Source organism: Mesoplodon densirostris, chromosome 4 (assembly GCF_025265405.1).
Source record: "Mesoplodon densirostris isolate mMesDen1 chromosome 4, mMesDen1 primary haplotype, whole genome shotgun sequence".
Classification (NCBI taxonomy): domain Eukaryota; kingdom Metazoa; phylum Chordata; class Mammalia; order Artiodactyla; family Ziphiidae; genus Mesoplodon; species Mesoplodon densirostris.
In genome coordinates this window covers 96,010,440-96,082,528 of record NC_082664.1, presented here as the reverse complement: position 1 = coordinate 96,082,528, position 72,089 = coordinate 96,010,440, and the positions used below count along the sequence as shown (strand labels likewise).

The window sequence follows — 72,089 nt, the reverse complement described above, 5'->3', positions numbered from 1 at the left end:
GAAGTCCTGTGATGACATATTTAGGCTGGGACAGCGGGTGAATATTCTAGGGGGTCGGAAAGTAAGGGGAAGGAGTAAGCAAAACAACAACAACAACAACAAAACCCAATATTTTGAAGTTGAATGACTGGGAAAATGATGCATGAGAAGGCTGGGGTGGGAGGAGGAGGTTAGGAGGAAGTCAATGGTTTTGGTTTTAACCATGAGTGTGGAGTGATGGTGAGGCATCTAAGTGCTTATCTTCATAGGCACTTGAGGCTTCAGATATGCAGTTAAAGAAAGAGGACTGGGCCAAGAAGGAATTGGGGGTGGGGCACCCACACAGCAGCAAGAGCTGAAGACAGGAAAAGAAATGAGTTCTCAAAAGGAATATGAAGCAGAGGGCTAAGCCCTTAGGCTGGGAAATGCTCAGGGTTCAGGGACTTCAGGGGAGCTAGGAACAGGTACAGAGGAATAAGAAGGAGCAATGGGAGGAAAGGAAAAGCCTATCACATCAGCCATGGGCAAACCGATACAAGAAGGAGAAATGGCCAAATGGGTCCAAAGCCACAGACTGAGATCAGAAGAACAAAGATGGAGCTGGAAAAAGTATGGATTAAGAGGTGGGAAGATTGTATGTAACCTCTGAGGGATTGGTATCATGAGTGTAGTTAAAGCAGAAGCCACTTATTGAAGAGGCTGTCCTTTCTCCACTGTACATTCCTGCCTCCTTTATCAAAGATAAGTTGGCCATATGTGCGTAGGTTTATCTCTGGGCTTTCTATCCTGATCCATTGATCTATCTTTCTGTTTTTATGCCAGTACCACACTGTCTTAATTACTGTAGCTTTGTAGTATAGTCTGAAGTCAGGGAGCCTGATTCCTCCAGCTCCGTTTTTCGTTCTCAAGATTGCTTTGGCTATTCGGGGTCTTTTGTTTTTCCAAACAAATTTTGAGATTTTTTGTTCTAGTTCTGTGAAAAATGCCAGTGGTAGTTTGATAGGGATTGCATTGAATCTGTAGATTGCTTTGGGTAGTAGAGTCATTTTCACAATATTGATTCTTCCAATCCAGGAGCATGGTATATCTCTCCATCTATTTGTATCATCTTTAATTTCTTTCATCAGTGTCTTATAATTTTCTGCATACAGGTCTTTTGTCTCCTTAGGTAGGTTTATTCCTAGATATTTTATTCTTTTTGTTGCAATGGTAAATGGGAGTGTTTTCTTGATTTCATTTTCAGATTTTTCATCATTAGTGTACAGGAATGCCAGAGATTTCTGTACATTAATTTTGTATCCTGCAACTTTACCAAGTTCATTGATTAGCTCTAGTAGTTTTTTGGTAGCATCTTTAGGATTCTCTATGTATAATATCATGTCATCTGCAAACAGTGACAGCTTTACTTTTTCTTTTCCAATTTGGATTCCTTTTATTTCCTTTTCTTCTCTGATTGCTGTGGCTAAAACTTCCAAAACTATGTTGAATAAGAGTGGTGAGAGTGGGCAGCCTTGTCTTGTTCCTGATCTTAGCGGAAATGGTTTCAGTTTTTCACCATTGAGGACAATGTTGGCTGTGGGTTTGTCATATATGGCCTTTATTATGTTGAGGAAAGTTCCCTCTATGCCTACTTTCTGCAGGGTTTTTATCATAAATGGGGGTTGAATTTTGTCGAAAGCTTTCTCTGCATCTATTGAGATGATCATAGTGGTGCTGGGAAAACTGGACAGGGACATGTAAAAGTTTGAGATTAGATCATTCCCTAACACCATACACAAAAATAAGCTCAAAATGGATTAAAGACTTAAATGTAAGGCCAGAAACTATCAAACTCTTAGAGGAAAACATAGGTAAAACACTCTATGACATAAATCACAGCAAGATCCTTTTGGACCCACCTCCTAGAGAAATGGAAATAAAAACAAAGATAAACAAATGGGACCTAATGAAACTTCAAAGCTTTTGCACAGCAAAGGAAACCATAAAGAAGACCAAAAGACAACCCTCAGAATGGGAGAAAATATTTGCAAATGAAGCAACTGACAAAGGATTAATCTCCAAAATTCATAAACAGCTCATGCAGCTCAATAGCAAAAAAACAAACAACCCAATCCAAAAATGGGCAGAAGACTTAAATAGGCATTTCTCCAAAGAAGATATACAGACTGCCACCAAACACATGAAAGAATGCTCAACATCATTAATCATTAGAGAAATGCAAATCAAAACTACAATGAGATATCATCTCACACCAGTCAGAATGGCCATCATCAAGAAATCTAGAAACAATAAATGCTGGAGAGGGTGTGGAGAAAAGGGAACACTCTTGCACTGCTGGTGGGAATGTGAATTGGTACAGCCACTATGGAGAACAGTATGGAGGTTCCTTAAAAAACTAAAAATAGAACTACCATATGACCCAGCAATCCCACTACTAGGCATATACCCTGAGAAAATCGTAATTCAAAAAGAGACATGTACCAAAATGTTCATTGCAGCTCTATTCACAATAGCCCGGAGCTGGAAACAACCTAAGTGTCCATCATCGGATGAATGGATAAAGAAGATGTGGCACATATATACAATGGAGTATTACTCAGCCATAAAAAGAGACGAAACTGAGCTATTTGTAATGAGGTGGATAGACCTAGAGTCTGTCATACAGAGTGAAGTAAGTCAGAAAGAGAAAGACAAATACCGTATGCTAACACATATATACGGAATTTTAAAAAAAATGTCATGAAGAACCTAGGGGTAAAACGGGAATAAAGACACAGACCTACTTGAGAATGGACTTGAGGATATGGGGAGGGGGAAGGGTAAGCTGTGACAAAGCGAGAGAGAGGCATGGACATATATACACTACCAAACGTAAGGTAGATAGATAGTGGGAAGCAGCCGCAGAGCATAGGGAGATCAGCTTGGTGTTTTGTGACCGCCTGGAGGGGTGGGGTGGGGAGGGTGGGAGGGAGGGAGATGCATGAGGGAAGGGATGTGGGAACAGATGTATATGTATGACTGATTCACTTTGTTATAAAGCAGAAACTAATAAAAAAAAAAAAAGCAGAAGCCAGAAGTTAAGAGGCAATGGATATAAAGGAAATGGTAACAGTAGGCATGGGTTATTTATTTGGAAGAAAAAGAAGTTAACCTGCAAAGAGGAGAGGAGAAAGCCAGAGATACAGAAGGAAAATGAGGAGAGGCCTGTATCATGGCAGCCAGGAAAGGAACCAGGCATGTAGTGAGGGGAAGCAGAAAGTGGTTTGGGTTAAAAGAATGGGCTTTCAGCTCCCACAGATTGGTGCTCACCTCCCACTTTACCACTTGCTTTGAGATGCTGAGGCTCAGTTTCCTCATCTGTAAAATGGAGGTATAATGTATTGAACTCATTCCAGAAGATCGTTGTGATGATTGAGCCCTAATGCATGTAGAGCACTTGGTGAAACGTTCCAGGTGAGAGTGAAACTGATGCTACAGGCATCAGGTCTTGGCCACACTCTTCAAGGGACTGTTGACACCACATCCAGGTTGTTTGTTCCCCTTGTAAAACAGCAGTAACGGTTGTCATAATATTTTTTAAAAAAGAAAAAATTACTTTTTGGAGATTCGTGCCTTTTGGACATTCTCCAGCTTCTACCTTCCTCTCTGTCTCTATTATTGTAGCATCCCAGCCATGCCTCCTTGTTCATTACAGATGCTGGCACTTATCCATGATCAGCCTCTTCTGGTCTCCTGATAGCTCTTGGGCTAACCCTCCCCAGCTTTCTTTATAAACTCACCTTTTCTTACAAGATTTATCCTCCTCTATTCTGTAATCAAATTTTGGTGTCCCTTAAGACATCCTTCTCAGTCTATACAGTCTCCATAGCTCATATGTCAGCTCAGACACCTCCCCTGAGTTATAGACCATATATCACCACTTGGATGTTCCAACAATTCCTTCAACTCAAAATTTCCAAAATCTAAAAGAATTCTCCACACCTCAAAACTGCTCCAGGCTCAGAGAACGGCATACCACCCCTCTAGGTACACAGTCTGGAAACTCAGGAAACATACTTAACACTTTCCTCTCTCCTTATATCATTAGATTTAAATCATGAGAGTCATGCCAACTTAGTGAACCTGTCTATTTGTCTCTATTTCGACCTCCTAAGACCATGATGACTCCCTCTCTTACCTGAAAAACTATGGAAGCCTCCCAGCTGCTCTCCTTCACCCACTCCAATACCCCTCCCTCCATCATATTCTTCCCACTGCAGCCAAAGTGATTCAGATTTTTAAAATGTAGATATGACTTTGCTGATCCCCTGCTTAAAGCCCTTCACTGGCTTCTCATTTCTCTTAAGACAAATTCTAACATTTCTAATGCACCTGCAAAGCTCTGCAGAGGTGTCCCGTGTCGCCACTGCAAGCCCCAATACACCCCATACTGCCCCTGCTCTCTGGGGCCCAGGTCACCAGCTTTCTTCCTGTTCCTTGCTGACCCTTCTTTCTGTTTTGCATCATGCTCACCCTCCCCCTGCTCCCATCCGTCCCAGGCTACAAGTTTCATTCCACAGCCCCTCCCTGGGACAGGACATTCTGCAGCCACAGGCCTCCCTGCCCCCAACTGGATGTTCTCACTCACTTGGGGAACCATTCAGTAAAGATCTGTAACTCCTCCTCCAAGACCCTGTCTGTTAGCCCCTGGGGGCTGATCACATCTGTCTTGTTCCTTGCGAGAGCCCCAGGAGGCAACCCCCTGTCTGTGGGGACCCAAATCAGAAACTGTGGCAGGGAGAACCAAGGTGGCTGGGTCACGTTCCTCTGGGAGTGGGGGGCAAGAAAGAGAGACGGAACAGGTGTACTGGAGAGAATGAGAAGGAGGGCAGGCTTGGCGCCCGGCCCTCAGACCCTGCTGGACAGGTCGCCTCCATGCTGCAAGGCAGGATATGGTAGGGTCTGGCCAAGCCGGGCAGCACTTCTGCAAGGTGAGGGCCTGCCTTCCCACCCTGGCAGAGGGTCAGGGCTGTATCAGGGCATCTGGGAGCCCCTTTTGGTACTGCAAGGCCCAGAGTACATCCTGACCCCAAAGCACTGGGATACCCGGATTCTGCTGTGCCCCCAGCGGACTTTGCCCTGGCTCAGACTGGGGACTCTGGCCTGGCATTTCCTTATCCTGAGGTTGTGGGGCATTAAGGTGTCAGGATATCTGTGGTCCACGTAGCATGGGAGCACAGGCCTGGTTCATCTGGAGGCCAAAGCCCCTGCTTAGGGCCAGGCACCTAGCGTGGGATGCCCCAGTGAATGAGACCACTTTGCAAACAAATGCCTGGAAAGCCAGGTATTTGAGATGGCTTTTGAAGGCCTGTGGCACTTTAGGGCCACATGTGTGTATATGTGTGTTTGAGGGTGAGAGGAGGGTATTCCTGGCACAGGGGACATATAAGTAACCTCTCTGAAGTTCTAGGACCTTCCTCCATTCTTGTACCACACCTCAAAGGCCTATGTTCAACCTGTCTGTGTGGCCCATTGGAATGTTCTACTGGACAGGAAAACCAATGTGCAAAGAGGAGAGGCTCTTTAAGGATCTTTCCAGCTGTGCATTCAGAGATCTGAAAAGCTAACTCCTTTAAAGGGAGTCATTCTGAATAGCCTAGAAATGAACATAAATGACTGAAAGATCCCTGAATGTTGAGACCAAATGAATCCCATAACAGGCACCAAATGGCATGATTCAGAGCATGGGCTCTGGAGACAGACTCCGTGGATTCCAATCCCATCTCCACGACAAACAAGCTCGGTGCCCAAGGGCAAAATACGTACCCACACTCCAGTTTCCTCATTTGTAAAATGGGCACCATCATACTTAGCTCACAGGGTTGTTGTGAGGATGAATGACTTAATATTTGTAAAGTGCTGGGAACAATGTCTGACACGCAGCAAATGCTATGTAAGCGTTAAAAAAAAAAATTTCTCATTCTTTTGGGTCTTTAAATAGTGCTCTTTTAGGCATCTTTATGACATACTTTTGAGCAACATGAGGAACCAGGCTTCTTTGCCCAATCAAACTTTTAGAAATACAGGCAGTGCTAACTTTGCACAGTAGTGCAGGACAGTAAAAATGACCATGCAAACTGAAACTATGCAAGGTAATCTTAAAAATCAAGAAAAAAAATACAACTGTACTGTGACCTTTAAAAATTTTGTTGAAACATGAAAAACTCTCTTAGTATAGGTTTTAAGTGTATATGGAAGTGAAAAAAAATAGTAAAACCAATATTTTAATACACTGTAATTTAAAACATTAGAAACATTACAATTCTTAGTGTTTTTTTTTCTTTGTAAAAAACACTCAGCAAGAGTATTTGAACAGTTCTTGCTGCCTTCTTTTTGTAGAACTTAGAACACCGAGGGAACATCTTTTCTATGCCTTGGTGAACTGTCATACTCCTTTATAAAGTTGCATCAGCTTCCAACATTTTATACTTTGTGCTTTCAACATTGTAACATCTCTCTGAGAGTTTGTTAAACGTGAAGTTTTTGCCCACATCACTTCCTCTAGGACATCCTCCTCCTTTTTGTCACAACCACTTTCTTCACTTAACACTTTTAACACTGGTTTCAGGTTTCATCAATATAAACAGAAACAGTGAGGGTCCTGACTGGCAGAAAGTCACAAGGAGCTTACTCAGAATGACAGAAAATTCCACTCTGGAAATTAAAAACCTAAAAACTCAACCTGTTCAAAGAAGCTGTTCATTAACAAAGGAACCAGATGATAGCAGACACATTGCTGACGTTTCAGTCTCAACTTATATATATTTTAAAAAAGAAAAAAACTGTCCAACATATGTGTAGGCAGTTTTAGTGCCTTGCACTTAACTGTTAATGATTATTTAAATGGTAGAATAATAGGATTAATCAATAGAATGAATCAAGCAACTGAATGAATTCAACTATGTCATGAAATTTCTGTACTTGCCAGAAATGGATCTTTGATTGTGTATCTAAGATCTCATATAAATCAGAAGAGAAATGTAATTATATATTCTTCAGGAACCTGATGAAAGTTATGGCTTCTTTCCCCCATAAAAGTGCAACTGAGCAGATACAACATTTTACGCAGCATTTCAGGGAGTTCACAGAGCCCCCGAAATCCACTTAGAAGTCCTGGTTAAGAACCTAGAGCTCTATTACTAGGTAAAACCCAGCCAAAGTCTGTTTCAGAGACATTACAAGTCTTGGGAACTTAGAGCACTTTCCAAGAGAAGGTAATTCTTGGAGTGGTCACTTGGCACCAGGAACTGAATGGAATGGCTGCTCTTTCCTTGTTACACAAGGCTATTCGATCTAAGTCTCTTCAACAAACCACCATCCCTGAAACTCTCTTCTGAGAGTATAGGTATTGGAAAACCTTACTGAAAATAAAGACTCAACATTCCGTTGTGGAAAAACACAGCAAAGGGGAGTGGCCAAGACTGATGGAGTAGGAAGACCCTGAGCTCACCTCCTTCCATGGGCACTCCAAAATTGTAAGGATTTACAGAGCAACTATCCATGAAAGTGATCTGAAGGCTAGTAGAAAAGATCTCTACAGCTAAAGATATAAAGAAGGAACTATAACAGGACAGGTAAGAGGGGCATATATGGAGTATAGTCAAGACCCATACCACCAGGTAGGTGACCCACCAACAGGATGATAATTACAATTGCAGAGGTGCCCCCCAATAACCAGTGGTCTGGGGCTCACACTGGACTCCCCAGCCTGGGGTGGGGGTGGGGGTCCTATGCTGGGAAGACAAGCCTCCAGAACATTTGGCTTTGAAAGCAAGTAGGGCTTGCTTTCAGGAGACCCAGAGGGCTGTGGGAAATAGAGACTCTACTCTTAAATAGTGCACACAAAGCCTCACATGCTCTAGGACCAAGGGCAGAAGCAGTAATTTGAAAGGAGCTTGGGTCAGACCCAATGGCTGATCTTGGAGAGCCTCCTAGAAAGGCAGGAGGCAACTGAACCTCAACCTGGGGATGAAGACACCAGCAGCAGCCATTTTGGGGAGCGCATCCCACCACAAGGACGCTGGTGCTGGTAAGCACCATTTTGGAATCCTCCCTCTAGCTTATGAGCACCAGGACCTAGCCCATCCCCACTAGCGCATTGGCACTAGTCCTGGAACCTCCCAGGCTAGGAAGCTAGCTGGGTCGGGACACAGCCCCACCTACCAGCAGGCCAGCAGCCCTAGGAACCCCTGAGCCTCTAGCCACCCTGGGATCTGGCCCTACCCACAAATGGGCTGGCACTAGCTCTGGACCCAGCTTCACTCATCAGGGAGGCACCAGCCCTGGGATCCCTTGGGCCCCAGCCCTGCCCATCTACAGGCCAACATCAACTCTGGGACCCCTGAGGCCCTGCAGCTAGAGACCCCAGAACCCATCTCTGCCCACCAGTGAGCTGGCAGTAACTCAGGACCTGGCTTCACCCACCAGTGGGTGGACACCAGCATTAGGGCCCTCTGGGCCACAGCCCTGGGACCACCAAGGCCCTGAAGCCAGCTGTGTCAGGATCCAGTGTACTCACCAAGGGGCCAACACCAGCTATGGGACCCCTGGGCCTACAGCCAGAGAACCCAGGACCTGGCTCTGCCCATCAGTGGGATGGCAGTAGGTCCAGGACCTGGCCTCACTAGTGGGTGGGTACCAGCCCTGGGAAACCTTGTGCCTGAGCCCCACCCACCAGCTGGCAAAACAACAACTCCAGGATCACAGCAGCCCCACAGCCAGCCATGTCAAGACCCAGCCTACCCACCAGCAGGCAGGCACCACCTCAGGATGCCCCGGGCCCTGGCCCTGGCCAACAGGAGACCTACAGCAGCTCCAGGTCACCTTGAGCCCCTCAGCCAGCCATGTCAGGATTTGGCTATAAAATATATGTCAAAAACAATAAATGTTGAGGGGAGGGAGAAAATGCAGAGTTGTTAAAAGGCATTCAAGCCTTTAAAAAATCAGCAACTTAAAATGACCGTATATACATATATACATATATATATATATATATATATATTACCATATACAAACCTTTTCATAACCACAAACTAAAAATCTATAACAGATACACACAGAAAAAAGAGGAAGGAATCCACACATAACACTAAAAATAGCCATTAAATCATAAGGGAATAGAGCAAAGAAGAAAGGAACCAAAAAAACCCAAAACCAAACCAAAACAAAAACACCTCAGAAAACAAGCCAAAGAGAATTAACAAAATAGCAATAAGTACATACCAATGAACAATTACTTTTTTATCTTTTTTTTGGCTGTGCTGCGCAGTATGTGGGATCTTAGTTCTCCAACCAGGGATCGAACCCTTGCCCCCAGCAGTGGAAGCATGGAGTCTTAACCACTGGACTGCCAGAGAAGTGCCCCCCCCTTTTTTAAATAATTACTTTAAATGTAAGTGGACTAACTGCTCCAATCAAAAGACACAGAATGGCTGAGTGGATATGAAAACAAGACCCATATATATGCTGCCTACAAGAAACTCATTTCAGATCTAAAGAAACACACAGACTGAAAGGGAGGGGATGGAAAAAGATATTTCATTCAAATGGGAAAGAAAAAGAAAGCAAGTGCTTATATCAGACAAAATAGACTTTAAAATAAAGACTGTTACAAGAGACAAAGAAGGACATTACATAATGATCAAGGAATCAATCCAACAATAAGTCATAACAATTATAGATGTATATGTACCCAACATGGGAGCACCTAAATACATAAAGTGAAATATTAACAGACATAAAGGGAGAAATTGACAGCAATACAATAATAGTAGTGGACTTTAACACCCCACTTACATCAATGGACAGATCATCTAGACAGAAAATCAATAAGGAAACACTGGCCTTAAATGACACATTATACCAGAATAACTTAACAGATATATAGAACAGTCCATCAAAAAGCAGCAGAACACACATTCTTTTCTAGTTCATGTGAATCATTCTCCAGGATAGATCACATCCTAGGCTACAAAACAAAGTCTCAGTAAATTTAAGAAGATTGAAATCAAATCATGTATCTTTTCCCACCACAAAGCTATGAGAATAGAAATCAACTACAAAGAAAAAACTACAAAAAACACAATATAGGGCTTCCCTGGTGGCGCACTGGTTGAGAGTCCACCTGCCGATGCAGGGGACATGGTTTCATGCCCCAGTCTGGGAGGATCCCACACGCCACGGAGTGGCTGGGCCCGTGAGCCATGGCCACTGAGCCTGCGCGTCTGGAGCCTGTGCTCCGCAATGGGAGAGGTCACAACAGTGAGAGGCCCGCGTACCGCAAAACAAAACAAAACAAAACACAATATAGAGGCTAAACAATATCTTACTAAACAACCAATGGCTCACTGAAGAAATCAAAGAGGAAATTTTAAAAATACCTGGAAACAAAATGAAAACAGAAAGAAATCATGAAAGAAATAGAGACTAAAAAATAAAATAGAAAATATCAATAAAACTAAGAGCTGGTTCTTTGAAAAGATAGACAAAATTGGAAAACCTTTAGCCAGACTCATCAAGAACAAAGAGGGCCCAAATCAATAAATCATAAAAAGAAGTTACAACCAACACCACAGAAATACATAGGAACATAAGAGATTACTACCAACAATTATATGTCAGTAAGATAGACAACCTAGAAGAAATGAACAAATTCCTAGAAATGTACAATCTCCCAAGAGTGAATCAGGAAGAAATACAAAATATGAGCAGACCAATTACCATTAATGAAATTGAACCAGAAAAAAAAAAACTCCCAACAAACAAAAGTCCAGGACCAGATGGCTTCATAGGTGAATTCTATCAAAGAGTTAGAAGATAGTTAACACTCATTCTTCTCAAATTATTCCAAAACTTTTCAGAGGAAGAAACACTTCCAAACTCATTCTACAAGGCCAGCATCACCCTGATAACAAAACCAGATAAAGATAACACACAAAAAGAATATTACAGGCCAAAAACACTGATGAACATAGATGTAAAAATCCTCAATAAAATATTGGCAAACCAAATTCAACAATACATTAAAAGGATCATACATCATGATCAATTGGGATTTATCCCAGGGATGTAAAGATGGTTCCATATCTGCAGATCAATCCATTTGATTCACCACCTTACCAAACTGAAGAATAAAAATCATAAGATCATCTCCATAGAAGCAAAAAATCTTCTGACAGAATTCAACATCCATTTATAATAAAAACGCTCAACAAAGTGAAAATAGAGGGACCATAACTCAACATCATAGGCCACATATGACAAGCCCACAGCTAACAACATACTCAATGTTGAAAAGCTGAAATATTCTTCTCTAAGATCAGGAACAAGACAAGGATGCCCACTCTTACCACTTTTATTCAATATAGTTTTGGAAGTCCTAGCTACAGCAATCAGAGAAGAAAAAGAAATAAAAGGAATCCACATTAGAATGGGAGAAGTAAGACTGTCACCGTTTGCTGATGACCTGACACTACACATAGAAAATCCTAAAGACACCACCAAAAAACCAAAACCAAAACCAAAACAAAACAAAACAAAAAAACTAGGGCTCATCAATGAATTCAGTGAAGTTGCAGGAGACTTCTGCAAGAAATCTGCAGAAATCTGTTGCACATCTATACACTAAAAAGAAACTAACAGAAAGAGAAAATTTAAAAAGCAATCCCATTCACAATCACATAAAAAAGAATAAAATACCTGGGAATAAATCTGACTAAGGAGGTAAAAAACCTATACTTGGAAAAGTATAAGACACCAATGAAAGGAATTGAAGATGACACAAACAGATGGAAAGCTATATTGTGCTCATGGATTGGAAGAACTAATAATGTTAAAATGATCATACTACCCAAGGCAATCTACAGATTCAATACCAGCTAGAAGGGTGGGATAGGGAGGGTGGGAGGGAGGGAGATGCAAGAGGGAAGAGATATGGGGATGTATGTATATGTATAACTGATTCACTTTGTTATAAAGCAGAAACTAACACACCATTGTAAAGCAATTATACTCCAATAAATTGTTAAAAATAAAATAATAAAAAATAAATTAAAAAACAAAAAAACCACACCCATAACATTCTTCAAAGAACAAGAACAAGTACTTCTAAAATTTGTATGGAAACAAAAAAGACCCAGAATAGCCAAGACTATCTATCTTAAGAAAGAAGAACAGAACAGGAGGTATCCCACTCCCTGATTTGAAACTATACTACAAAGCTATAGTCATAAAACTAGTATGGTACTGGCACAAAAAACAGACACATAGATCAATGGAACAGAATGGAGAGTGCAGAAATGACTCGCACTCATATGGGCAATTAAGCTACAACAAAGAGCAAAGAATATACAATGGGGGAAAAGACAGCCCCTTCAATAAATGGTATTGAGAAAACCAGACAGCTACATGCAAAAGAATCAAACTGGACTACTTTCTCACACCATATACAAAAATAAATTAAAATGGATTAAAGACTTCAAAGTAAGACCTGAAACCATAAAACTTTTAGAAGAAAACACAGACAATAAACTCTTTGACATCAGTTTTAGCAGTATTTGGGGGGATATGTCTCCTCAGGCAAGGAAAACAAGAGCAAATATAAATAAATGGGACTACGGCAAAAAATCTTTGGTACAGCTAAGGAAACTATCAGCAAAATGACCACCTACTGAATGGGAGAAGATATTTTCAAATGACATATCCAACAAAGGTTAATCTTCAAAATATACAAAGAACACATATAATTCAACATCGAAAACACAAACAACCCAATTTAAAAATGGACAGAGGACCTGAATAGACATTTTTCCAAAGAAAACATACAGATGGCCAACAGGCACATGAAAAGATGCTCAACATCTCTAATCATCCAGGAAATACAAATCAAAATCACAATGAGATATCACCTCACACAAGTCAGAATGGCTATCATCAAAAAGAGAACAAATAAGTATTGGTGGGGATGCGGAGAAAAAGGAACCCTTGTGCACTGTTGGTGGGAATGTAAATTGTTGCAGCCACTATGGACAAAAGTATGAGGATTCCTCAAAAAATTAAAAATAGAAATACCTGTGACCCAGCAATTCCACTTCTGGTTATTTATGGAAGAAAATGAAAACACTAATTCAAAAAGATATATGTACCCGTATGTTTATTGCTGAATTACTTACAATAGCCAAGATATGGAAGCAACCTAAGGGCTCATCAACAGAAGAATGGATAAAGAAGATGTGGGGTGTGTGTGTGTGTGTGTGTGTGTGTGTGTGTCTAAAATGGAATATTACTCAGCCATAAAGAAGAATGAACTATTACCATTGGTGACAACATAGATGGACCTAGAGGGTATTATGCTAAGTGAAATAAGTTTGACAGAGAAACACAAATACTATATGATTTCACTTATATGCAGAATTTAAAAACCAAAACAAATATAACTAAACAGAAAGAAAGTCATAGGTACAGAGAAAAAACAGGTGATTGCCAGGGGGGAGAGGTCTGGGGGAGGAAAAATATAGGTGAAGGAGATTAAAAGGTACAAACGTTTAGTCACAAAGTAAGTGAATTATGGGTATGAAATGTACAGTGTGGGAATATAGTCAATAATTATGCAATATCTTTCTATGGTGACAAATAACAACTAGATTTACCATGGTGATTATTTTGAAATGTATAAAAATATCAAATCACTATGTTGTGTACCAGGAACCAACATAGTGTTGTAGGTCAATTATACCTCAAAAACAAACAAACTCATAGAAAAGGAAATCAAACTTGTGGCTACCAGAGGCAGGGGGTGGAGGGATGCGGAATTAAATGAAGGTGGTCAAAAGGTATAAACTTCCGGTTATAAGATAAGTAAGTACTAGGGATGATAAAGTACAATATGATAAAGATAACTGGGAGGGAGACACAAGAGGGAGGAGATATGAGGATATATGTATATGTATAGCTGATTCACTTTGTTATAAAGCAGAAACTAACACACCATTGTAAAGCAATTATACGCCAATAAAGATGTTTAAAAAAAGATAATTAACACTGCTGCATCTTATATATGATAATTGTTAAGAGAGTAAATCCTAAGTGTTCTCATCACAAGAAAAAAATATTTTTTTCTATTTCTTTAATGTTATATCTGTATGAGATGATGGATGCTCACTAAATCTATTTTGATAATCATTTCAGGATGTATGTAAGTCAAATCATTATGTTGTACACCTTAAACTTATACACTGCTGTATGTCAATTACATCTAAATAAAGCAGAAAAAAATATGCTTTCCAAGAAAAAAAGAAAGAAGAGAAAACCACATCAGAATCAGCAAATCAAACTGAAAATTGTCCTGCACAGGAGACCAGCTGCTGTGGGGAGCTCGGTTGCTGAGTGGCACCTGAGCCTACTGCTGGTGGCATCAACTATGTCCTCCCTTTTCCTCCTGCTTCCCCACTTCTTTTATCCTCCTCTCCTTTTATTCTTCCTCTCCTATTCTTCTTTCCTACTACCTCTGTCATAGGCCCATGTGTACTGCCTCATCAAGTCCATGGTGCAAGAGATTTTAAGCTTCGTCAAAGCCAATAGGAAAAGATTGTCCTGAGTGAATCATGTTGAATTCAATAGACAGCCTGAGAATGCCTCAGTGATGCCCATGAAACACCTTCTTACTGAAGAAGCTTACCCTTTGGGGGAAGTAATTTTGAGCAAGGAAGAATATTGGGGAATGCTTTTTAAAAAAATTTATTTGGCTTGAAGGGAAAAAGATTGCCTAAACAAAATCTGCTGATGAAGTCATGGAATGACTCCATCTCTGAAATGAGCTTCATTTTCATGTATTTTGGTAAGAAATTTGGCTCTCAATTGGGAATTCAGTCACTCTACCCACTCAAGGGCAAGATGATAAGGTTCTATCAGACCAAGCGTCTAAACGAACCTGAGAGTCTACCAAGGTCAGAAATGCTGCACTTCAAGCCAAAAGATCTCTCTTGGGCTTGCTTGTTTTGACTTGTAACTACAAATTTGTCTTGTCTAAGTGTCCAATCACATTATAAAACAGAACGCCCATCTCTACAGTACAGCATCCTCTGAAGCAACAGGAGTCGTAAATGTACATTTTGGGGGATTCTCTAATTTTTCTGACCCTCTGATTTCCACAGGACTTTAAGTTGCTTCCCCTGAGTTCAAGCAACGCAAGATGGTTTTGGAAGTGCTGAACCCAAGGCATTATAACATCACCAGCATGGTGACCGAAGTTGCGCCTGTTGCCAGCATTGCAATCCTGCTGCTCACTGGCTTTCTTCTCTTGGTTTGGAATTATGAGGACACATCCTTAATACCAGGTAAGTCAGTCATGTATTTCTGTACCTAAGAAGATTGTTTTCTTGGGCTTTTGATCCATGAGGGTAAAGGAAATTTTGCAAAACAATGAAGAGCAAACCTGGGAAGATGGCTGAAGGCCGCAGCACACAAGCAAATGAGGACTCAGGTGAAAAAATTTTAGCTAATTATCTGCACATGTTTATTGAAAACATTAAAACAATATCTTACATAATCCCTTCCAGTCTCCACTTTGCTTTGGTAGAATAGACTTGGCACTAGTATCCTTTAAAGTAAGCTCAAGATGGAGTAGAGCAAGGTAAAATTCCAGGATTGGTTTTTTTTTCTTTTGATTCAAATTCATTCCAGTTTTGCTCTAAAGGTGAAAATGTCTCTGGAATGCCTTCTGTACTCCTTTCTGTCTCCCTCTAACTTTACCTCATCCATGTCCTCTGCCCTCTCTCTTTTTTGAACTTATTCCTTCTCTTTATCCCATTCTTCACTTTTCTTTTCTTTTTGGGCATGGTGGTGATGTTGGTGCCACCATAAGGGCTGGATGGGACCTGGACAGTGGGAGAAAATTGGGGAGCACTATAGTTCCCTTGAAAACCTAAAAAACACTTCCACAAGCTCTGTGGATCAATCAAAAGTAGAGTATAATATAATTATCCAGATAATTCCAGTAGAAACCCCATCACTCCACACTACCAGATTAACTCAGAATTCTCAGAAATATCAGACGGTTTTTTAGTTTTCAGGGAAAACTCCTCATAGCAGGCATCTGTCCTCAGTTCCATAAGATATCCGATAAGGCTTTATTTCAAGAGCAGAGTCATTACAAACTTTCAAGCATCGTGGGCCTCTTCACAGAGTGATGTCGAGTGGGAGTGCGGCGCTGCTGCAAAGTGCCCTGGGTCTGGATTCTCTATTGTTTTCCAGAGAACTGTCTGTCTCTCTGCTCAATTCAGCCTGGTATTTTAGTTTACTTTAAGGCCCAATGGAATGGAATGTTTAGTTTGTTTTGTTCTCTACTCCTGATGGGGGTCTGAAGGAAGACTGTTCCACAGTCTTTTAACTTGAACCCCTTCCCCACCACTGCTCCTTCCTCACTGGATTTCTCCTCCCCCAGTGGGCAAGCAAGTCAGGGTCCGTGAAAGGTGGAGGTGAGGGAGGAGGTATTTTTTAACAACTCCCCCCAGATGTTTATGTTGCAGGTGATGGTAGAACTCCCTTGGACCTTTGGGGAGGGGCAAACACAAGAACTGGCATCCTTGAAACCCTGGACCAGGAGCCTAGGTGGTAGCTCACTCTGTCTACCACCTCTGGGCTGGGGACATCATGCTGTCATACACTGAGAGTCTATGACACTATCACATAGTCCTGTGGTTCTCAGCCCTGCCTGAGGACGGTCCCCATGTGGGTTTTTGGTTTTTTAACATCTTCCCAGGTGGCTTTCCTGAGCAGTCAGGGTTGAGAGCCACGGAATGGAGCCCAACCCGTTCATTTGACACAAGGGGAAACTGAGCCTCAGAGAAGGGCTCTGCCTTGTCCAGGCAAACCGTTGTGACAAGTATGAGTAGCTGTGGAGTTCAAACTCCTCATTTCACGGGGGAGGGGTTAAAGCCACAGAAGGAAGACGGCTTGCCAGCATCTCAACTGGAAGGAAAGTGGCAATAGGGGGAGCAGGGGGACCACCAGGAAGACCTAAATCCCAGGTAGATGATCATTTTGCTACCAGGGAGCTTCTAGTTCCATGCTTTCCTTGGGAAAATGTGAGGTCTGGTCAGAACCTTCTAGTTCTAGAAACCTCTGACCCAGGCTGGCATCCCGCGACTCCTGGTTGGGGAAGGGAAGGTGAGGACACTGGCCTTGTTGGATGGGTCTTGCTGACCAATACTTCTGAACTCCTTTGGCCAGATCCCTCCCATCACTGGCTCTCTGGGTTCTTAACTTTATACATATGGGGAATCTCAGGGTCAGTGAAGCCAAAGAGTTGAGAGGGTACAATGAGCCAAAGCCCTCTAGTAAGTTACAGTTTTCAAAGCAGTTTCACACCCACTTTCTCTTGTGAACCTCTGGGCACTCTGGTGAGTTGAGTGTGTTGATGCCTATTTTACAGATGAAGAAACTGAGACTTAAAGAGGCTAGGTGTCCATAACTAGTAACTGATGAAACTGGGACTCAAATCTACGTTTCTTAAACCCACACTTACTGAGAGGCCCTGCATTATCAGGTGATGGGGACAGGGGGGTCGAGGAGTGTGCAAAGGTGACACACATAGGCAGAGGACTTAGTGCCAGCGAGGGCCGTGAGGGTTCGGAGCGGAAAGAATCGTTCTTATTTGGGGGGTTTGTAAGTTTCAATTTGGGGAAACTGCCGCAGTTCACTGATCTCTGCCAGGACTACAGTTACCTGGCACCTGGCAGCTCTCCCTCCCCCAAGGATACAGGGCGATGCCCAACCTTGCACATGGGTCCTCTACCCCAGAGGCCCTCTCTGCCCTGGGCACCACATTCTTTATGGGAGCACTGGAAAAAAAAGGACATGGCAATAGTCTCCTTTTGCCCATTAAAAATACAGAAAATGCACAAATAAACACGTCATCACAGACCAGGACAAGAAGTAGGATGTTAGCAGCATCCTAGAAACTCCTCTTGTGCCTTTTCAATCATACCCTCTCTCATCCCCAGAAGTAAACAATCTTCTATTTCTTAATGATCGCTCCCCTGCTTTTCTTATAGATTTTTCACCTAATTTCATATTCCAAACAACATACTTTAGTTTTGCCTGGTTTTACATGCTTTAGCAATAGAATCCTACATTATTCTTGTCTTGCCTTTTTGCTCTCTTTTTTGCCTGTGGGTTTCATCCAGGTTGTGGCATGCAGCTGCAGTTCATATGGTATGCAGTTATATGAACACCCCATGCTTTAATCTCCCATTCTACTGTTGATGGACATTTAGGGTGTCTCCAGCTTGGGGCTATTGTGAACAGTGCTGCTATGAACATTCGTGTGCACAGGATTCTCTAGGGTGTACACCCAGCATGGAACGTAACAGCTTCTTGATTAGGACAAAGGGTGGGAGGCCCCAGCTGTTGGCTTCATGGAGGCCATCTCTGCACAAAAATGCAGTGAAGTATTTACTGCTCCTCTGAGGGTGTGCAAGAGACTCCTGCACTCACACATGCCTAGATGAACATTCCCAAATCTGAGAAGCAGAGAGCAGTGTAATGTGGACACAACCAGAGTACTTCCCTAATATTCTACCAAAATTTCTCCCCCCCAGAGCATTCTTCTCTCCAACCGGAAAGTATAAGATATACACGCTAACTGAAAGGATCATATTGTGTGATAATTATTTGATTTTGTGCTTTTTTTTCACATTCCTTTTCCCTGCCCAGGATCTGATGGGGACCTAGTTATACTTACCATACCATCACGGGTCCCTAACTTGGAGCTAGTGTCTATACCTAGTAGGGTTTCAGGGTTTGTTGGATGAATTAAGTTGAAATACAATTGACTGCTGAAGACTCAACCTCTGATTCTCTTATGGTTAAAACACTCCGGTTCTCAGCCTTAGCAGAGTTCATCACAATCTCCCTTTTTCAACAGATACAGCTCTTCACTGTCATATTTTAAATTTGATTGGCGGTTTCCAAATACTAAGACTTTCCACACAGCAACAAACATTTAGATAAAACATGGAAAGTGCACCCTTTCATTTGTATGTCTTTGTGCCTCATGGCCATAGTATATGAAGTAAATGTTTGTTGAAAAAGTCTATTCCCAAATAGACTGGTGTTTGACTTCACATGGATTAAACGTATGAGATATAAGGTATTTTTCCATTTTTATCAAAATGTAAATACACCTGAAATATTCTAAATAAGGATGACATTTAAAACTTCATTCTTTACACATGTCTAATAAATTGTAAAAATTCATTCAGGAAACATTTATTGAGGATCTACAATGTTTCAAGCTGTAAATACAAAGTGTTTTGTTATTATGCATATTTGTATTGATAAAAGGTCAGTATGTCTGATTAAAGTTTAAGGAAATATGTATACAATCAAATCAGCTTAATTCTTTTTGAGAATTCAATGAAATTAGTTTAATATAAAGTCAGTCATCTGACTATATAACTGTATAATGTAGTGTTATGAGAACAATCTTAAGATTGAGAACCCTTGATCCAAAGAACTCAAATTCTTATATTGGTTCTATAGACATTAACAAAGACCTTTAAAGACAAAAGAACCTGGTAGTATTTGCTACATTAATCCTGCTAATGCAAAGTTAAGGAGTAAACCCTGTTTGCCAAATTTGGGACTGAACTTCCACTTTAGATGAGTCATGCAAAAAGTTAGATTATCTAAGGAGTTCACTGGTGGCCTAATGGTTAGGATCCCTAGCTTTCACTGCCATGGCCCACATTCAGTCAGGGAACTGAGATCCTGCAAGCCATGCTGCACAGCCAAAGAAAACAAAACAAAACAAAACAAAAACTTAGATTATCTAAATTATTATAGCACTGTACTGTCTCAGACAGTTGTGTGAGTTTTGGCTCCAGGACTATTTCACTGACAGAATGGAATTAAAGGAGTAAGATACAGAAATGGTATAACTTTACAATGAAACTCCTAAAACCATTCCAACAAGCTTTTGATGAACTTTTCACCACCACCACCACTAAAATCAAGCTACCAAGTTTGTTCTCTGATACAAGCAACAGCAACTCCCCTGGCTGCTCACCAGATTCACAGTCTTCACAATTCTGTCATCGCCTACGTCAGCAAGGGTGTAAGGGCCATGGCTTTTCACTAAAACCATATCACTGGACTCAGACTCTGGTCTAGACATAGATCAGACACACTGCCTCATTCCTCAGTGCTTAGCTTTATTTCGTCTAATGAGATTTAGCTTAAGGTTCTCTTCTTAAACCAAATCCTTTTTGAAGGAAATAAAAAAGGAATGCATGCTTTTTATTTTTTAAACATTGTTTTTAAAACCCCACAATTGTTTACTTATTTATTTTTGGCTGTGTTGGGTCTTCGTTTCTGTGCGAGGGCTTTCTCTAGTTGTGGCAAGCAGGGGCCACTCTTCATCGTGATGTGCGGGACTCTCACTATCACGGCCTCTCTTGTTGCGGAGCACGGGCTCCAGACTCGCAGGCTCAGTAATTGTGGCTCACGGGCCTAGTTGCTCCGCGGCATGTGGGATCCTCCCAGACCTGGGCTTGAACCCGTGTCCCCTGCATTAGCAGGCAGATTCTCAACCACTGTGCCACCAGGGAAGCCCCAGGAACACATGCTTTTTGTTTGGACATTGTCTTTGCAGGCCATGTTTCTCACAGTTAAAAAGATGACACCAAAACCACAAATTAATTCAAATCCACCCACTCCGTTGACTGGTGATTTCAAACCCGGTTTTCAGACAAAACTAGCAGCCAGACAGATCTGTCAACTTGTCACTTGTCCTGGTTTTCGTGCCTGTTACCAGAGGGACTGACTGACTTGTAGTTGAAACCCATAGACACTGTTTAACACAGCAAGAATAGACTAGACACCTATTCCAGTTTGTTCAGACAGAAGTGATTGAGACCAAATGGAACTAGTGTGGTGTCAACTGGACAACTTTTTACTCATAGAGCTGTGAAGAGCCTCATGTTAACTTGTGTTGTTGTTTTAATCATTTTGTGTATGTGATTCACCTATATACATCAGAAGATGTAAAAGGACATGTAGATATAAAAGAATAAGAACAACAATAATTTAAAGTACTTTGTCTTTTTGGTGTTACGGAAATACTGATTGCAATCTGATAACCTTCCTAGGTCCTGGCTATTTTCTGGGACTTGGGCCCCTCATTTCCCACTGCAGGTTCCTCTGGATGGGGATCGGCAGTGCCTGCAATTACTACAACAAGATGTATGGAGAATTCATGAGAGTCTGGATATGTGGAGAGGAAACCCTCATTATTAGCAAGTAAGTCTGTTAATAATCAGTGACATACTTTAAAAATCAAGGCTGGGATACTTCCTATTAAAAAACAAACTTATTTTGATATTTTGCCATCTTTGTTTCCAAAGTTATGTTTTCATTACTTAAATAAAGATGAGTGATTCCCAGGTAAAAATCTAACATTTGAGACAAGTAGAATAATTGGGTCTTGCTTGAAGCCAGAGGTACATATAAAGAACTCTGGGAAGACTGAAAATTATTCAAAATCTCTCTGAGCAGTGAATGTGGAAACTTAGACTACAGGTGATTTGGTGTTTTTTTTTTTGTTTTGTTTTTTTTTGTGTGGTACGCGGGCCTCTCACTGTTGTGGCCTCTCCCGCTGTGGAGCACAGGCTCCGGACACACAGGCTCAGCGGCCATGGCTCACGAGCCCAACCGCTCCGCGGCATGTGGTATCCTCCTGGACCGGGGCACGAACCCGTGTCCCCTGCATCGGCAGGTGGACTCCCAACCACTGTGCCGCCAGGGAAGCCCGGTGATTTGGTTTTGACAAAACACACTTGAGGGAGAGGTATTATCTTTTATGCTTTCCCTATTTCCTAATATTTTGGTCTTAGCTGTACAAGCATCAAAACAAACAAACAAGCAATCATAGCAACAACAAAAAACACCTGAAGAAAAAAATTCTGACTGTATCAATTCACTGATGTGTTTCTAATGCCAGGCTACTGAGAAACTCTGGGAGGATAGACAGCAGATGAGGAAGCCATTCATACTCTGCTCTCCTATTGGTGACTGTGTGCCAGTGTCCTTGCTGAGTGATTTTATATAAATTAGGAACAATACTGCCTATTAAAAGAAATGGTATTCTCCTGTTCCCCATACACTTAATATTTTCCAGATAACTTTAGCAGACTGAATTTACTCCAGGGTTAACAAAATATGCATTGACTAAGGAACTAGCTTTGTGAAATATTAGTTTTCTTAATGATTGATCATGGAAAATGAAGAGCTTAAAAGAGAGTACATATCATAGATGTTCAGCTATCTTTGCTAGATTTTTAGCAAAGCTATCTGCCAAAATGTCTCATTAATGAGTTTTTATATTTATAATCCCTGACAGAGATTTACCCACAAACTAAGACTGATCAGGGTGTTTTACTGATTTATTAGAATTGTTTCTTCAGATACACAGACTATTGCCTAGAAGTAAGTGAAGCATTTCTGGAAACTGCATTGATTTTTTTTTCAGGCCATGATGATATACATCATTTCTGAAAATACCATGGTGAACTCAAAGCCCAATTCTTTGAACCAAATACTTGAAGGAAGGGAGCAGGAGAGAAAAAACATGTTATCCTTCCAAATATTTCTACCTATCCAAGAATGTTATTTTCAACCAAACTAATATCTCGGGTTTTGCCTGTTTTTTTTTTCTTTTTTTCTTTTTTCATTTCACTCAGTTGGGTGGTGTAAAAGTTTGAAGAGTAGCTAAGGCAGACCGTGTTACACATCTAACCATAAATAGCTTCAGGTGGAAATGTCATTTCATTGGGTTCACAGTGAAACACCCCAGTGCAGTGGTTCTCAGACGGTGGCCCCCAACCAGCAGCATCCACATATCTGGGAACTTGTGAGAAATGCCCATCCTTGGGTCCCACCCTGACCCACTAAATAAGAAAATCTGGGGGTGGGGCCCAGCGATCTGTTTCCACGAGCCCTCCAGGTGATTCTGAGGCACACTCCAGTTTCAGATCCACTGCTCTAATGGCGAGGCCAGAGTTACTCTTGGATTTTACTTCTCTTGGTCTATGGAGCTCTGCCTAGCCAAATTTAAGTGAATTTGATATGCTCTCATTTTCAAAATCAACACTTTACTCACTTGTTTAACTGACTAGAGCCTCAAAAATGTCCTGGAACAGATGGCGATTGGGCTTGGAGGACTGGGACACTGCCTTCTGCTCTTTGATCCCCCAGCACAGCAAGTTGCCTTCCAGCCCTCCTCAAGTCAGTGTCTGCCTTCCCTGTCACCCCCTTCCCTCAGGTACAGGCAAAGGGACCTGCAGGATATTCATCCAAAAGGATAACGCCTGCAGCTCAGGATCTAGAGCAGTGCTTCTCACCCGGGCTGCACATTAAAGTCACCCAGGGAGCTGTTCAAAACCCCACTGCCCAGGCCACAACCCAACTGTTACAGTCTCTTGATGGGGTGGACCCAGGCACTGGTAGTGTTTAGAGCCCCAGGTGATTCCAATGTGCTGCAGAGTTTAAGGGAGGAGAGAAGGTAAGAAGCTTCTGGGGCAGGGGGCCTTTCCCTGGGGTTGGGGAAACACCTAAGCAGGTTGGAGGGGTTCTGTCTAATTTTCTTACCCTTAAGTGTAGTTCAGGTGGTGGGAGTGCAAGACTAGACCTGGAGGGAAGAATGAAGCACGTGAGAAAGGACCAGAGGCCCAGGACATAAATTGCTCTTAGACACTAGATACTTAGATCACCAGATAAATTCCCAGGAACCCCAAAGGCAATTCCTGAAACAGGACCCTTGTTACAGCACAGGTGGCAACTGATCATTCTGCTGTCTTAGTTAGGAAAGTGACCTTAGCGACCCTGACAGGGTCAGGTGCTGATTCACCCTGAGGACCTGGACAACAACCCACTCTGCCCTTCCCCCAGCTCTCCCAGTTCTTTCCCTGTTCTGTCCTCATAGGCTTTTCTCTGGTTGGAGTCTCTGTGTTCTCTATAATTGCCTCTGAGCCGCTCAATTTTGTTGTTAAGGGCTGAGCTCCCCGCAGGAATAGGACATGTTTGTCCCCATCTCCTTCCCTTGTCTGCTCTTCAGGTCCTTCCAGAACTACCGGTACCTCTTGAAAAGACCCCATTGGACCTCAGAAAGCTTTTTCTTTGAATAGTTCGCCAGAGTTTTTCTCTTTTGAAAAGTTTGACATCTGTAGTCATTACAACTGTGCTGAGATTATGCCCCAACTTTCAAGTCAGCCGAGTTCTGAAGTCGGGGGAGCTGCAGAATTTCAGGGGGCGGGATGTCAGGCACGAGTGCTGCTGGGATTCTGCCTGAGCAACTGGGGGCTCTGGGGGGAGCTCCATCTGATCATCTTAAAGTGTGTAAAGTGTGCACGATTCCCACGTGGGGATGCTCTAAATTACTGAGGGTCCACAGACGTTACACATGACACTTTATGTCGTGTGTACGTATTAGTGTTTGTAATAGTATCAAAAAGGAGAATGTGGGTAGCATCCATAAAGGGGAGATAGAACTTAACATGCTAATTGGGGTCAAATTTGCACATCAGTTACCCATTTAAATACTAATTATTGTTATAGTATTTGTATACCTGTTTTAATCATGTATAGATTTACAGGGAATTCATTCATTTATTTTGTAAGCATCCACTATTGAGAATTTATACTAAGCACTGGATGATCCTAATCTATCATAGTCATTATTGGCTCTCCATTCATTCATTAAATATTTATTAAGAACTTATTATGTACAACAGGTTATCATGAACAAATCAGCCCCAAATCCCTGCCCTTGTAGAGGAATATATTGTTACACTGTTAATACACCGACAATAAAAGGGTAAAACATAATATAGCAGTAAGGTGAATGACTGTCTTGGTTTACTTGGGACCAGAGGATTTCCCATGTTGTGGGATTTTTAAGCTAAAACTCAGATAGACCAGGATGGTTGTCCACACTATTAGCAGGTAGATATGGGCTATACAGAAGATAAGGTGGGTGGAGCAACTTTGGGATGGGGAGAAATCAGGATTCTATTTCAGATATTTTGACTTGACTTGCCTAGTACCCCTGAATGGGAAGTTAAGAAGGAAGGTCAGAAACTAGCAAAGGAGGCTGAGAAGGACAGCCACACAGAGAAGGGAAAACCAGGAGAGTGTGGTGGTCTGAAAGCCAGGCAAGAATGCAGGTCAGGGAGGATGGAATAGTCAACTCTCCAGATAGTGCAACATGACTGGACAGAGATGTGAGCATTGCATTTAGCACCAGGGAGGTCATGGGTGACCTTGACAAGGGCAGTTTCAATGGAGTGCTGGGGGCAAAAGTCTGACTACTGTAGAGAATGGGGAGAGAAGAATTGGAGGCAGCAGGTATAGACACTCTTTCCAGGAGTTTGCCATAAAGAAGGCAGAGAAATAGAACAGAGCTGAAAGGGATGTTTGGTCCAAGGAGTTTTTATTTGTTAAGATACAAGATATTAGGACATGTGTGTTTTGATGGAAATGATGAGTTACAGAGGAAACTGGTGATGCAGCAGACAGGAGGAGTGTGCCAGGTGAGATGACAAGGGGGTCCAGGTAACAAGTGGATGTGGCCTTGAAAAGGGACCTGGAAGTTCATCCACAGTAACAGGAGGGAAGGTTGAATATATGGGCACTGATACTGGTGGTTGGACTTGCAGAGGTTCCAGTTGCTTCTGTTTTCTCAATAAAATAGGAAATGAAGTCTGTAGTTGAAATAAAGGTGAGAAGTACAACACTGGGGGACAGAGGAGACAGAATATAACAGTCATCCAGGAAAGCAAGGGAGTGACTGGACTTGAGAAATGTAGTAGAATTGCCAGCTGCACTAAGGGCCCACTTGAATTTAACTGAGACCTGCTTGTGTGTGTGTGTGTGTGTGTGTGTGTGTGTGTGTGTGTGTGTCCATGTGCATGTATGGTTTTTTCCCCGGGCCCATTCAGCTGCCAGTGCAAGCACAGAGTAAGCTAAACTGAGAGTTGGATTTAGCCAGGGTTGAGGTTTTACCAGACAATTAGGACAAAGTAAGCAGAGGGTCAAGGGACTTGAGGATGCATGGAAGGGAGAGACTCTAATCATCAACGAGAAAATATTTTTCCAACTTTCTAGTAAGAAAAGTTCAAATGAACAGGAAAGTTAGAAGAGCAGTCCTCCGCCCTTTTTCCCCATGACCTTGACCTTCTGAAAAGACCACATCAGTTGTCTTACAGGATGTCCCACATTCCAAATCTCTCTTACTGTCTCATTATGGTGTCATTGAACATATTCTTCTATTCCTGGAATTGCTTATAAACTGAACACTAGGTCTATAGGCTCTATTCGATTCAGGTTAATTGTTGTGTAATAATACTTCCCTGTTAGTCCTAGGCAGTTCACACTGCATCACATCAAGAGACCAGGGAAGGTGGTCCCATATTAGTGATACTAAATTTGGTCAGCTTCAGGTGGTTACAGTCAGATCTCTGTTACAGAGATTCTTTTTCTTTTGAGGAGACCTCAATATCAAACCTGGGTAAGGATAGAGGGCAAAGGACAGGGAAAACATGGTAGGATTGAGGGAGTATAAGTCACAGGCACAGAACAGGTTTACACAAGGCACGTGTTTATAAAATTTTAGTACCAAATATTCCATTGTCTCCCTCGTATTCCTAGTACTCATCAATCTTGAACCTGACCACAGGTGTGTGAGTTCTTTAAACTCAGAATGGGAGGGTGGCTTCTTTACCACCTAAGGACTTATTTCCTGGCTACTTTTCATTTTGAAGAGACAATAGGTTTGCCATCGTTGGAGATGTCTTTTGACCTCAGTCACATTTCAAGAAGAATAATGACCCCAGGGATCAGGCATCTTACACTACCCACTGTCCCTTCTGAGCTTGGGGACTCACTCTGTCTCTCCTCAGCGGTAAGAAGTCCTCACTCACCCAGCCAGTCAGTCAGTCAGTCAGTCAATGTAACATCTCCCTCACCTGGTGTTACAGGCCGGCTCACATTGTGGGAAGGAGGTCTCTACTGTTCTCCTTTATGTCAGGAGTGCTCTGGGCTGGCATGCCTAGTTCATCACCAACCTTCCCTACTTCACTTTCCTGATTTACTCCAGTGAGATAAAGCCTACTTTTCATAAGTGATCTTGTTTTAAATTGCTTGTCCTTAGTCACACTTGGCTTGCTGTGTATATCACTTCTGTCTTGCCTATTTTGTTCTTTGCCAAGTCAGAGCCTCTATCTCAGGATAACTGAGATGTTGGCGCCCCCTAAAGAACACATTGATTTTAAATGGCAGCTCTTTATTAACTAACATTTAACTGAGTTTAAATTTGGGTTCAAGTTTTTAATTGACCAGTAATTCCTCAAAACATATGGACAGACCAATGTGTTTTATGATATACACAAAAGCTCTAACAGTCAGAGCAGAAAAATAGTATTCTGCTTGTCCTCCAAGCACTTAAAATTTGTAGATCCGAGTTTGTGAATAAAGAGTATACAAATTACTTACTTTCTGCTTTAATTATAGAATGAGGTAGTGGAAGGTACGAAAGCTAGAGGCCTGAAATCTATTAATTAATAAGAATTTCAGTCCTTTGTATAGCATGATGTTTCCATACAGGACAAAATTTTGGCTAGTTGGTCAAATTAATTCCCTGGAATACAAATAGAAGCATCTGGATTTTTGTTTTTTGCTTTTATAGTTGCTAGGAAGATAAAAACTTGTCCAAAGCTTAGGGTAATTTGAATATTATCTGGAATTATATCAAAAGTATATTTGACTTAGTAGAAAGTATTTTGATTTGAAAATAAGATTTTCTTCCTGAAATATACATGAAGTAAATAATTTATTCATATAATAATTCTGTCTTCATTTCACAGAATTGCCATTATTTCAGGGCCTTTCTTTTAAAGTTTAAATGGGACCTTGGAATCCATCACAAATGTGTGGGTTTGGCTAGTACTTAGCCCGCAGCTTTATCTACTCAGCCAGAGCTGAGGTCTTTTAGCCCAGGGTCTCCTATGGCAATATGTCCTCACAGGCATTTACTGAACAACCTCATTAAGGCAAAATCATCCGTTTAGGAGCCAGTTGCAACTTGGATAGAGAGGAGCTAGTGAGAAGATGGCCACCCTAGCCCAGTGCAAGAACAGTTATGTAGCTTATGGTAGCCATTCTCCATCTTTGAGGGTTATGTGTTCAGAAGACACCCAAAGTAGGAGAATTTGCAGTTGAGAAACAGAATTTTAGTACAGAAGTGGCGAGGAAGAACCAAAGTTGTAGTGAACACATGAAAACGTGTACAATATTTACTTCACCAAAAAAGGGGAAAAATAACAACTAAAATGAAGCTAACACCAGAAATATGTTATGCATCTTGAATTTGCACAGTTGAGCACTGTGCAATTCCTTCCATCTTCTATCCCCTGCACACCAGATTCTCCCTCATTTGAAGTTATCAAAAAGATGTTCATAAATACATTTTACTTTCCTGCTATAATGTACATATTTTCTGTTTATTCCTCTGCCCAAATGTTTGGTTCCTTTCTGATGTTATCATCTGTGTCTCTGAACTCCACTCTGGCCTTGGAGACATGGGATAATGGGTAATCCTCATGTGGGAAAGTTCTGGAAGATCTATTTTAACTTCCCTAGCAGACCTGAGCAGGTTAGCTCTCGAGCCCCGAAGTTAAGGGTTCTATCACGTTAGCTCTGCCTATGGCAGCTCCTCACCAGAGCACACAGGATGGGCAACTTTTATATACGTTCTGGCTCCTGCCCTGTAAGCATGGCCAAAACACAGACTAATGAATTGGCTTTCTTCATGTCTCCTGTAGCTGCACTGCAGAAAACCTCTATTCCTTCTCTGCTCTCCACTCTTTTTAATTCCCAAACTCCACTTCCTTTTTCTGATTATCTCCAAGAAAAATGCCTATCAATTTAAAGCTACTTGAGTGGAAATTTTTTGAAGTTGCAGAACTGCCATGCTTACATGTTACTAAGGGGAATTTGCACTTGGCCGTGTGGTCCATGTATAAACACTGTGACATAAAACCTGTAATCTGAAGAGCCTATCGTCCTTCCCCACAGAGGAGTCTGGATAACATGCTTGGAACAGCTTTGCCAGCATGAGGAGGTGGAGGGTGATACATGAGACCCTGTCTGTGCCTGAGCACAAACCCTGTGGTCTTATTGTCTACTCAGCAGCAGAGTCAGTCGAGGGCCCCATACCTCAGAGGTGGCATTACCAGGGTCATAGGTAAAAAGGCTGGAACTTGGAGGGAGGTGGCTGAGACATGACTCCTCTTTCCTCCCTCCCTCACCATAGCTAGGTGCCCCTGTGGGTAAGGATTTTGGGGTGGCTGTCTGCACCTCCTTCTGCCCTGGTCTGTCTGCCGTGTATCCTCACTGAACTGACTTTCCTCATTACCTGTAGATAATCTCGTTTGATTTCTCCAAGGGGTGTTTGGTGTTCAGTCTTCGCCTATAATACAAACAACTGGCACTTATGAAAACAATGGACATACAAACACCACATGTCCTGCTTATACCTTCCTATGCTCTGATAAACTCCATCCCGTCTCTGTTCATACCCCCTCCATCTCACTCCTCATAAGGAGGATCAACCACATAGCTTATTAACGAGGACATTTTGGACTTCCAGCTTCCTGAGCCGTGCTCATCATGGTCACAGACACCACTTAGCCCTCACCCAGGTAGCCTGCTTCTGTCTAGGCCCTGCATGAACCTTTTCCAACCTCAGCCCCTTTCCACAGGAAATGCAGTCACCTGCAGAATTTCTTAACTTTTCTCTTGGTAGATGAAAATTAGTTCATACCACCCACACCTGATTCTTAACTTCATGAGTTCCCAACAGACATTCTCTTCTTCTAAAGCCCCTCTTTTACTGAGCAGTGAACGAGGAGTCTCTCTCCTCCCCAAATCCTCATAAACATAGGCTCATCTCAGCTCTTTACTCTCAAGCCTTCCCTGTGCTGCTTGCATCCACTATCTAATAAACCCACGCCACCTTTTATCCTGAAGAGAATAACTATCCAGTTATGCTTTCAATTATTTTTAAATATTATTCATTAATTTTATTCAAGGCATGTTTATCACATATATACATTGGCAGATCTAATAAAAGTAAGCAAAATAAAATATGTGAAATCATGGGCTTTTATAATTATTAGCATTTTTACATTTTATAATAGCTTATAGTATAGGTGTTATTATTTGTGTCAGTATTGAAAATAAAGGGAATAAATGTTTTCCCCAATGTCATATATATGGTAACTATTGAGGCCAGGATGCAGACCCATACCTTTTGGGGTTTTTTTTGAGTTTAGTCTTTTTAAAAATTTTTATTGAAGTAGAGTTGATTTACAATGTTTTGTTAGTTTCAGGTGTACAGCACAGTGATTCAGTTATATACATATATATATATATATATATATATAGGCAGACCCATATGTTTTGTTTTGTTGTTTTTTTTACTTTAGTCTTTTTAAAATTTTTTATTGAAGTAGAGTTGATTTACAATGTTTTGTTAGCTTCAGGTGTACAGCACAGTGATTCAGTTATATATATATATATATGTATACACATTTTCAGATTCTTTTTCCTTATAGGTTATTACAGAATATTGAGTATAGTTCCCCATGCTATACAGTAAGTCCTTGCTGGCTACCTATCTCATATACAGTAGTGTGTATATGTTAGTCTCAACCCCCTTTCGCCTTTGGTAACTGTATGTTTGTTTCCTATGTCTGTGAGTATCTTTCTGTTTTGTAAATAAGTTCATTTGTATCTTTTTTTTTTAGATTCCACATATAAGCGATATCATATGTTTTTGTCTGACTTACTTCACTTACTATGATAATCTCTAGCTCCATCCATGTTGCTGAAAATGGCATTATTTCATTCTTTTTAATGGCTGAGTAATATTCCATTGCATATATGTATCACATCTTCTTTAACCATTCATCTGACGATGGACATTTAGGTTGCTTCCATGTCTTGGATATTGTAAATAGTGCTTCTGTGAAAACTGGGGTGCATGTATCTTTTCAAATTATAGTTTTCTCTGGACATATGTCCAGGAGTGGGATTGCTGGATCATATGGTAACTTGATTTTTAGGTTTTCAAGGAAACTCCATACTGTTTTCCATAGTGGTTGCACCAATTTACATTCCCACCAAGTGTAGGAGGGTTCCTTTTCCTCCACACCTCCTCCAGCATTTGTTATTTGCAGACTTTTTCATGATGGCCATTCTGACTGGTGTGAGGTGATACCTCAATGTAGTTTTGATTTGCAGTTCTCTAATAATTAGCAATGTTGAGCATTTTTTCATGTGCCTGTTGGCCGTCTGTATGTCTTCTTTGGAGAAATGTCTATTTAGCTCATCTGCCCATTTTTTGATTGGTTTTTTTTTTTTTTTTTTTTTTTTTTTTTTGCGGTATGCGGGCCTCTCACTGTTGTGGCCTCCCCCGTTGCGGAGCACAGGCTCCGGACGCGCAGGCTCAGCGGCCATGGCTCACGGGCCCAGCCGCTCCGCGGCATATGGGATCCTCCCAGACCGGGGTACGAACCCGTATCCCCTGCATCGGCAGGCGGACTCTCAACCACTTGCGCCACCAGGGAGGCCCTGATTGGGTTTTTTAAATTGAATTGTATGAGCTGTTTGTATATTTTGTAAATTAATCCCTTGTCAGTCACATCATTTGCAAATATTATCTCCCATTCTGTAGGTTGTCTTTTTGTTTTGTTTATGGTTTCCTTTCCTGTGCAAAAGCTTTTAAGTTCAATTAGGTCCCGTTTATTTTTAATTTTTTTAAATTTATTTCCTTTTTTATATTTTTGGCTGCTTTGGGTCTTTCTTGCTGTGCGCGGGCTTTCTCTAGTTGGGTCGAGCAGGGGTTACTCTTCATTGCTGTGTGCGGGCTTCTCATTGCGGTGGTTTCTCTTGTTGCGGAGCATGGGCTCTAAGCGCGTGGGCTTCCGTATTTGCAGCACGCGAGCTCAGTAGTTGTTGCTTGCAGGCTCTAGGTGCGCAAGCTCAGTAGTTGTGGCACATGGGCTTAGTTGCTCTGTGGCATGTGGTATCTTCCTGGACCAGGGCTCGAACCCGTGTCCCTTGCATTGGCAGGTGGATTCTTAACCAATGTGCCACCAGGGAAGTCCAGTCTCGTTTATTTTTGTTTTTATTTCCATTAATCTAGGAGACATATCTAAAAAGATATTGCTGCAATTTATGTCAAAGAGTGACCTCCCTGTGTTTCCCTCTAGGAGTTTTATAGTATCCGTTCATACATTTAGGTATTTAATCCATTTTGAGTTTATTTTTGTATATGGTGTTAGAGAATGTTTTAATTTCATTCTTCTACATATAGCTGTCCAGTTTTCCCAGCACCAGTTGTTGAAGAGACTGTCTTTTCTCCATTGTATACTCTTGCCTCCTTTCTCATAGATTAATTGACCATAGGTGCGTGGGTTTATTTCTGGGCTTTCTATCCTGTTCCATTGATCTATATTATTGTTTTTGTGCCAGTACCATACTATTTTGATTACTGTTAACTCTGTAGTATAAACTGAAGTCAGGGAGCCTGATTCCTCCAGCTCCGTTTTTCTTTCTTAAGATTGCTTTGGCTATTTAGGGTCTTTTGTGTTTCCACACAAAGTTAAATTGTTCTTGTTCTAGTTCTGTGGAAAATGCCATTGATAATTTGCCATTGCAATGAATCTGTAGATTGCCTTGGGTAGTACAGTCATTTTAACAATATTGATTCTTCCAGTCCAAGAACACATTATATCTTTCCATCCATTTGTGTCGTCTTCAATTTCTTTCATCAGTGTCAGTGTCTTAATAGTTTTAAGAGTACAGATCTTCTGCCTCCTTAGGTAGGTGTATTCCAAGGTGTTTTATTCTTATTAATGTGATGGTAAATGTTTTTTTTTCCTTAATTTCTTTTTCTGATCTTTCCTTGTTTGTGTATTTTTGCAATACCTACAAATCAATCAGTGTGACACACCACATTAACAAACTGAAGAATAAAAATCATATGATGGGCTTCCCTGGTGATGCAGTGGTTAAGAATCCGCCTGCCAATGCAGGGGACATGGGTTCAAGCCCTGGTCTGGGAAGATCCCACATGCCATGGAGCAACCAAGCCCACATGCCACAACTACTGAGCCTGCGCTCTATAGCCCGAGAGCCACAACTCCTGAAGCCCGCACAACTAGACCCTGTGCTCCATGACAAGGGAAGCCACCTCACTGAGAAGCCCGCGCACAGCAATGAAGACCCAACGCAGCCAAAAATAAATAAAAATAAAATAAAATGAATAAAACATTAAAAAAATATTTAAAAAATCATATGATCATCTCAATAGATGCAGAAAAAGTTTTTGATAAAAATTAACATCCATTTATGAAAAAAACTCATCAGAAAGTGGGCATTTATGAAAAAAACTCAGCAGAAAGTGGGCATAGAGGGAATCTACCTCAACATAATAAAGGCCATATATGACAAACACAAAGCTAACATCATACTCAATAGTGAAAAGCTGAAAGCATTTCCTCTAAGATCAGGAACAAGACAAGGATGCCCACTCACCACTTTTATTCCACAAAGTTGTGGAAATCCTAGCCACAGCAATCGAAGAAGGAAAAGAAATAAAAGGAATACAAACTGGAAAGAAGTAAAACCGTTACTGTTTGCAGATGACATGATACTATACATAGAAAACACTATCCTTTCAATTATTCAAATTATCCACTCTTCCTTCAAATGCCATAGCCTTACTTATAAGCAGTCTTAATAAAATATCTTCACACCAAAGTGAGCTCCTCTGCAGAAGAATTCTGTACCACTGTCCTAAGAAGACAATATTCTCTTCATACATGGAGGCCCCATGACATCTTCAGCTAGGATTTTACAACATGTTATAATAATGCTCATTGCCTTAGCATGCCCCAGTTAGAGTAGGATTTGGGGCAGGAAGCAAGTCCTGAAGGAGGACATGGGTGGGGAGGGGCTGCCTGCTCCTTCCTAGTTGTTCTGAAGACCCAGCTCAGGCCTTAAGAGCCGGGCCTGGGGGTGGGAATAGAGGGCAGAGCAGTGGAAGAGGAACCAGGAAGTTCAAGGAAGCCTGGGTTCCTGGCAAGGTCCCAGGGTTGCCACAGCAAGGGCTATCTAATGGCTCAGCGTGTCCTATGTCCTGGGAGAACTCTGTGACCCTGGAGACCCTGATGAATCATGATGGATGCAGAGCCCCAAGACAGCTGCTGTCACCACCACAGAGAGCCTTCCAGGCCCAGCCCAGCCAGCCAAGCCCAGGGCCAGAGGTGCCCAGGAGGTGTCCTTCAGTCCTAGAATGATACTCCCCTGGAGGGGCCAGGCCTGATTAGGGCCTCTGGGGGATGTGTGTTACAAGGCAGGACTGCTGCTTCCAAAACTAAAGAGGTTAAGACTTCAGTTATTCCAGCAACTTCCGATTATGAGGCTCACTTCTGCCTGGGGAGCCTTGTCTGGAGTGGGGCTGCTTGGAGGCTGGAGGCTGTCAGGAATATGGTGGTGTGGAGGAGGGTTCAGTTTCTTACAGCCTTGCAGCTCTGACCACAGTAGTGGGTAATATTTTAGAGACTAGGAGTTAAAAAGAAGGGGAAATAACGAATAACTGTGCGTGTGTGTGTGCGTGCGTGTGTGTGTATTGATCTTCAGTGATGCTCAAACAGGGAGCTAGTAGGTAGAAATGTTTCAACTGCTGAAGGAGGTTCTTGTGCTAACACAAGTGCTTATTTAATCTGAACACTAGAATTTATGCATTTTGTCAAGATCAACATGCATTTGCTATGAGAGCCAACTGGTAGTCAAACTCATTACCGTGAATTCTCTGGACCCTTAAAAATCAACACCAAGGTTTGCTTTCTCTGCAGGTCTTCGAGTATGTTCCACATAATGAAGCACAGTCACTACACATCCCGATTCGGCAGCAAACTTGGGTTGCAGTGCATCGGCATGCATGAGAAAGGCATCATATTTAACAATAATCCAGCACTCTGGAAAGCCGTTCGACCTTTCTTTACAAAAGGTATTCAGGTGCTGGGTATAGTCTGCTCTTCTGTCTATGAATATGCCTGTCTTAAAATCATTTTTAACTTCTGCTCCTTCACAGTTTTGAAATAATAAGAGCTAACTAACATTCATTATACATGTACTACATAGATAGTAGGCACTGTTTTAAACACTTGATACTTTAATCCCACAGCAACCCCGCATGGTGAATACTCTTATCACTTACATTTTACAAATGAGAAAACTGAGGGATAAAGAGGTTAAGTACCTTACCCAATTTCCACCATTAGTAAATGGTAGCAAAGAAGACAACCCCAGAGCCCACATATTTAACCACTTCAATTTTGTTCTTTCTGTTTTTACATCCATGAAATGGATGTAAAAAAGAATTAGCACTCTATATACTTAAGGTCACTTCAATTAGTGTGTATGTCAATTAATGTGTCAGCCATATCCTTGATTTAACATAGCCAACATGTTTGCCGAATCATTGGCTGACTTCCCAGATGTTTTAACAGAAAGCAACTTGCAAATAAATTAGAGAATTTTAGAACTAGAAGGGCTGTATATGTCATCTCTTCCAGCCTCTGAGTTTTATACTTAAGGAAGTACATTTCTAGAGAGCTTATGATTTTCCCCCAGGCAACATAGCCAGATATGGATGAACAGAAACTGGACCCCAAACCTCCTTATCTAGTGATTTCCCTCTTTACTATATGCTGCTGGAATGGAAGCCTTTGGGAAATAATCATGACCAACCTTTGACACTAACATCAGAGAAGATGGTCATGTACTAGAAACCTTATCATTGATGGAATCTGGTGCTAGATGGGTTGTAGGTCTGACCAGGGACCATGGATATTCTTCCCTCCAGCCAGCCTCTGCAGTGAACCTAGATGCCTCCTGTGTGGCTGCCGAGACAGGGAAAAACTATGCCTGTCCCAGTCTAGTGGTGATCCCCCTCCACAGAGCTGCCCATCACCAAGATTCAGCACAACTCTAGCACAGATTCCACTACCTTAGTTTCCTATTGCTGCTTAACAAATTGACACAGACTTAGTGGCTTCAAACCACACATTCATTACCTTACAGTCTGATGGGTCAAAAGTCTGACATGGGTCTCATGGGGTGAAAATCAAGGCACTGATAAGGCTGTGTTCCTTTCTGGAGACTCTAGGGAGAAAGTGTTTCCTTGGCTTTTCCAGCTTCTAGAGGCTGCCCACATTCCTTGGCCTGTGACCCTTTCAGGGATATTACATTCTGTTTATATGTTTGAAATGTGGCTTCAAGCTCTTGAACGTAGAGGCAAATCATACAGCAGCCTGGGAGTGATAATCGAAGCCATCCCTTCCATGCAAAGGATTGATTCATGAAGGAATCATTTGTCCCACTTCTGGATGTAACAGTCACCCAGGAAAACAGCATCCCCACATTTCATATCTACAAGTCCTTCCTAAAGTGAGAAAGTATGCTGCCAACCCAAACTTCTTTTTTATACGTGTGGAAATGCTTAGACTCTAGGACCATTCACCAGGTCTCCTTTCTTATTTGCAAAGTGTGACATCAGGGGCTTCTGCAGCACAGTTGATTTGTTTTGTTGGAGGACTCTTAACAGCAGGTCTGAATAATAAAAGACATAAAAAAACCAATTACTCCTAAAGAAAACTTAAACTTAGAACAAGGAGAGAAAGGATTTTAAGAGTTAACACTCATGTTAGACCACCTACCATCATGACTCACTAGTGCTAAGACGGTCAGGAGCAGAGCAAAGTAAGAGATCAGAGCCAGTTCATTCTACCGGGTTTTATTCATTCATTCCTCTATTTGACAAATACATAATATATCGAGAGCCACCACGTACTACAGACTCGAAGTACAATGCTAACAGGTTGTCATTGCCCTAAAAGAGTTCCCAGTCCTGTGAGGAAGACTGCTCAAACAACAAAGATTTGTTTTGCTGTTATGACATTGACTGAGTACAGTAAATCTGGATGTAGATTGAAGAGCAACTGATATTAAGAGAAGGATATGTTTGGTAATTTAGAAGGCTAGCATTTTACACATATGACCTATAATTAAACAGGAAGCACCTTAAATCAAAAAGGTAAGATCCAATTTGAAATGTTCTATAGCAATATTCTGCCACCCACTGAAACATAAAATATTATCCTGACCAAATCCAAACTTTCTTTAGAGGGAAAGGTATATAATAAATATGGAAAATCGCTGATTGGTGATTTATGATCATAAGTACTATATATTTCATTTGCAATCTCACAAATGATATGTCATCATATGAAGAAAAGTTCAGTCTTGAATAGTTTTAAAAATATTTATTTATTCATTCATTCATTCATTTTTAACCATAAATATGATAACCTGCTATGGAGAAAATTAAGAGAATACAGAAAAAGTATAAAGAAGAATATGAAAATCTCCACCCATAATAAAAATGTGGACAATTAAGCTTCAAACACAAAACGCCAAAATTGCCTGATAGTTTGTGTGCCCTGGAGTTGGAGGCGGCTCACTCTGACGTGTACCCTTCAGCTTTGTCTGGCCCCGGCCTGGTGCGCATGGTGACCGTCTGTGCTGATTCCATCACCAAGCATCTGGACAGGCTGGAGGAGGTCTGCAATGAGTTGGGCTATGTGGATGTGTTGACCCTCATGCGGCGCATCATGCTGGACACCTCTAACAAGCTCTTCCTTGGGATCCCCTTGGACGGTACTGAAATTTTCATTCTTGTGACTTGACATTGGGCCCTTTATTAAACAGGGCATGAGAAGGATAACAGACTCAAGTAAAGATAGGCTCTTTCATAAACTGCTCTTCTTTAAACCTTTCTAAGTATTCCTAAATATTGTTCCCACCCGGTATGTCTGCATTGTTCACTTATATGATCATAAATATCCGTAGCAGGGGCCATCTTCTATTTCATTTGTATCTATCTTGCCTCATTGTTCTAGGAAACAGGATTCTACCCACAGCTGAAACTTAACAGATGTGATCATTTGATTTGGTCATAAATATATCCTACCACCAAACCTATGTATTTAACCATTACCAACTATTCTTTTGGGCATGATATATACATGTGTATATGTATGTATGTGTGTGTATATATATATATATATATATATATATATACACATATATATATATATATACACACACACAAACACATATACACATTCTATCTATCTATCTATCTATCTATCTACACATACATATAAGTGCACATACATACCTCTCCCTCAAAGCCACTAGGTATTAAAACTTTGACTCTATCTATACGGTGATAAGGGTACTGAGGCTGCTGGAAATGATGATAACTAACATTAATTTAGTATCTACTATGTGCCAAGTAGTATAAAAAGTTGCTTCACATAAACTTTGTCACTTAGCACTTATAACAATCCTGGCAAGATGTCTCACACAAGAAACTGCTTTCCTCACTATATTACAGAAACAAATATTAAACACATACATGCAACTCTACCGCCAACAAGAGAACAAACATTAATCATGTGGATCCATTCCATTCTGCTGCTGTCAGCTTAATGTAATTTCTCCTAACTTGATTTCTACAGTGTTCATTGATTCATACATTCATTCAACTAATATTTATTGATTGCCTATTTCATGCCAGGCTTAGGTTCTGAGGATAGACCAGTGGACAAGACGAAGTCCTTGCCTTCAAAGAGTTTACATCCTAGTGGGTATATGGACAGTAAAAAACTATCTATCTAATAATATATTAGGCTATAATAAGTGCCTTAAAAAAAAACAAAGCAGGGCAAAGGGCTAGAAAGTGAAGGGGGAGGTCAGTGGGAGGCTGAAGCTCTTGTGGAGAGAAAGGGTGGTCAGGAAAGCCTCTGTGGAGACGATGTGTGAAAATAGCCCCAAATGAAGTGTGACCATGAGCCACGTGCAGATCTGAGGGAAGAACATCACAACCATAAGAACAAGGCACGAGTTTCACACTTGCCCAGACCAACTGAGCTATCACACCTGCTCCCTGATTGACCATGTCTGGAGAAGCAGACAAGCGACAAGCCCTCCCTTTCTCTGCTCCACTCTCCTCGCCTCATCTCCCCAGCTCTTTAATGATTCCTTACCAGAGTCATAGGAACCCCATCTGATTGACATTAGGATGGGAGCCCCATTCACTCGGAAAGTCACAGCCTCTTGCCTCATCCCCTTTCACACAGGGACTCTGAAAGTCCTGTTTGCCTGTTCCACGCACATCTCTCCTAAGGTATGACAGGTACCTATTTTAGAAGTCCCTGCTCTTTGGTTCCCCACTGGCCTTGATTCTTAGGAGGGATCAAGTAAAGGGAATTGTACAGCTCTCTGTTAACTTATGGATACAGACTGCAGTCTAAGAACCTGCATAACCCATACAGACTTATGTGTATTTCCCTCTGCTCACCAGGTCCTTGTTAAACTCTCATTTGGCCTGAGGGACCCAGTGCACCAAAGAGGAAAGGACATGGCCCTGAGGTCAGATAGAACCAGGCTCCAGCCTAGGGACTTCTTGCCACTCTGGTTCTACTTTGTTGGGCAAGCTTCTTCATTTCTATGAACTGCAGTTTCTGCATCTTCATGTCTCTTCCCTTCTCTTGTGTATAATTTGTAAAAAAGCAGGGGTTTTCTTTTCTCTAGTATTCAATTTAATTCAAGAACATCCGTTAAGATCTGACTGTGCACAAGACTCAGGACAAGGCATTGAAGATTCCAAGATGAATTCCACACTCTGAACCGAAATATAAACAAGAGAGTGGGGAGGCTTTTTGCCTTTCCAGGTGCCAGAATTGAGGCCATAACAGCATTAATTACTTCTCATTTCAAACGGTCAGGTAAACAGAAGGTGCTGGTGGCTCAGCCAAGGAGAAGGATGTGAGATTCTAGGCTGTGTCTCTAACGCAAACATGAAAACTGGCAAATCTCTGGTTAACGTGGCCAATTTAGATGCCAAGCAGAATAAATTAGTGTTGATTTGTTTAGTGGCATTCTTCTGGCTGAAACACCCAGTGAAGGTGGAACCTTGCCCTGCTTAGAGTCCCAGATGGTAGGAGAGTCTACAGGGGATTTTCTCTGAGCAGTGTACCATTCTTGGGCTCGCATTTTTGCTCATCTGTTCTGATCTTTTTCTGTTTTTCCAGAAAGGGCTATCGTGGTTAAAATCCAGGGTTATTTTGATGCATGGCAAGCTCTCCTTCTCAAACCAGACATCTTCTTTAAGATTTCTTGGCTCTGCAGAAAGTATGAAAAGTCTGTGTAAGTAACATATTTTGGAATTTTTATTGCTGAGATTGGATTGATCTGTGTTGTGTCTTAGTTATTGCTGGCCTCTTCGGCAAGCTTTCTCCTCTCCAGAACCGCATAGGAGCTGTTAAGTTGCTGGTGAAGCACTTCTTACAGCAATTTGGCTGCATGTGGCCAGACCACAGAGGAAAGGCAGACTTCGGCCCAGGGCAGTTTTCCCCTAGGAGGCTGAGAGCTCCATCTCTGGAACTAGGACACTGCCGTGTATTTTGAGTTGAAGAGAAGGGTTGGCTGAACCTATCCTTATTATTAGTCAAAATTCTCTTTGCATGTCTGGAAAAATCAATCATTTTATTGTTGTGTTGCTTCTGAATGAACTTAATTCAATTTGTCAGAATTGACAGTAGTTGCAAGAGAATTTTTTCATGATGAACTTTTGTAAGACGTGTTGTTTAGTTATGCATCTTATATCTTGGGGGATCCTAAAATTGTCATTAACTGGCTTTGCTTTGGTGTCAGACTAGTCTAGCAGAAGACTAGACAAATGCCCAATGGCCTATTGGATAATCAGTGGGTTTTTAGAGTGTAAGTTTCCAGCCACTATACATGCCACCTCTAACCACCAGTGGAAAGCACAGGGGATCTAAAGGTAGACAGACCTGGTTTGTATCCTATCTCTACCACTTAGTAACCAAATGTCCTTGGGAAGTTCTTTGAAATAAAATATAACATATCCTCCGTGGTGACAATATAGGTTAATGAGATCCTCTGTGTAGGGCAATCAGCACAAAGCATGACACATAGTAGGCAGTAAACATGTTAGCTTTCCCCATCCCTCTGTTCATATCTTTCCCAGATGTCCCTGACTATCTTAAATTCTCCCCAAAAGTTCCCAAACTTGTTTGAAGAGCTAACTTCATCCTGTTTGCATGTTTTGAAATTCAGTAATCTTAGTCTCCAGGAAGTCAGCTTGATGTTGCTTTATATATTCTCAAGTGGATGATGAGTATCAGGTGTATGATTCCGACACTTGGTCCCTTTAAACATTTCTCTTTGTTTCTACCAGAGCTTACTGTGACTTGAATTGATAAGATAAATGGTTCATCTCTTCACTGCTGTCAGAATTTGTGGTCGTCTAAAGAGTCTTATTGGTCCGCAGTTAAACTTGGTCATTAGTTTAGCTTCAGTATGGTCAGCAGGCCCATAGAAACTTATTGCATGAGACTGTATAACAGTTTCTCTTTGGTTTCTTTAAAATTAGCTTAGCAACTTTCCTCTCTCTGTAACATTTGCCAATGGTTAGTGAACTAGGTAATATCTCCTATGACCTAGAGCAGTAAAGACCTAGAGAAATTCTTTTGCAATACCCTTGCAATGTGCCAATACTTGTTTTTTGTTAAGGTATGAATGGCATTTAAAATTATACTAGTTTTGGTTGTACAACATAATGACTAAATATTTGTATCAATATATTCTGCAAAATGATCATCACAAAAGTCTAGTTAACATGTTACCATACATAGTTACAAATTTTTTTCTTGTGATGAGAACTTCTAAGATCTGTCTTAGCAACCTTAAAATATGCAACACAATATTATGAACTAGTCACCATACTGTACATTACATCCCCATGACTTATTATTAAAACCAGAAGTTTGTACCTTTTGATAATCCCCATCACCAATTTTGCTCCCACCCCCAACTTCTTGCCTTGGTAAATAATAATCTGTTCCATTTATTTATGATCTTGCACTTTTTTTAAAGATTCCACATGTAAGTGAGAAGGATTCCACATACAAGTGAGAAAGACAGTATGCATCTTTCTCTATCATGTCAATACTTTAAAAACTATATTGGATTTATCCTTTCAGTAACAGTTTTTAACCTTTAACTATAGGTTACAGCCTTGATTTTGCTACCAGTGTCTAGACATCTTGGCTAACTCCGGTTCCTTAACATCAAGTGTAACGTATATGTAATTTATGGATATTTGCAAAGAATTAAGTATAAATTCAGTTATTCATGAGAACTAATGGCTTCAACTTAAACAGATTGTTTTATTTAAACAAATGGCAAATGAATCCATTTTTTTAGGTGTCTTAACTGAGTAAAAGTAGATTATATTTTTACTTTTATTTCCAGCAAGGATTTGAAAGATGCCATGGAAATTCTGATAGAAGAAAAAAGACAGAGGATTTCAACAGCAGAGAAACTGGAAGACTGTATGGATTTTGCCACTGAGTTGATTTTTGCCGAGGTACAGACCTGCACTAACCATAATTCCCACACAACATATATGTATGACTGTGTATAGGTGTCTTAAAATTTCCTCATTAATTGTTGCATGTTTCTGTTTTTAAATATTTGGTTTAGCATTTCTTTTTTTTTTATGGCTATGTTGGGTCTTCGTTTCTGTGCGAGGGCTTTCTCTAGTTGTGGCAAGCAGGGGCCACTCTTCATCACGGTGCGTGGGCCTCTCACTATCGTGGCCTCTCTTGTTGTGGAGCACAAGCTCCAAATGCACAGGCTCAGTAACTGTGCCTCACAGGCCCAGTTGCTCCGCGGCATGTGGGATCTTCCCAGACCAGGGCTCGAACCCGTGTACCCTGCATTGGCAGGCAGATTCTCAACCACTGCACCACCAGGGAAGCCCTTGGTTTAGTATTTCTACAATGCCCAACCCAAACTGCCCACTATTAGACGATCAGATTAGACTGAACTTTAAGATTTAAACTTCTCTGTGTCTGCACAAAATATGAAAACCGGGGAGTGCAAAGACACTAAATACATAGAAAAGTGTCTAAATTGTTCAGCTTTGAGCTGAAGATTATTAATGAAAATGTCCATTGTCAATTCCAGAGACTTGTAATTTCTGTAATTTCATTTTGTTGAGGTCTGTTGATCCTTGAGTGCCATCCTCCCTCCTGTTTTGAACCTTTCACTTTTCCAATGTTCCTTCTCATTTCAATTGTTCAGAAACGTGGTGACCTGACAAGAGAGAATGTGAACCAGTGCATACTGGAAATGCTGATTGCAGCACCGGACACCATGTCTGTCTCTGTGTTCTTCATGCTGTTTCTCATTGCAAAGCACCACCAGGTTGAAGAGGCAATAATGAAGGAAATCCAGACTGTTGTTGGTAAGACTTTATCAAGCAAACAATAGAGATTAGAAAACAATTACTTCTGAATATCAGCTTCTAGGTCCTAAGAATCTTAGGTCAAAATCTTTATTAGAATCCACCCAGAGAACAATAGAGCAAGTCACTGTGTCATATTTTCATTATGCCGAACAGGATTCTGTGTTTTTCTGATATAAAAAAATACACGCTCATTGGAAAAAATTCAAATAATAGATGTATAAGGCAGAAAGTAGTATCTCCTGATCCCTTCCACTCTCCTTCCCATTCCCCAGGGGGAATCACTGTTAATATTTTGATGTGTATTTTTCAAGGTCTTTTTTGATGGGCACATAAACACATATATGCAGTTTGTTTTTTTAACATCTTTATTGGAGTATAATTGCTTTACAATGGTGTGTTAGTTTCTGCTTTATAACAAAGAGAATCAGTTATACATATACATATGTTCCCATATCTCTTCCCTCTGCATCTCCCTCCCTCCCACCCTCCCTATTCCACCCCTCTAAGTGGTCACAAACCACTGAGCTGATCTCCCTGTGCTATGTGGCTGCTTCCCACTAGCTATCTATTTTACGTTTGGTAGTGTATATATGTCCATGCCACTCTCTCACTTTGTCACAGCTTACCCCTCCCCCTCCCCATATCCTCAAGTCCATTCTCTAGTAGGTCTGTGTCTTTATTCCCGTCTTACCCCTAGGTTCTTCATGACCTTTTTTTTTTCTCTTTGATTCCATATATATGTGTTAGCATACGGTATTTGTTTTTCTCTTTCTGACTTACTTCACTCTGTATGACAGACTCTAGATACATCTACCTCACTACAAATAACTCAATTTCGTTTCTTTTTATGGCTGAGTAATACTCTATTGTATATATGTGCCACATCTTCTTTATCCATTCATCTGTTGATGGACACTTAGGTTGCTTCCGTGTACTGGCTATTGTAAATAGAGCTGCAATGAACATTTTGGTACATGACTCTTCAGTGGGAATGTAAATTGATACAGCCACTATGGAGAACAGTATGGAGGTTCCTTAAAAAACTAAAAATAGAATTACCATATGACCTAGCAATCCCACTACTGGGCAAATACCCTGAGAAAACCATAATTCAAAAAGAGTTATATGCGGTTTTATTTGTCTGTGTTTAAAAAAACATGGGATCATCCACAAGGATTTACTACCTTAGCAGTGACAAAAGGCTTTTGAGGGTCCACCCAGGGAAATGGCTATCATTTTTTGCAGTGTTTCTGGGTTTCAAGCAGCCTGTTCTTCCAGGTGGTGGCAGAGGGAGGAGGAAAGGGTGATGATAGCAGAGGCAGGGGAGCGATCAGTTTCCCTCCCCCACCCTCCCCTCCTCATCTGCAGGAGAGCCTCCAGGTCCCTGCTCAGCTCTTCCCCACTCTTTCCCCTCCCTGCTCTGCCTCTGCTTCAGCATCACTCTGCCACTGCTTCGGATATCCCCACCCTTCCCTGGAGACACTGCCACGTTGAGAAGAAGTCAGAATTGCTTTCCGGAGAAAACAGAATCCCTTATTTGGAATGTGCTTCACATAAGTAATCTCTTTAGGACACATTTCAGACACATGCGAAGGGGTATCAGTAATGATACAGATTTTTCTTTCTTGACTTTACAGGTCTCTGTGAAACAACCTATTTTGTTGTTTAAAGGCACTATGCATTTTTAAAACTTTTTATCTTATTAATCTTTAAAACCATTTGAGTGCTGCTTGAAATAGATGACAAGGGGAAATTTCATACAAGGATTAAATATGTGAAAGAGTTCTGCAGACGCATTGCCATAGGAGGGCCACTGCCTGGGAAGGTAGATAGCAAGGAGCCAGAATAACATCTGGGTTTCAAATTCTGAAATGTTTTCTCAAGCACCCTTTTCAGGTTATGGGTCCTGTGCCAGGTGCAGGGGCACCGCGGTGAACAAGCCAGTGCCATCCCTGCAGTCCTGGGGCTCTCAATCTCGTGAGAAAAACAGAATTCAAGAAACAAGCTCAGTGGAGTGAGAGAGAGAGTCACAGAATGATGGGGGTACAGGCAACATAGGGGAAATTGCTCTTGAGATCATAAACCTTTGACACAATTTCCCTGAGAGGTGAAAAGTGCTTGTGCCCCATGATGTTCCCTTGATGCTTCAACAGACCTCTGCACAGATGGAAAGCCCAAACAACCACTAGCACATGTGTACATGTTCCCTCTAGACCTGCATGCCTGGTGATTACTTCCAAGGGTCCACCTTTGGTTACCTACTCCATCATCTACCCTCTACCTCCCCACCCGAGATAAACACAGCCCATTAAACTCTTAAGTGTACACAGAGCAGTATGTGAGGGGCTGGGTGGTCAGAGTTCTCTAAGTAAGACCACTCCTGAATAACATAGTTGCACAGGAGACAGAGCTGCCTCAGGACCCTGGGTTGATTTTGATTCTGCAGAAGTGGTACCCCATTTGAGGATGCTTTGAAGTTTTGCCAATTCTGAGAGTAATCTGAACCTCTCTGACGAGTGTGAGTCCAAGCTGAGACATCGGGGGATCCGTCAATCCCCAGTTCACCCAGGGCTGATCTGAGGCACCCCTTTTGTTGTGGTGGGGAGAGGGGGTTCTTGCCACACTACCACACCAGGTTGTTCTTGATGAGATGAGGAGGAGAGACTATCAGTGATATTTTCTGACAAATGACTGCACAGGATACCAGAAGAGAAAATTTCTTTGAACCTGATTAAAGTCACCATCTCACTTTGACTAGAGAAGGAATGAATGTCTTCTAGAATTCAGAGTAGGGGACAAAACTCAAGAACCACAGAGGTGGCAGATAAATAAATGTTTGAAGCAGAAATAAATGTTTGAAGCAGTTTGTGTAGGTCTACATGATACTGCAGAGCCATGTGGGAATGTGGGTCCCATTTTACCTTTTTTATTTTTCTAGAAATTTAGACTTTTATATGAAAAGCCCAGGTGTTAAGATAATTGACTTCAAATATGAATTTTCATAAGACACCCTGTGGACCAAACATAACATACTTTATGCAGGTTGCTGGTTTATATTAGAATTATAGATATAATTTTTTTTTCAACCAAGAGTAAACTGTTCTATGGAAAGTGCAGGATTTTTAATACAAGTTGTATATTGAAACTAACATGAGCTTTGTCGTTTTTATCTTCTTCTACAGGTGAAAGAGACATAAGGATTGATGATATGCAAAAACTAAAAGTGGTAGAAAACTTTATTTATGAGAGCATGCGGTACCAGCCTGTCGTGGACCTGGTCATGCGCAAAGCCTTAGAGGATGATGTCATCGATGGCTACCCAGTGAAAAAGGGGACTAACATTATCCTGAATATTGGAAGAATGCATAGACTCGAGTTTTTCCCCAAGCCCAATGAATTTACTCTTGAAAACTTTGCCAGGAATGTAAGAGCCCTTCCTTAAAACTGACTGTGCCACTCTTGAAAATGTCAACTGTTAAATCCTGTTTCTGTGTTTGCACCGTGTATATTTCATTCTATTTACTCATTCTCTTCACACATCACCAGGAAAACACATTTCCCCTAGCTTGGAACACGACCACCATGTCTTTCCTCAAGTCAAGGAGGCTGGCTCTCCAGCTCTCAGAAATGTCATCATGGAGGCCACACAATAGGTCAAAAGATGAATAATTCAGGCACTTAATTTGCTTAAAATGAGGCAAATTTTCTTTAACTAACCCATTTAAACTTAACTTTTCCATTTAAACTTATCACCTTGTCATCATGTGGATTCAGCCGTAGCATCATCTAAGTCAAGGAAATCCACTCCTGTTTCAGATGGAAATCAAATGAGAAGGAAAGATTTGGATTTTGCAGTGGGCCTTTGGTTTTCCAAATGGCTCCACAAGCACTAGGCCTCATTCTATATAAGACTTTGTAATTAGAAGAGCCTCAGCTTGTTCCTTTTCTGTAATTGAGGTGTACTGGAGATTCTGCCTCCATTATGTCAATTCTAGGCAAAGATTTTTTTAACCTGAATTATCCAGATAGTTCCCTCTGTGCCCCCTTTTACCATTTGCATATGGAAATATGATCTTAGTTAAACCAGTTGTCTAATTCATTCCATTTCTATATAAGCAAGCCACACCATGTTGGCAATTGGTCAAAAATAACTTAATGAGCGTGTATTAAGTGTCAAGCACTATGTGAGTCCAAATGGGGACAAGACAGGCAGAGGTGTCCCATTAAATATTTGTATATCTAAAAATATTTAGATCCTTGGCACTAATAACAGGGAATCCACAAGTTTGCCTACATTAGTCCTTGTCATCATGTTATATAGCCTGGCACAAAAACAATCTTTGCCTCAATGACTGGCAGAACAGCAGTAAAGCCATGGCCTTCCCACAGAGCTAGTTGAGTATTTACATGAAAAGCAACACTGGTGATCATTTGAAGTTGTGTCTGTATCACAAAGGGTGAATCAAACTGGAGGGAGAAAGAGGCTTATCTGAGTTACAGTCATTCCTCTCCGTGAAGGAGCTGTATGGTCAAGTCGCCGAAACCGAGCATTCTGATTCACAGTGTTTTCAGGGTGAATCAAACAGATATGCATGACTCTAGCCTTTACTTCTCTGGCTAACTGTCTGATCATTTTCCTAGGTTCCTTACAGGTACTTTCAGCCATTTGGCTTTGGGCCCCGGGCCTGTGCGGGAAAATACATTGCCATGGTGATGATGAAGGTCACCCTGGTCACACTTCTGAGACGCTTCCACGTGCAGACATTGCAAGGTCGATGTGTTGAAAAGATGCAGAAGAAACATGACTTATCCTTGCACCCAGATGAGACCAGCGACCTGCTGGGAATGATTTTCATCCCAAGAAATTCAGACAAGTGCCTCGACCACTAAAAAAGTTTGGTCAGTCCCTGCCCTGGAGCACTTCTCAACAGTATTCCACATGGAAACCACCCACCTTTGCCACGTAATCCTCCTCCCATGAACAACCGTGGCCTCTGGCCTTTTATACACTTACCTCCTGTGGGTTATCAGTGAGCCAGGAGACACCGGTCATCTGAGCGCATCCAAACCAGAAAGCAGACTGCAGGAGAAAATACGGAGGCCAAGATTTGTGCAGGAAACTGCAGCCCTAAAGGCCCAGTTCCACAAAACATGCTTTGGAAAAGATAAGCCATCAGCAAGACTCATGCCTGACTCCTCACTGTCCTGCCCTGAGATGGGAGCTCTGTAATAACTGGGGCAGAAGCACTCAATTCGATTACAAAGGCCAGGCCAACATCTGGGTATCTAGGTTCAAAAGGCGCTTTCACTTGGTTTTCAGTGGGTTGGGGACTACAATATCCATACCCTTGGAGAAATGCTTACAAATTTAGCATTTGACTTTTCCTATGAATTACATTCAATTAAGTCTTGTTTATCCACATGTGATTTGTCTGTGGCAAAAGTTAAATTGAAGACTACCCTTTCCCAGTCTCTCAATTTATTCCTCAGCCACTCACCTCTGATACAATAGGTGTAGATTCAGGTAATACAAAGTAACTTATTAATAGCCTGAGTAAAATATATAATTAGTACCATTTATCTGCTGTAGGGAAAAAAATTCACACAATGCATTTCAAATTAAAATAAAATTCCTTTTTTCATGTTTGCATTGTTACTTAGATCCAGGAGTACAGTAACCAAGAAATAACTTCAGGTAATGGCATCTATTAATTCTTACCACAGCTTCAGTGATTTGGGGGAGGGGAAGTCTCTGAATCTATACCTAATTCTATAACCCAGTGAGTTCAAACTTCTAAGGAGTGCTCCTCATATACCATTATCCTTCTCCCTCAACATTTCTCCCCCTCTCTTTCTTTCCATGACCCCAAAAGCCAAAAGCAACAGATCAGTAGAGAACATGGCTAGGGTAGAACCCCTGCAATCACATTTTATCCTACCTCAGATTTAACAGTTACCTTAGAGATCTAACATTTATCTAGTTTATTGGATCACTATATAGCCTTGGAAAAATGCACACCTTGGAATTTTCTCTCCAGGGCGAATCAAGTAGATGAGTGAAATTTCCAAATACTACTTTCCTTGTGTTATATTGATATCGCTATAAGAGTGTATCTGCTGAATGCCACTTAAAAACTAAAAAACTAAACTCATTTACAAACATGTAAATGTTTTTCATTGAGTCAACCTCAATATTCTTCTTATCCTGCTGCTTTGCAATAGGGCAATAGCTGAGTTTAAAATGAGAGTGTAAACTCCTGAGAGTGGGAGGTCTTTTCTTTCTTTTGGAATCCACGCCCATCCCCCATTCTTTCTCCCCATATTTACTTTCAAGATCAACACTGAATTGACACTCTGGCTCAGAGATATTCTAACTGACCCAGAAACTAAGTAAAGGGGAAGCAGGTATCCTAAGAATTCAAGGATGGGTATTAGTAAAGAAGCAAATATTTGAAATTGGAATTATCTGGATCATCTATATGATGTAAACATATGTGGAAATATATCTGTGTATCTGGATATGTCTGTAGTCAGGGCTAGATGAGTATCCAAACAATTCAGATCCCTGAAAGAAAAGCAAGGATTTTAGACTTAGTGTGTCTTCATTAATTCACTTGTTGATTATTAAAAAACAGTTTACTTTGTCCTTGGCTGGAGCTGCACAGTAGAGAAAAACAGACTTTGGACCAGTGTACATCATCCATCTAATTCCCTTGAACATCTACTGTATTTAATGTGCATATATGTAGCCAAGGCCATAGTCTGTCTATACAGTCAAAGTGAAATGGAAGGTGGATATAGTTGTATATAGATAAATGCAGATACAAAAATATGCTAGGGGGTCTTCCCTGGTGGCGCAGTGGTTGAGAGTCCGCCTGCCGATGCAGGGGACACGGGTTCGTGCCCCGGTCCGGGAAGATCCCACACGCTGCGGAGCAGCTGGGCCCGTGAGCCATGGCTGCTGAGCCTGCGCGTCCAGAGCCTGTGCTCCACAACGGGAGAGGCCACAACAGTGAAAGGCCTGCGTACTGCAAAATATATATATATATATATATATATATATATATATATATATATATATATATATATATATATATATATATATATATATATATATATATATATATATATATATATATATATATATATATATATATATATATATATGCTAGGGGAAAACAGGGGTGGGGGGGGTAAGGGGAGAGGGAAAGTACTAGTTTGCATGATCTAAGCAAACTCTCCCAGAAACAAATTATCTGGGCAATTGTTCAACTTGTCACTCTGTTTGTCCTGTATTGACAAACCTCATATGTTTGTACAAGCTTAAGGAATTTGGAATATCATTGACTTTTCAGTGGGCTGATGAACATATATTTGAAAATTCTGTTTTCTCTTCAGAATTTTGCCTCATTGTTAAATACGTAATTGTCACTCTGAATGTGCTGTGTATTCTGTATTCACCAGCTCTCAAAGAACTAGGATGTATAAATTATTAGTGAAATGAATGCATATGAGGGCTCTATCATTTTCAAATTGTGAGAACAATTGCAGTCTCCTGTCTTTGGATGTTCTATAAACTCCCTTCTGCCTTCATTGACATCTTACTCCTCACTCCCACAAGTGGAAAATCATCTCATTCAGAAAGATCCCACATAATGGGAAATGCCAGTTGGAAGTTGTCACTTTTTATTTCTAAGCAGCACCCCTCACCATTCATGGTGCTAATATTCCATAGAAGTGTGTGGCATTGACCCATTGGAAAGAATGTTAGCTGGGCCCTCCTCAATCTCCTGTATCAGTTGGTCTCTGGGACTGAATCTCTCACCTGTATTTGCAAAAAGACTTGCTAAATTAAACTTTGTCAAAGTAAGGAGTTGAATGTAATTTGCAGTACTTTCAGTTGGACTTCGCTCAAAAAGCAAAGTCAAGAGCTGAACCCTCCATGGCTCAACTCAAACAAGGTATCACTCATTACCTTACTGCAGCTTTTAGCAGGTTTTGGCCTACATTTAGGGAGTCGCTGCCATACCCTGTTTCCACCAGGTCAACAGACAAAAGGAGTACATTTAGATAAGACAACTTTGTCATCAAGCCCCGCCCAATAGGTATACCTGCCTCTTTCTCTTCCACCAAGAAAGCATTTCAAAGTACAAGTCAAAATTATTATAAGAATATAAGTATAAGAATTACTGCAAAAATAACCTTAAATCTACTCTAATTATAAGCCAAAGCGAATGTTTCACAAACCTTAGTATTTTAATTTATTAATAAAACATTTCTTGTAACAAAGTTCTTAAGTTATGAGACATGGAAGTTCAGCCTGTGGCCCAGGTGATTTTTAAAGTTCCTTTCAGCTCAATGACTCTGTAAATAAGGAGGTGGTGAAGACCTGAATCTGGGCTCAGCCTTTTCTTAAATGCATGCTTTGGTCAAACTGTTTAATCTTCTCATACCTTAGTTTTCTCATCAATCCAGTGAGGATAATAAATTCTTCATAAGTTTGATGTGGCGATTACACGGGATAATTTATGTGAAGCTGTCAGCACAGTGTCTGGTATAGGGCAACCTTTCAGTAAGCCTTAAGCCGGATAATGATGATGCTCAGTAATTAGGCTGATCATGACACCCTGAAACCTCTTTTCGTGCAGTGGAAGATGCGCCAGATGCTTCAACATTACAAACCCATTTTAAGCTTCATGACAGCTCTCACGTTAGTATGATTGCCCCAGGAAGCCCCACATTATTGATGACAAGACAGAGGCCCAGGGATTTGGGGAGACTTGCTCTCAAGGACCCAGCCAGTAAAGGACCTGGATTCTAGTCCATTTCTCATCCCGAAGTCTTGGCCCCTCCATCATGCCACCTCTTTGCAGCAGGACTCACTGCTGGAAGGCTGAGGAGTGCAGTACCAGGTTCCTGGCTCTCCCCCATGTGGTGTTGGGTAAACACCTTTCAAGTCTTGCTCATTCCCTGCCTCATTACCCAAGGAATCTAAATCAGGAAGTACTTTAGTTTCTTCATCCAGAAAATCTGGATGATTCTACCTGTCTTACCCACTTCCATGAGTGCTTGGAGGCTCTTTCTCAAGAGAGGTAGTGCATGGGAAAGTGCTGTAAAACTTCACTTAGTGTAAGGTGGTAGTATTAACGTGTGGATTCCATCAGCTGCCTCAACTGGAAATTATCAGATTCCATTAAGCTATTACCTAACCACTAGGAACACTTCTAGTTTTGCACAATTTCAATTCATTTCAGATGTGGTACTGCATGAAAAAATTAGACAGTGGAGAAAAAAGTAGTAATTTACTATAAACACACAGGGGGCAAACCAGACCTTATGGTGGCCATAAAATTCTCTCCATTTAGGCCAAACTGACAAGTTCTAAGAAGCCCATTATGATGGAGACAGCTGTTAGGCAATCTCTTCTTTTGGCAAGGATGTCAGCTATGAATGAAATAGTCAGTCCCTCATCTAGTTATTTCCAAATGGCCAGGTGTTTGGCATGGAGGAGACCCAGCCAGACACAGGCACGGAGGCTTCCTCTTCTAGCCTAGTGCAGCCTGGATGGATGAGGAGGTGAGAACACTTCACTCTTCTGCCTCCTTCCCATTCCAGTTTATTGTGACATGTGTTCATTCTTTCAGACCAAGAAAAACAATAGTAACTGTACTTACTTTCTTATCATATTAAGTCCTTTACATAATCATTTCATTTAATTCTCCCAACAATACTGTGAGGCAGGTACACCCCCATTTTACAGATAAATTCTGCCCTTCCATCCACTTATATTCCTTTGCTACCTGCTTCATAGAGTTTCTCAAACCTACCCACACAAACCCCAACACACAGGCTCAGTGTCTCAAGTTCTCTTATCAAAACCTGCCCCCACCAATTTTTTCTTGATCTGCTAAACTTATCTACCCATGTTATAAAGCACAGCTAATATTCAAAATGTTTTCCTCCCTTCCAACATAGGTTTTTGTTTTTCCAAGGCATTGCCTGAAAGAATTATAAGCACCAGCAAGCAGGGCTTGTGGATGGAGAGGAGGGAGGAAAGGAGGTGTTGCCTTCCACATACCCCTAAAATAATAGCACCTACTTCACCCACACATGAAGCTGGTGCTACCTATACAGTGGTGTCTAGAGGAGTGAGGCACCTATGATCAGGCCAACTGTAAGCAGAGCTTGTGGGAGAAAAGGAGCACGTCTCACCCAAAGGCCTTGAAGTTCAATGTTCTAAAATACAGTGTCACCCAAACCAAAGTCATCCATGAGCTAGACTGTGCTCACTAGTACCTCCCTTCCCAGTGGAAATTAACACTTTCCCTAGACACCAACACTTTCCCTTAGGCAAGCTTATCACCTTCCCCAAACAGAGCTTGCTGCTTTTACTACTCATAGTGCTCTAGAAACAACCAAAAACAGGCAAATAGAAATCAACTGTCACTTTGGAGAAATCCCTGCCCATGATGACGCAGGTGTGGGTGATATTTCTTTGTGTGTTGTCTTTGAGGCAAGTGTGAAGGGGAAAGAATTGTTATAAATGGTTAATGTGCCACAACTAATAGCTTTCCATCTCCAAGGGCTTACCATGGACCATGACATTTACAGTCTCTAACATTAATCCCTTTCACATCCATCATTTCATTTGTACCCCTATGCACCCAGTCACCCAAACACTAAGTAAGGAAGGCAGAGAAGTCGCCATTTTTCTGATGAGGAAACTGAACCACATGGAGGTTGCATGGTTTGTCCAATGTCACACCATAAGTGCCACATCTAGGATTGCCCCCCAGGGATTCCAGCTCCAAATCCAGCAGCTGTTTGATATCACCTGGCCAAACTTCCCTTCATAGCTGTGCATATTCTGAAAATTATTTGGGTGTCTTCTCAGCAATATGAACCTCAGTAGATCTATCTGTAAATATGGGTTAACCAAGGTAATCCAAGATGATCTCATCTCAAGATCCTTAATTACATATGAAAAAACTCTTTTTCCAAATAAGGTAAGATTCACAGGTTCCAGAGATTTGGATGTGAATGTATTTTGGGTGTCATTTTTCAACCCACTACGCCCCACTCCCCAGCACATGGCTGGCACTCCTCAGTTTCTAGAGAAATGTTTCCTAAACTTGAACATCTGAGTCACCTGGGGATTTTGTTACTAAGTACGTGTGTGGGATCCTGACTCAGTAGATGTGGGTGGAGCTGAGATTCTGCATCTCCAACAGGCTCCCAGGTCATGCTGATGCAGACGTAGGTGGTCCAAGGTGAGCAAAGAGTATAGTAGTGAGGTTCATGGAGAAGCAGTAGCAGCACCTGGGAGCCTGTTAGGATGGAGACTCTCAGGCCCAACCCAGACCTGCCGAGCCTGAATCTTCATTGCAACGTGATCCCCAAGCAGTTTGGTTGCAAGTTAAAATTCCAGAAGCACTGATCAGGTAAGGTTTTTATATTCCTACTTCACATCCAAGACCTCACTCACCATACTCTGCACCTGTGCTTATAGAGTCTTCATTCCTGTTTGGTCAGGTCTTCAGTTCCCTGCATGGCTGTAACTCCCCTCGGACCCTGAGGGGAAGGCCTTGGAAGAAAATGCACCCCGTCCTCCCCTGTACTCATTCTGTTGCACAAACAGTCCACTGAAGCCCCAAGCCAAGCAGCCACTTGCCCCAAGGCTGTGAATACCACGCTGTATGATTCCAAAGAGCCACAGCACTTGTGACGCTCACAGAAGCTACCAAAGGGCATCTTGTCCTTCTCAGAGAAAGTGCTACAAAACTCTCCTGGGAATCCTGGACTTTCTTCCTGATATAGGGATCAATTCCATGTGCTTTCTCCACCCTTCTGATGCTCACAGCAAACTCTTACAAGGAGTCAGACAATGCGATATGTCCCTTCGTGCCTCCCAATATCTTAAGAAGAAGGATCCCGCAACAAAAATCTTCTCTCACGCATCTTCCATCATCAATTCTATGGTTTCTTTGCTCAGAGAGTTTTCCCTGAAAAAGAGCCTGCTCCCTCCACTGGACGTGCACAGTCAGGCAAAGGCTGAACCTAGTTGAACCTAGACTAAAATCCTAGCTCTGCTATTTACCAGCTATGTGTCGGGGGCAAGTGGCTTAACTTCCCAGAGCCTAGTTTGACCCATTTGAAAAAGTGGGTATAACATATGCCTCCCAGGATCCTTTGATTAGACAGAGACTGGAGTACTGGATAGAACCACACATGGAAGGGGCAGCGAAGGGTCTCAGAGAGTGTCCATGGTCTTTCTTTGCTCTTCCTTTGGTCCTCTCTTCCCATGGCCCTTAGGAAAATGGATGGCCCGGTGCATCTTTCCTTCTTCTTCCTCCACTTCTCTCTTCTTGGCTCAGTGGTCTTTCAGATAGTTCATTTTGAAGAAAAGACGGTCCTAATCTTGTCCTAAGAGGTCTATCTACACTCATTTCCACATCAAAATTAAACTATGTCAACTAAAAACAAAACCGCTGAAACCAATTTTATAGATGTCCAGAACTGAATTAAGTTTTTCCTAATGCTTAAGTAACTACCGTCTTGCAACAAAAATAACTTATTCTTGCCCTATTACTCATTTCTTTCTTTGATAAACTTATACTGAGCACACGCTAGGTAGCCAGTTCCTGTTCTAAGTGCCTATTTCCTTTTACCTATATGTTGAACAGAAAATAAGTTAACAGATAATGAGTAAGACCATTTCAGATAGTGGTAAGAGCTGAGAAAGAAATAAACCAGGTGATGAGATATAATGGGTTTGGGGGCTCTATTTTAGTGTTAGATGGTCGGGTAAATCATCTGAGATATTTAAGTTAAGATCAGATTGACAGAGTAACCAGTCAAGATCAGGAGAAGAAAATTCTAGATAGAGGGAACAGCAAGTAAGAAGGCCTTGGGTGGGATCAAGCTTGGAGTAGTTGAGGGCTCACAGGTGGTATGATTGCATTCTCATGATCAGAGAGGAGCATGAAACAGGTGAAACAGCATGAAAATGATGAGGAATGAAGATGTTATGGACAGGATTGTGTCCCTCCAAAACTCATGTGTGGAAGCCCTAAACACCAATGTGACTATATGTGACAACAGGATATTTACCAAAGTAATTAAGGTTAAGTGAGGTCATAACTGTCATTATAAGAAGAGATACCAGAGAGCTCGTTCCACCACGTGAGGACACAGTGAGAAGGCAGCCGTCTGCAAGCCACGAAGGGGTTCCTCACCAAGAACTGAATTGACCAGACACTGATCTGGGACTTTGAGCCTCCATAACCATAAGAAAATTAATTTCTGATTTTTAAGCTACCCAGGCTGTAGTATTTGGCTATGGCACATTGAGCCAAGACAGCAGACCACGCTGGGCCACGAGGGCCACAGTAAGAAGCTGGGTTTTAAGCAGGGGGTATGTTGAGTCCAGCTCATTTCAGCTCATAAAAGTGAATTGTTCTGGTTTCAGGAATTTAGTGAGCTATTAACCATCAAGTTGGTATCTTTATATTGGCCATAATGGGAGTATTTACACCATGGAAACTGGCAAATGCTACAAATCAAGGCTCTTATCTTTCCTCCCAAAACCCCCTTCCAAGAAAACCAGTTATCAAACACTAATGAAGTTATGTGCAATTTAGGTGCAACAGGAAGTCAATAGAGGGTTTAGGCAGGAAGATAAGTTGATCTAATTTACTTTTTGAAATAATCACTCTGGCTGCTGTGTGGAGAATGGTTTCTGGGGGGGATGAGAGTGGAAGCCAGGGACCCAGCAATTTCACTCCTGGGTATATATCCAAAAATCCCCCAAAACACTAAGTCAAAAAGATACATGCACCACCCCCCCTCCAATGTTCATAGAAGCATTACTTACAATTGCCAGGATACAGAAGCAACCTAAGTGTCCATCAACAGATGAATGGATAAAGAAGATGTGGTACATGTACATACAACAGAATACTACTCAGCCATAAATAAAGGATGAAATTTTGCCACTTGCAGCAACACGGATGGACTTAGAGGGCATTATGCTAAGTGAAATAAGCCAGAGAAAGACAAATACTGTATATCACTTATATGTGAGATCTAAAAAATACAACAAACTAGTGAATACAACAGAAAGAAACATACAGATATAGAGAACAAACTAGAGGTTACCAGTGGGGAGGGGTGGGGGCAGTGGGAGGTACAAACTATTGGGTATAAGATAGGCTCAAGGATGTACTGTACAACACGGAGAATATAGCCAATATTTTGTAATAACTGCAAATAGAAATTAACCTCTAAAAATTATATAAAAAGTTTAAAACATTTAAAATAGAATGAAGAAAAAGAGTGGAAACCAGGGGACCCAATGAGAAGGACTCGAATCCAGATTTTCTGACCCTAAGGCCAGTGCTCATTTTATTGTCACAACTGAGGTCTGTACTTAGTATTCTCTTCCAGAGCCTATAGAAACTCTGCTCCTTTTGCCTTTTGTTAATTCCCTAAACCTTCAATCAGCAAAAAGCTCTCCTCTTCACCAAAAAATTACCATTGGGCATTATCAAGATGGCAGAGTACGAGGATGTAGAGCTCACCTCCCTCCACAAACATATCAAAACCACATCTACATGTAGAACAATTCTCATGGAAGACTAACTGGAACCTGGCAGAAGCACTCCTATAAACCAAAGCTGTAAGAAAGATCTCCATGTGACCGAGTAGGATGGAATAAAAAGGCTTTGGATTGGGACTTTTGCTCCTGGGAGGGATCTGTAAGGAATGGAAGGTCCACACAGGTGGACTGGCACCCAGGGGAGTGAGCAGGTTGAGCCACAATCTGGGCATCTGAGTTCTGGGATCCCACATGGAGGAGACAAGCCCCCTTGCCTGCTGGGACATCCACTGAAACAGATAAAAAGGCTGGAGAAGCCTAGACACTACTCATGAAGAGTGTGCACATTCTGGCTTGCTAACAATCAGGGTAGAGAGAGCCTTGCACTGGTGGCTGAAGCCTCACTGTACTTCCCAATCTGAAGAGGCAAAAACCCTGGCCCCTACTCACTCCACAACACAACCTGATGTGAGATTTGAGCAAAGATTAGGTTCAGCTATGCAGAGACAGCCTGGAGGGCTTGGGGTGTGATCCAGGTGGAGCTGCAAAGCCACTGTCAGCACATGTATGGGGCAGTGGGTGGGTATGCAGTGGACAGCATCAGTGCACATGGATTAGCACTACAACAATGTGCAGCAGCTAAGTGCTAAATCTCCAGCAGACAGGCACTGGGAAGGAGTATGTAGTGGTGGTTATTTTCCAGGCAGAGTGCCTGTCCACTCCACAACATGGCTCTTAGTGTTAGATCTGGAGCAGACAGGTCATGGGAGAAGTCTTCCACAGAGGCAACCCAGATCTCAAGTGGCAGCACAGCCATCTCAATTCCTGCAGCCACAATGGCCTGACCCCCCACCCCAGCTTACTCCACACCACAGCCTTGTACTAGATCTGGGATGAACATAACAGAAAGGGGCGTGACCTTGGGCAGCTTCTGAGTGGAACCACAGAAGCCTACACAGGTGGCACATAAGTCCTCTGTGACCACGTGGGCCTCGCTTGTTTCAGCAATCATCTCCTTTGGGGCAGGGCAAGTGGTGCACTCAAGGGCAATGGAGCCTGATCAAACCCAACCCTCAGGGCTTCTACTCCAACAACTATTGAGCAGACCCTGCCCCTGACATGGTGGTGACAACCATGGAGCAAAGAGGAATACCCACCTCACATCCCATATAGCCTCTCGATACTACAATATCAACCACATACCCTATCAAGGGGCTAACAGCCAGCACACTCTGAGGAAAGACATGGCTGGCATCTGAACCAAAAACAGCCCTCACACCAAAAATATCAGATACACGCAGTCTACACAGATATCCTCCCATATAAAAACACCACTTCAAGACCACAATAGATAACTGTTTCTCCTAAATTCACAGAGACAGAGAAAGTTAAGTAAAATGAAAAGACAGAGGAACTACTCCTAATTAAAAGAAAAAGAGAAATCACCTGGAAGAACAAATAATCAGATCTCACCATTCTACTAAACCCTGAGTTCAAAAAAGAGGTAATTAAATTGCTAAAGTAATTACGAAAGATTATCAATAGAAAAGCAGATCACTGTAACAAGGAACTAAAAACTATAAAGATGAACCAATCAAAATTAGGCAATTCAATTGCCAAGATTAAAAATCAATCTAGGAGCAATGAATAGCAGACTAAATGACACAGAAGAACAAACAAGTGATCTGAAAGATAGGATGATGAAAATCACACAAATGTAACATCAGACAGAAAGACAGATGAAAGAAAATGAGTGTCAACTAAAAAAAAAAGCACAGCCTAAAAGTTGAGACTTGTGTTTTATTTGGCAGACAAAACTGAGGACTTAGGCCCAGGACGCAGCCTCTCAGATAGCTCTAAGGGACTGCTCCAAAGAAGTAAGGGATGAGCCAGGATATATAGGAGTTCTTGAAATAAAGACCAGGTAGTTGGAACTTCAAAAGATTAGTATTAATTTTTAAAAAACCAGATACCTTAAGTTAATAAACTCAGGAATTTTCCATGTATGGGAAGATGCAAGAGTCTGGGCTCATTGAAACTATTTCTTTGATATGCTCCTTAGCTATCTAGGACAAGTATCCTGTTCTTTCCAATCCTGAGTCTCCTCAGGGTGCACTGATGGAGGTCGCTGCAGTGGCTGAGGGCTTGTCAGCGGGCATCCCTTTTGTCTCCATCCTGAGTTCCCTCAGGGCTCACCGTCAGGGGTGGGGGTGTGGGGGGGCTTGATAGCTGCAACATCCTTTGTTTACTGATATGGCAGAAAACATTTTTTCATTCACAGAAGCAACATAAGAGATGTAAGAGATAATACAAAGCATGCTGACCTACACATAATAGGGGTTCCAAAAGGAGAAGACAGAGAAAAGGGGATCAAAAATGTATTTGAAGAAATTATGGGTGAAAACTTCACAAACCTAAAGGAGGAAACATATCCAGGTACAGGAAAAACAGAGGGTCCCAAACAAGATGGACTCAAACAGATCCACACTAAGACATATCACAATTAAAATGGCAAAAGTTAACGAGAGGATTCTAAAGGCAGCAAGAGAAAAACAAAGTCAGGTACAAGGGAACCTCCATAAGGCTATCAGCTGATTTCTTTCCAGAAACTTTGCAGGCCAGAAGGGAGTGGCATGATATATTCAAAACTCCTGAAAGGGAAATACCTGAAACTAGAACACACTACCCAGTAAGATTAACATCTAGAATAGAAAAAGAGAGAAATAATTTCTCAGACAAGTAAACACTGAAAGAATTCAGCAATATTAAACCTATGCTAAAAGAAACATTTAAAGGTCTTCTCTAAATAGAAAAGAAGCAAGTAACTATGGAAAAGGGAAAATCACAATAGGAAAGGTAAATATATAAAAAGATTGAAGATCACTTAAATAAGCCAATACATATACTAAAGAACAATACAAAAATTGTAAAAGCGATTATACCTACAATTAGTAGTAAAAGGATAAGCATAAAGGTGTAAAATAGGACATAATATCACAAAATATGGGAGAGGAAGTATAAAAATGTACCTCTTTTAGAATGGGTTTGAACTTGAATGACTACCAACTTAAAGCAAACAGATACAGCTATGGGTCAACATACTTGAACTCCATGGTAACCACAAATAAAAAACATAAAAAAGACTCACAAAAATAAAAAAGAAGGGAACTCAAGCATACTACAAAAGAAAATCATCAAACCACAAAAGGAAAAACAAAAAGAAATGAACAAGGAAGAACTACAAAATCAAATGGAAAACAAGATTTAAAATGGCTGAAAGTACATACCTATCAATAATTACTTTAAAGATCAAGGACTAAATGTTCTGATCAAAAGACTTAAAGTGTCAGACTGGATTAAAAAAACAAACAAACCAAGAACCTATAATATGCTGCCTACAAGAGACTGACTTGAGGGAGAAAGACACACACAGACTGAAAGTGAAGGGATAGAAAAAGATATTTCATTCAAAGAGAAATGACAAGAAAGCAGGGGGAAGCAATACTCTTATCTGACAAAATAGACTTTAAAACAAAGACCATAAAGAAAGACAAAGCAGGGCATTATAGGATGACAAAGGGATCAATATAAGTAGAGAACATTACACTCATTAATATATATGCACCCAGTATAGGAGCACCTAAATATGTAAAACAAATACTAACAGAGACAAAGGGAGAAACTGACAGGAACACAATAATAGTAGGAGACACTAACACCCATCGACATCAAGGGACAGATCATCCAGAGAGAATATTAATAAGGCAACAGAGGTCCTAAATGACATTACAGACCAGTTGGACTGAATTGTTATCTAGGACACTACATCCAAAAAAATACATATTCTTTTCAAGTGCACATGGAACATTCCCTAGGATAGACAACATACTAGATCATAAAACAAGCGTAAACAAATTTAAAGGATAAAAATTATTTCAAGCATCTTTTCTGACCACAACAGTCTGAAACTAGAAATAAATCACAAAAAGGAAAATGGGAAAAGAACAAACACAAGGAAACTAAACATGACAGTGAAAAACCAGTGGGTCAATGGTGAAATCAAAGAAGAACTCAGAAAATACCTCAAGACAAATGAAAATGAAAACCCAAACTTACGGGCCTCCCTGGTGGCGCAGTGGTTGAGAGTCCGCCTGCCGATGCAGGGGATACGGGTTCGTGCCCCGGTCTGGGAGGATCCCATATGCCGCGGAGCGGCTGGGCCCGTGAGCCATGGCCGCTGGGCCTGCGCATCCGGAGCCTGCGCATCCGGAGCCTGTGCTCTGCAACGGGAGAGGCCACAACAGTGAGAGGCCCGCCTACCACAAAAAAAAAAGAAAACCCAAACTTACAAAATCTATGGGACACATCAAAAGCAGTTCTAAGAGGGAAGTTCATAGCAATACAGGCCTTCCTCAAGAAACAACAAAAATCTCAACAACAACAACAACAACCCTATCACCTAAAAGATTTAGAAAAAGAACAAACAAAACCCAAAGTCAGCAGAAGTAAGGAAATAATTAAGATCATCAAGAAAAAAAAGGGAAAGGGCTCAAATCAATAAAATTAGAAATGAAAAAGAAGAAGTTACAGTAGACACCACAGAAATACAAAGGATCATAAGAGACTACTACGAGCAACAATACGCCAATAAAATGGACAACCTAGAAGAAATGGACAAATTCTTAGAAACGTATGGATTCCCAAGACTTAACCAGGAAGCAATAGAAAATATGAACAGACCAATCGCAAGTGCTGAACTGAAACTGGTTTAAAAACGTCCAACAGGAGATTCAAGAAGATGGCAGAAGAGTAATATGCCGAGATCACCTTCCTCCCCACATATACACCAGAAATTCATCTACACGTGGAACAACTCCTACAGAACACCTACTGAACGTTGGCAGAAGACCTCAGACCTCCCAAAAGGCAAGAAACTCCCCACGTACCTGGGTAGGGCAAAAGAAAAAAGAACAAACAGAGACAAAAGGATAGGGACGGGACCTGCACCAGTGGGAGGGAGCCATGAAGGAGGAAAGGTTTCCACACACTAGGAAGCCCCTTCGCGGGCGGAGACTGCGGGTGGCGGAGGGGGAAAGCTTCGCAGTAGCGGAGGAGAGCACAGCAACAGGGGTGCGGAGGGCAAAGCGGAGAGATTCCTGCACAGAGGATCCATGCCGACCGGCACTCACCAGCCCGAGAGGCTTGTCTGCTCAGCCGCCGGAGCGGGCGGGGTTGGGAGCTGAGGCTCGGGCTTCGGTCGGAGCTCAGGGAGAGGACTGGGGTTGGCGGCGTGAACACAGCCTGAAGGGGGCGAGTGTGCCACAGCTAGCTGGGAAGGAGTTGGGAAAAAGTCTGGAACTGCCTAAGGGGCAAGAGACTTTTTCTTCCCTCTTTGTTTCCTGGTGCGCGAGGACAGGGGATTAAGGGTGCTGCTTAACGAGCTCCACAGACGGGAGTGAGCCGTGGCTAAAAGCGCGGACCACAGAGATGGGTGTGGGACGCTGGGGCTGCTGATGCTGACGCCAAGAGGCCTGTGTGCGAGCGCAGGTCACTGTCCATGCCTCCCTTCCGGGGAGCCTGTGCGGCCCGCCACTGCCGGGATCCCGGGATCCAGGGACGGCTTCCCTGGGAGAACGCACGGCGCACCTCGGGCTGGTGCAACGTCACGCCGGCCTCTGCCGCCGCAGGCTCGCCCCGCACTCTGTACCCCTCCCTCCCACCGGCCTGAGTGAGCCAGAGTCCGTGAAGCGGCTGCTCCCTTAACCCTGTCCTGTCTGAGTGAAGAACAGACGCCCTGCGGCGATCTACACGAGGCGCCAAATCCAAAGCTGAGACCCGGGAGCTGTGAGAATAAAGAAGAGAAAAGAAGAGAAAGGGAAATCTCTCCCAGCAGCCTCAGAAGCAGAGGATTAAAGCTCCACAATCAACTTGATGTACCCTGCATCTGTAGAATACATGAATAGACAACGAATCATCCCAAATTGAGGAGGTGGACTTTGAGAACAAGATTTATGATTTTTTCCCCTTTTCTTCTTTTTGTGAGTGTGTATGTATATGCTTCTGTGTGAGATTATGTCTGTACAGCTTTGCTTCCACCATTTGTCCTAGGGTTCTATCCACCCATTGTTGCTGGGTTTTTTTCCTTAATAATTATTTTTTATTTTAATAACTTTATTTTATTTTATCTTCTTTCTTTTTTTCTTTCCTTCCTCCCTTCCCTCCTTTAGACAACGAATCATCCCAAATTGAGGAGGCGGACTTTGAGAGCAAGATTTATGATTTTTTCTCCTTTTCCTCTTTTTGTGAATGTGCATGTATATGCTTCTGTGTGAGATTTTGTCTGTATAGCTTTGCTTCCATCATTTGTCCCAGGGTTCCATCCGTCCGTTTTATTTTCTTAATAATTATTTTTTATTTTAATAACTTTATTATATTTTATCATACTTTATTCTGTTTTACTTTATCTTCTCTTTCTTTTCCTACCTTCCCTCCTCCCTCCCTCCCTCCCTCCTTTCTTTCTTTCCTTCGTTCTTTCTTTCTTTCTATGTCTACTAATTCTTTCTTTCTACTTTTTCTCCCTTTTATTCTGAGCCGTATGGATAAAAGGCTCTTGGTGCTGCAGCCAGGAGTCAGTGTTGTGTCTCTGAGGTGGGAGAGCCAACTTCAGGACACTGGTCCACAGGAGACCTCCCAGCTCCGCATAATATCAAATGGCGAAAATCTCCCAGAGATCTCCATCTCAACACCAGCACCCAGCTTCACTCAATGACCAGCAAGCTACAGTGCTGAACACCCTATGCCAAACAACTAGTAAGACAGGAACACAACCCCACCCATTAGCAGAGAGGCGGCCTAAAATCATAATAAGTCCACAGACAACCCAAAACACACCAGCAGACGTGGACCTGTCCACCAGAAAGACAAGATCCAGCCTCATCCACCAGAACACAGGCAACAGTCCCCTACACCAGGAAGCCTACAAAACCCACTGAACCAACCTTAGCCACTGGGGACAGACACCAAAAACAACGGGAACTACGAACCTGCAGCCTGCAAAAAGGAGACCCCAAACACAGTAACATAAGCAAAATGAGAAGACAGAAAAACACACAGCAGGAGACGGAGCAACATAAAAACCCACCAGACCTAACAAATGAAGAGGAAATAGGCAGTCTACCTGAAAAAGAATTCAGAATAATGATAGTAAAGATGATCCAAAATCTTGGAAATAGAATAGAGAAAATGGAAGAAACATTTAACAAGGACCTAGAAGAACTAAAGATGAATCAAGCAATGATGAGCAACACAATAAATGAAATTTAAAATAATCTAGATGGGATCAATAGCAGAATAACTGAGGCAGAAGAACGGATAAGTGATGAGGAAGATAAAATAGTGGAAATAACTGCTGCAGAGCAAAGTAAAGAAAAAAGAATGAAAAGAACGGAAGACAGTCTCAGAGACCTCTGGGACAACATTAAACGCACCAACATTCGAATTATAGGGGTTGCAGAAGAAGAAGAGAAAAAGAAAGGGACTGAGAAAATATTTGAAGAGATTATAGTTGAAAACTTCCCTAATATGGGAAAGGAAATAGTTCATCAAGTCCAGGAGGCACAGAGAGTCCCATACAGAATAAATCCAAGGAGAAACATGCCAAGACACATATTAATCAAACTGTCAAAAATTATACTCAAAGAAAACATATTAAAAGCAGCAAGGGAAAAACAACAAATAACACACAAGGGAATCCCCATAAGGTTAACAGCTGATCCTTCAGCAGAAACTCTGCAAGCCAGAAGGGATTGGCAGGACATATTTAAAGTGATGAAGGAGAAAAACCTGCAAGCAAGATTCCTCTAACCAGCAAGGATCTCATTCAGATTTGATGAAGAAATTAAAATCTTTACAGACAAGCAAAAGCTGAGAGAGTTCAGCACCACCAAACCAGTTTTACAACAAATGCTAAAGGAACTTCTCTAGGCAAGAAACACAACAGAAGGAAAAGACCTACAATAACGAACCCAAAACAATTAAGAAAATGGGAATAGGAACTTACATATCGATAATTACCTTAAATGTAAATGGACTAAATGCTCCCACCAAGAGACGCAGATTGTCTGAATGGATACAAAAACAAGACCCATATATATGCTGTCTACAAGAGACCCACTTCAGACCTAGAGACACATACAGACTGAAAGTAAGGGGATGGAAAAAGATATTCTATTCAAATGGAAATCAAAAGAAAGATGGAGTAGCAATTCTCATATCAGACAAAATAGACTTTAAAATAAAGGCTACTAGAAGAGACAAAGAAGGACACTACATAATGATCAAGGGATCGATCCAAGAAGAAGATATAACAATTGTAAATATTTATGCACCCAACATAGGAGCACCTCAATACATAAGGCAAATACTAACAGCCATAAAAGGGGAAATCGACAGTAACACATTCATAGTAGGGGACTTTAACACCCCACTTTCACCAATGGACAGATCATCCAAAATGCAAATGCGTAAGGAAACACAAGCTTTAAATGATACATTAAACAAGATGGACTTAATTGATATTTATAGGACATTCCATCCAAAAACAACAGAATACACATTTTTCTCAAGTGCTCACAGAACATTCTCCAGGATAGATCATATCTTGGGTCACAAATCATGCCTTGGTAAATTTAAGAAAATTGAACTTGTATCAATTATCTCTTCCGACCACAACACTATGAGACTAGATATCAATTACAGGAAAAGATCTTTAAAAAATACAAACACATGGAGGCTAAACAATACACTCCTTAATAACGAACTGATCACTGAAGAAATCAAAAAGGAAATTTAAAAATACCTAGAAACAAATGACAATGGAGCCACGACAACCCAAAACCTATGGGATGCAGCAAAAGCAGTTCTAAGAGGGAAGTTTATAGCAATAAAATCCCACCTTAAGAAACAGGAAACATCTCGAGTAAACAACCTGACCTTGCACCTAAAGCAATAACAGAAAGAAGAACAAAAAACCCTCAAAGTTAGCAGAAGGAAAGAAATCATAAACATCAGATCAGAAATAAATGAAAAAGAAATGAAGGAAACGATAGCAAAGATCAATAAAACTAAAAGCTGGTTCTTGGAGAAGATAAACAAAATTGATAAACCATTAGCCAGACTCATCAAGAAAAGAAGGGAGAAGACTCAAATCAATAGAATTAGAAATGAAAAAGGAGAAGTAACAACTGACACTGCAGAAATACAAAAGATCATGAGAGATTACAAGAAACTCTATGCCAATAAAATGGACAACCTGGAAGAAATGGACAAATTCTTAGAAATGCACAACCTGCCAAGACTGACTCAGGAAGAAATAGAAAATATGAACAGACCAATCACAAGCACTGAAATTGAAACTGTGATTAAAAATCTTCCAACAAACAAAAGCCCAGGACCAGATGGCTTTACAGGCGAATTCTATCAACCATTTAGAGAAGAGCTAACACCTTTCCTTCTCAAACTCTTCCAAAATATAGCAGAGGGAGGAACACTTCCAAACTCATTCTACGACGCCACCATCACCTTGATACCAAAACCAGACAAGGATGTCACAAAGAAAGAAAACTACAGGCCAATATCACCGATGAACATAGATGCAAAAATCCTCAACAAAATACTCACAAACAGAATCCAACAGCACATTAAAAGGATCATACACCATGATCAAGTGGGGTTTATTCCAGGAATGCAAGGATTCTTCAATATACGCGAATCAATCAACGTGATACACCATATTAACAAATTGAAGGAGAAAAACCATATGATCATCTCAATACATGCAGAGAAAGCTTTCGACAAAATTCAACACCCATTTATGATAAAAACCCTGCAGAAAATAGGCATAGAGGGAACTTTCCTCAACACGATAAAGGCCATATATGACAAACCCACAGCCAACATCGTCCTCAATGGTGAAAAACTGAAACTATTTCCACTAAGATCAGGAACAAGACAAGGTTGCCCACTCTCACCACTCTTATTCAACATAGTTTTGGAAGTTTTAGCCATAGCAATCAGAGAAGAAAAGCAAATAAAAGGAATCCAAATTGGAAAAGAAGAAGTAAAGCTGTCACTGTTTGCAGATGACATGATACTATACATAGAGAATCCTAAAGATGCTACCAGAAAAATACTAGAGCTAATTAATGAATTTGGTAAAGTAGCAGGATACAAAATTAATGCACAGAAATCTCTGGCATTCCTATATACTAATGATGAAAAATCTGAAAGTGAAATCAAGAAAACACTCCCGTTTACCATTGCAACAAAAATAATAAAATATCAAGGAATAAACCTACCTAAGGAGACAAAAAACCTGTATGCAGAAAATTATAAGACATTGATGAAAGAAATTAAAGATGATACAAATAGATGGAGAGATATACCATGTTCTTGGATTGGAAGAATCAACATTGTGAAAATGACTCTACTACCCAAAGCAATCTACAGATTCAATGCAATCCCTATCAAACTACCACTGGCATTTTTCACAGAACTAGAACAGAAAATTTCACAATCTGTACGGAAACACAAAAGACCCCGAATAGCCAAAGCAATCTTGAGAATGAAAAACGGAGCTGGAGGAATCAGGCTCCCTGACTTCAGACTATACTACAAAGCTACAGTAATCAAGACAGTATGGTACTGGCACAAAACCAGAAAGATAGATCAATGGAACAGGACAGAAAGCTCAGAGATAAACCCACGCACATATGGTCACCTTATCTTTGATAAAGGAGGCAGGAATGTACAGTGGAGAATGGACAGCTTCTTCAATAAGTGGTGCTGGGAAAACTGGACAGGGACATGTAAAAGTATGATATTAGATCACTCCCTAACACCATACACAAAAATAAGCTCAAAATGGATTAAAGACCTAAATGTAAGGCTAGAAACTATCAAACTCTTAGAGGAAAACATAGGCAGAACACACTATGACATAAATCACAGCAAGATTCTTTTTGACCCACCTCCTAGAGAAATGGGAATAAAAACAAAAATAAACACATGGGACCTAATGAAACTTAAAAGCTTTTGAACAGCAAAGGAAACCATAAACAAGACCAAAAGACAACCCTCAGAATGGGACAAAATATTTGCAAATGAAGCAACTGACAAAGGATTAATCTCGAAAATTTATAAGCAGCTCATGCAGCTCAATAACAAAAAAACAAACAACCCAATCCAAAAATGGGCAGAAGACCTAAATAGACATTTCTCCAAAGAAGATATAGACTGCCAACAAACACATTAAAGAATGCTCAACATCATTAATCATTAGAGAAATGCAAATCAAAACTACAATGAGATATCATCTCACACCAGTCAGAATGGCCATCATCAAAAAATCTAAAAACAATAAATGCTGGAGAGGGTGTGGAGAAAAGGGAACACTCTTGTATTGCTGGTGGGAATGTGAATTGGTACAGCCACTATGGAGAACAGTATGGTGGTTCTTTAAAAAGCTAAAAATAGAACTACCATATGACCCAGCAATCCCACTACTGGGCATATACCCTGAGAAAACCATAATTCAAAAAGAGACATGTACCAAAATGTTCATTGCAGCTATATTTACAATAGCGTGGAGATGGAAACAACCTAAGTGTCCATCGACAGATGAATGGATAAAGAAGATGTTGCACATATATACAATGGAATATTACTCAGCCATAAAAAGAAATGAAATTGCGCTATTTGTAATGAGGTGAATAGACCTAGAGTCTGTCATAGAGAGTGAAGTAAGTCAGAAAGCAAAGACAAATACTGTATGCTAACACATATATATGGAATTTAAGAAAAAACTGTCATGAAGAACCTAGGGGTAAAAGCGAAATAAAGACCCAGACCTACTTGAGAATGGACTTGAGGATATGGGGAGAGGGAAGGGTAAGCTTTGACAAAGCGAGAGAGAGGCATGGACATATATACACTACCAAACGTAAGGTAGATAGCTAGTGGGAAGCAGCCACATAGCACAGGGAGATTAGCTAGGTGCTTTGTGACCGACTGGAGGGGTGGGATAGGGAGGGTGGGAGGGAGGGAGATGCAAGAGGGAAGGGATATGGGAACAGATGTATATGTATAACTGATTCACTTTGTTATAAAGCAGAAACTAACACACCATTGTGAAGCAATTATCCTCTAATAAAGTTGTAAAAAAAATAAAAGTAGGGCTTCCCTGGTGGGGCAGTGGTTGAGGGTCCACCTGCTGATGCGGGGGTCACGGGTTCGTGCCCCGGTCCGGGAGGATCCCACCTGCAGCGGAGCAGCTGGGTCCGTGAGCCATGGCCGCTGGGCCTGCGCGTCCAGGGCCTGTGCTCCACAACGGGAGAGGCCACAACGGTGAGAGGCCCACGTAGAGCAAAAAAACCAAAAAAATCAAAACAAAACAAAAATAAATAAATAAAAGTAAAAGTAAAATTCCCCATTAAAAAAAGAAAATATGGAATACACAATGGAATATTACTCAGCCATTAAAAAAGAATGAAATATTGACATTTATAGTAACATGAGTGGACCTAGAGAATATTATATTTAGTGAAGTAAATCAGACAGAGAAAGACAAATACTATATGATATCACTTATATGTGGATTCTAAAAAATAATACAAATGAATGTATATACAAAACAGAAACAGACTCATAGACATAGAAAACAAACTTAGGGTTACCAAAGCGGAGAGGGGTGGAACAAGGGACAAATTAGGAGTATGGGATTAACAGATACAAACTATTAGACATAAAATAGATAAGCAACAAGAATTTACTATATAGCACGGGTAAATATATTCAATACCTTGTAATGACCTATAAAGGGATATAATCTGAAAACATATGTAACTGAAACACTTTGCTATACATCTGAAACTAACACAATATTATAAATCAACTATACTTCAATAAAAAATGACCATTAATGTTAGGCTTCTCAACTGAGACCCTCAAATGAATCGGAACCTAAAAGACCCTCAGAGAGTCAGGGCCTTCAAGAGCATATGGCTCAAGCCTTGTCTCCACCCTCAACTCTACTCAATATGGAAACTGAGGCCTAAAGAAGCTTAATGGCTTCCCTATGATAGACAGATGGGTAGGGGAAGAGCACAAGGGGCACTGGCTCCTTATCCAGTGTTGTCTCTGCTACATGGAAAGGCTGAGAGACACTGAATGCAGAAATCTGTCCTGCCATTCTTACTGCAGGGGAGACCAATAATAAATGACAATGGCAGGAAACTTTTACAAACTGCAAATTAATAAAAAATTGTAAGTGAGGACTATCATTGCCTACTCCTACCCTGGAGAGCACTAAGATTGAACTTTGGCTGCTTCTTTTGTACAGATCAGCCCTTGCCCTGCTCCTCTTGGCCTCGTTTGCCTCCTTGGATGAATCATCTGTGACTTGCTCTACATGACCAGAGATGGGACATTTCCAAGAGAATTGCTGGATGCAGGTACCTACAAACAGGATCATTTTAATCCTTTTGAGTCCAATGGTGCCCCAGCTTTTACATTCCCTTCATCACAACCTGTCAAGTCATTTTCGGTTTTCCGGTTGGCTACTCATGTTTCCAATGATATGCATTCTGATCGGCACTCTCTGAGACCTTTATGAGCATGTTGCCTGTCAGGCCACTCAGGTTAAAAGCATTTAACAACAGCAGGGGTAGAAACAGCTCTTATAAAACCACCTGCTTTTTTACTCAGTCTCAGGAAGATGTACCCTCAATGCTGATACTTTCTCAAAGCTCCTAGCTGTTAACGATACAAATGCAGGTAATTTAAAAGTGGCCATAAAGGCAATCAAATAAGCTTTGTTAAGCTTTGTAATTAACCTCTGTTAATCACAAGAAAACAAAGGAAATAAAAAAAGAGTTAATCAACCCACCCCTTTCA

General features: G+C 41.3%; 1 protein-coding gene across 1 annotated transcript; it reads left to right on the top strand.

The window, feature by feature from the left end:
• The first annotated feature begins 15,205 nt into the window (after window positions 1-15,205).
• LOC132489441 (aromatase) lies at window positions 15,206-48,433 on the top strand. The gene is made up of 9 exons (XM_060098377.1): window positions 15,206-15,350; window positions 21,165-21,315; window positions 34,992-35,146; window positions 37,681-37,857; window positions 40,299-40,413; window positions 42,544-42,658; window positions 43,378-43,540; window positions 46,726-46,967; window positions 48,185-48,433. The coding sequence occupies exons 1-9, from the start codon at window positions 15,206-15,208 to the stop codon at window positions 48,431-48,433; spliced, it is 1,512 nt and encodes a 503-aa protein (XP_059954360.1).
• Window positions 48,434-72,089: the final 23,656 nt, after the last annotated feature.

Coding starts and splice junctions, on each gene's coding strand:
- LOC132489441 (XM_060098377.1), top strand. CDS start 15,206: ATGGTTTTGGAAGTGCTGAACCCAAGGCATTATAACATCACCAGCATG. Junction 15,351..21,164: donor GGACACATCCTTAATACCAG/GTAAGTCAGTCA, acceptor TAACCTTCCTAG/GTCCTGGCTATTTTCTGGGA. Junction 35,147..37,680: donor TCGACCTTTCTTTACAAAAG/GTATTCAGGTGC, acceptor TGTACCCTTCAG/CTTTGTCTGGCCCCGGCCTG.